At 35.0% G+C, this 71839-nt stretch overlaps 5 protein-coding genes and 1 long non-coding RNA gene across 13 annotated transcripts; 2 read left to right on the plus strand and 4 right to left on the minus strand.

Moving 5' to 3' along the window:
* Nucleotides 1-9215: 9215 nt before the first annotated feature.
* Nucleotides 9216-13384, plus strand: LOC140016144 (membrane-anchored ubiquitin-fold protein 6). The gene is made up of 3 exons (XM_072069494.1): nt 9216-10006; nt 11771-11941; nt 12875-13384. Exons 1-3 carry the CDS (start codon nt 9877-9879, stop codon nt 12928-12930), a joined length of 357 nt encoding a protein of 118 aa, XP_071925595.1. The 5' UTR covers nt 9216-9876; the 3' UTR covers nt 12931-13384.
* A 548-nt stretch (nt 13385-13932) lies between these two features.
* On the minus strand, nt 13933-28254 carry LOC113713667 (uncharacterized). Of its 7 annotated transcripts, XM_027237447.2 has the most exons (12): nt 27649-27862; nt 27440-27512; nt 26571-26737; nt 25029-25229; nt 24815-24937; nt 23541-23578; nt 23348-23468; nt 17629-22821; nt 16016-16159; nt 15812-15910; nt 15548-15690; nt 13933-14514 (listed from the first exon to the last, which is right to left on the minus strand). In XM_027237447.2, exons 3-12 carry the CDS (start codon nt 26646-26648, stop codon nt 14232-14234), a joined length of 6423 nt encoding a protein of 2140 aa, XP_027093248.2. In that variant the 5' UTR covers nt 26649-26737; nt 27440-27512; nt 27649-27862; the 3' UTR covers nt 13933-14231. The 7 variants fall into 7 exon arrangements, with proteins under 7 accessions (XP_027093248.2, XP_027093249.2, XP_071925590.1 ...); XM_027237448.2 differs by lacking the exons at nt 27440-27512; nt 27649-27862 and adding an exon at nt 28125-28254; XM_072069489.1 differs by having other exon boundaries at nt 27440-27862.
* A 25268-nt stretch (nt 28255-53522) lies between these two features.
* Nucleotides 53523-54472, plus strand: LOC140016247 (uncharacterized). The gene is made up of 2 exons (XR_011822591.1): nt 53523-53778; nt 53892-54472. It is a non-coding gene; the product is annotated as an uncharacterized lncRNA (long non-coding RNA).
* Nucleotides 54473-54823: 351 nt separating this feature from the next.
* Nucleotides 54824-57339, minus strand: LOC113713771 (pentatricopeptide repeat-containing protein At4g18520, chloroplastic-like). Its single transcript, XM_027237558.2, has one exon. The coding sequence runs from the start codon at nt 57145-57147 to the stop codon at nt 55276-55278; it is 1872 nt and encodes a 623-aa protein (XP_027093359.1). The 5' UTR covers nt 57148-57339; the 3' UTR covers nt 54824-55275.
* Nucleotides 57340-58290: 951 nt separating this feature from the next.
* On the minus strand, nt 58291-61164 carry LOC113715160 (tRNA (carboxymethyluridine(34)-5-O)-methyltransferase). 2 transcript variants are annotated; one of them, XM_072069488.1, is made up of 3 exons: nt 60973-61164; nt 59567-60705; nt 58291-58684 (listed from the first exon to the last, which is right to left on the minus strand). In XM_072069488.1, the coding sequence occupies exons 2-3, from the start codon at nt 60655-60657 to the stop codon at nt 58597-58599; spliced, it is 1179 nt and encodes a 392-aa protein (XP_071925589.1). In that variant the 5' UTR covers nt 60658-60705; nt 60973-61164; the 3' UTR covers nt 58291-58596. The 2 variants fall into 2 exon arrangements, with proteins under 2 accessions (XP_071925589.1, XP_027095184.1); XM_027239383.2 differs by having other exon boundaries at nt 59567-60686; nt 60973-61159.
* Nucleotides 61165-63715: 2551 nt separating this feature from the next.
* Nucleotides 63716-69300, minus strand: LOC113715084 (uncharacterized). Its single transcript, XM_027239250.2, has 7 exons — nt 69149-69300; nt 66753-68269; nt 65595-65650; nt 65276-65506; nt 64883-65174; nt 64229-64425; nt 63716-64034 (listed from the first exon to the last, which is right to left on the minus strand). Exons 2-7 carry the CDS (start codon nt 68160-68162, stop codon nt 63881-63883), a joined length of 2340 nt encoding a protein of 779 aa, XP_027095051.1. The 5' UTR covers nt 68163-68269; nt 69149-69300; the 3' UTR covers nt 63716-63880.
* Nucleotides 69301-71839: the final 2539 nt, after the last annotated feature.

Raw genomic sequence — 71839 nt, forward strand, 5'->3', positions numbered from 1 at the left:
AAATTGCAAGAATCAGATTTTTATGCATCTAAAAACTATAACGTCGTATAAGTGTGGTGCCCATTTGCATTCAATTGAAAAAGATAAGAGCAATCAAGCGACGATATTTGGGCAGAGCAAAATTTTTAAGAAACTGGGGACTTCTATAGTTTGTAAATATTAATAGAGAAAATAGGGAAAGAGGGAGGGAGAAATATTTTTGAGGGGTTAACGAAATTGTTGGTTAAAATTGCCAAGTTAAAGGAAGAAATTTTCAGGAACTTGAAGTACTCTTGTGAATAACTGGAGTAATCTGCTGAGGTTTCTTTGTTCCCATTCTCGCAACAGATTGATGAGTTATTATCTGCATATAGAGATATATTAGATATCCTGAGGTGCATTGCAAAGTTAACAACGAAAAATTGAAATCTATTGGTAGAACTGTAGTTTTAGATACCCGGGGCCAATCAATGCAGATTAGATGATTTGCTGACTGAGATTGGCCCCTAAATGACCTGCAGAATTCATTTAACTCACCTGGTTAGATATTTTTGAGAGAATAGAAATACCATATTAGGTTATTCCACATAAAGTCCCCATAATCTAACAGGGATAAAATTTAAGATCTCTGAATCTATCAAATCGAACCCTTTTCTCTGAAGGTCTTCAAGGAACAAGTTGTCTGTGGTATATCTTAATTGTAAATGTATCTTGATCGGCTTGATCTTGTTTGATATAATTTCTTGAACTTCTGAATTTTTGTTTTTGGGGATATAAAACTATTCGAATGGTTTTTCTTCTTCAAAAAAAAAAAAAAAAAAAAGACCATACGAATGGTATACAAGGGCTTCCTACTCAAGGAAGATTTCTTCCTCTATTTTGATGTTTTGATTGCTTCCTCTTCGAGTGAGTTTTCTCTTCTTATAATCCATAACATGCACGTAAATGTTCCTTATATTCTATGTTTTTTAACATGTGCACACTACATTGTTTGCAATTTTGTGACACGTATCTATCACATGTTATATACAATCTCCACCGTTGCAATATTGTTCACAAATTTGTGGCACTTATCTATTACATGTTACAATCTCCTCCACAATTTTTGTTTTACTAACGCATTTAAAGTACATCTAATCGCTTTTAGAATGCGTAAATTAAATTTGGTGGTTCAGAGATGTGCAACAAGTACATGTATTGATTGCATGTAAAATTTGCTACTGTATATTTTTTGTACTTCATTAATAAGTGTTTATGATATGCACGTGCTTATATAGTGCATAGATTTGGGACACGTTTTTCATGCGGTCTAACAACCTTTCTTGATGTGCATTTTTTTGTTAATGTGGATAGAGCAAATTTATCTTCTTCTGAAATTAATAAAATAAGGTCCTATTTTTTGGGTCAATGAGTTGTGAAACGTTGAAAAACATGCTCCTCAATAAGTTATTTGAGAACTACGAAACTGTTCTGAATTTCACATCTTAGGAGGCTTTTGGGAACCTGATAAATTTTCGGGTGTGTACGTAAGCATATTTGTTCAAGAAGAAATGGATTAGAAGCTTCGTACTTGAGCCGACATAATAAGACCTTGGCACGACCAAAGATAGTAAATAGCTTTCAAACAAAAACAGCCCAACTTGATTAATTAAGTCCAAAAATTCACCATTAACAAAGTTTTAGCTGATCAAGTAACATCGACGGGTAACTAGTTTGCCAATTAACTTTGTCTACTATTTTTTGGATTAAAACTAATTTATACTTTGAACTTACATTATATTTTCAGTTTAATTTATATCACAAATTTTAATTTTGAACATTTTACACCTTAATCTTTTGGATTTGTTCCATTTTCCCTCCGATCGATAATGGCATTAGTAAAATTCATGAACTAGAGGGCCATATCCATAGCACGCTTTGTTTTGTATGATGGATAGGGCCATATATATAGTCCTCTATTCTGCTAGTTTAATTAGTAACAAAATTGAATTTAAGTTGAATAAGCGAGAGGTTAAGATGAAATGTCCAAAATCAAAATTTGTGGTGAAAAGAAGTACGAGGGTGTACAGTGGAATTAGTACTTATGTCAGTATTACAAGGAAAAGATTTCTTACTAAACTAGAAAAAAAAACTCTCATGTATGTTCAAGGCATCAACAGATTGAGGAGAAGATATTTTATCATGGCTTGATGATGAAGGTGGCAGAATGCAGGACAGAACAATATAGCTCTTCTATCCGTCCGTAACAATTTCCGAGGTTTCTACATAGATTTGTGGATGACGAAGTTTACGTTGCCCGATTGATTTGATCAAGGGTTGAGCATCATCCTCCCTATAATGCTAAGATGCTGTACAGCTGCTCCTGGCTGCCACTGTAAATAGTCAGAGCCCATGATTGGCCTGCTGCACTTTTCTCCGTATCGTGCTGTACGAAGTTCGAAAACTCTCTGCATAATTTTTGGCAGTTGAGGGGTACGAACGTCGATGATTCTGATTACCTCATCGGCTGTTCCATCATCCTCTTCACAAAAAAACTCCAGGGACCCATATCCACATCAGGGAAAAAAGAATAACTCATGACACCTATGAAGTTACTTTTTACTCTCTTTTTTTTTTGGTCGTTAACCAGTCGATTAAAACGGGTGTAAAACTCAATTCTTGAGATGTTGATTATTCTTTCATTTCTTTGACAATTTGGGAGGAGGTATAGTATGAGGATAAATTTGAAGTCCTTGAGTCCTAACATCTTGCGCTTTAAAAGCAATGATTCATGTCAAATATTGTGGCTAACTATGAACACAATCCATTTAGGAAATTTTGCTTGAATTTGTTGAAACAAAACAAACAAGATGTAAGCATGTCTGGTCGCAAATTAACAGAATCTTGTATAGTCGCAAAATAAGCATGTATGGTCACAATCCATTTTAAAATTTTTATTTTATTTTTAATTTTTGGGTCAGAGAAGATATATAATGCAATGTTGTACTATTAGGATTGATTAGCCGATGAGCAAGTAATTTAGACTTAAATACATGATGGGATAAGCTTTTATTAGGCAAGAACCAAGTAAATAACATATAATTCCATGTCTTTTTGTAGCAATGTGCAAAAAGATGATGACCCCTAAACAATAATTACAAAAGCTCCAACTTCATGACATAAAACTAGTTCCCAATTTAAATAAATGTGATTTTCATGTCATTGATTGATGATGTGAAGTAGTGTCAAACTTCTTCTTCTTCTTATTCTTTTTTAAAAATTTGTTTGTGGGTTTGTTTAATGAGAGTCTAGTTTTTTAGAAAATTAAAACAATGATTGTATCTTTCTTAATTTATCAATTTTTAGGCATTTTAAAATATTACTAGCAAAGCTAGCAATAATCTAAATTGATGGCTAAAGCCTACTCGGACGACATAATTTTGTGGTAGTTTTGATTACTGAGCGTTCTAAATTTGTCTCTTCCGTACTTGGGCAGAGAGATAGGTTTATCCAAATCAAATTTATGGGAAGTTGGGCTTATTGAAAATTCACATGCTTATACATTACTTGATTGTGTTATCGTTCCTAAATTCATAGAGAAATTGCATTTCGGTCTCTAGGCTGTTTTGCAGTTAATCTATTTTGGTTATAGTCGTGGAGAGGATTTAATTTGGCAGGAATCTTAGTCATTGATGGGTTATATAGTTCAATGCTTTCCTGATTAATCAGATACAGATGAATTTGAAAATCAGGAACTGATTAATCCTATAGGTTCACTTTGCAATTCTTACTTTGATTTACCATTTATCCTGCAAACTTGTTGATAATGACTGCTATATATGCAATTGTAGTTTGGCCAAGTTGGTTGAAGTGGTAGGATCTTCTTAAAGCAGGTAAATTAGGTTTAATCCGGCTCCCTTGGTATCAAGGAGAAAATTGGTTGTATTGGTAGGTTGTGCAGTACAAACTTGGGACACCTTCAGCTAGCATTTGTAGGAGAAACTTGAAACATCTCCTTCAGGGACAATTTCTGAAAACTTCAGCATTTGTAGTTATCATATTCCAATTGAGTTGGCAAACCTCCATTTGTCCTTGAACACATGGAGAACATATAGGTCCCTAAATTCCATCAGTTAAAGTCTACTACTGGAAAGTTGAGCCACCTGATAGTTAGTCTTCTTAATATGCTTCCACAAAACCCATAATCTTGTCAGTCTTGGCCCCTAATGATTGGTTGAAGGCTTAATTTATAATTAGTTTGATGAACCTTTCTTAGTGCATGGTAGGCTGCATAGGACAGCTCGCAGTGTTTAGACAATCTGATGTGACCCAAATTGTTGATTGATTCTGCACTTTCTTAATACAAAATCAGTCTTCGCTTCCAAGATAAGATGCTGCGAATCTCGTTTGATTAATTCAGGAGGAGTCTGTTAAGTTTTGTATCAACTGCAATTAATCTTTTCTTAAACTAATGCAAGTCCAAAAGGACTTTGGAATCGAATAACATGACATGAAGATGCAAATCGTAGGGCGCAAGGGGTAGGATAAATTCCAGGCTTCCAGCGTCAATAAAGTGCAATGATGCAAAGACTTGGCATAGTTTACAAGCATGTTGTATACTGAAAAATTAGGTGATGCAAATCAAAGACACCAGAGCCAATTTAATACTCAGAACCTACAAGCTGATACAAGTCAATCTTTATGCTAATGCCTGCAGCTTAAACCTGCATGATTAAGCTTGTGATTCTTTATATTAACTTCTCTGAATTATTGAGAGGGATGGGATTCTATAAACCATTAGTCCTGCACGAATGACAAGCTCTAGAAGCTGGTTGATTTGAAATGACATTATTGTGGGTAAAGTAGTCCTAATATGAAGGCGTCATAGGTGGTTGATGTGATAACTTTACTACTTCAAACAAGACACATATTATAGGGTGGGGGAGACAAATCTATTTTGGGTCCCCCCAGTTTCCTGTTAAAAGAGTACTGGACTTCAGGATGGCTTCATGTTAGTCAATCTAATTAACAGAAAGCCATCAACTCATGAGAAGATTGGCACTTTTCAAAATGCTCATCTTTCCTTTTATGCTTTACATCGAACTTTGCAGTATATGCTTACACTTGTAATTCAGTAATTAGATTCGCTTCTTTGTTTGTAGAAATGACAATCCCTTCTTTCGCTTTTCTTCTCTTTGTCGTTTGCGTCAAGTCATTGCAGTGGGCATTCGGTCCATTTCAAGAAGTCTGGTCGATCAGCTGCGTTTAATCACTTACTGTTGAGCTACATATGAATTATATACACATATGAATGTATCTATATTCCCGTTGAAGACATTTAAATCACACTTCTTAAGTTCCAATCTTTACAAAAATCTGATCAACTTTAAAATTCTATCAATTCAAGGGTTTAGTTCCAAGGAAGAAACTGTTTGCATATGTTACCCTTGCTTTAAATGAAATGGCGACCGTACGTATGTGTTTGGATCGAAGATTATTTCACTTTATTTACATCTTATTTACACATACTAATTTGATTGCATCATTAACATATTTTCCAATCACCTTTTTATCTCACATACATCATATCAAAAAAAGTATTACAGTAAAAATATCTCAAATAATTTATAATCCAAACACACCATCGACATGAGACTTGTCAAAATGACGAACTTTCTCCTTTGAACATCAATTAAATGTAATTTACGTAAAAGGGCTAATTACCGGCACGCTCGATTTGTGATTCTTCTTATTCTTTTCTCTCTTTTTCAAAATCTCACCAAATTATTTCAGAAGATATCTTTTTTCTTAACTTTTCTCATTAAAATTACTTTTCTCTTCTTCTCTTTTCTTTCCTTTTCTGAAGTCCAAGATTAGGCTTCTAGGCCATAGAAGTTTGCTAATGCATGACCTGTGACTATTCAGTATTTTCAAATTAATTGTCTGCCAGCAAGTGAGAGACTTGGTTAATTTGTAGGTCCACCGAAGGGTTGGCTGATTTAGATTTAGAAGTTTGAATTGGTGGTTGGCTTAACACAGCGTTAATGGCTAAATAAATATTGGGGGACGTAAGCAACAATTAAAATTACCGTGGAATTTGATCAAGCAACCCCTCCCTTACACACTAACTTTTATTAATAATCAAAGCGTGCAGTTTTCACTAGTAGTTCAAGATACATCCTGAATGGAAAACCCAAAAGGTTTAGGTGATTAATTAGTCTATTAGTTCACTTATAATCGAAATAATGAGAGATAAATGCTACTCCCTCTGTCTCATTTTGACAGTTCTAGTTCTTTTTTCACACAGTTTAAGAAAAAATAATTAATTTTGTTGAAAAAATAAATTTAGATTGCTATTTTTCTAAAATACCTTTACATTAAATAGAGTACAACTTTATATTAATTATTCATGAAAACTTGAATTGATGGGTCAAGAAAGAATCAATCCTCATTTTATATTAAATGGGGTAAGTTATATTCAATAACAATCTATATTAAATAAGATAGTTTATACTAATAACAACCTATATTGAATAAGAGTATTTTAGATAAATTAAAAGATAACTACATTCTTCAATTGGAAAGTGGACTATAATTTGGGACAGATAAAAAAAGAAAACAAAACTATCAAAATAGGACGGAGGGGGTATTACATACACTTATACTTGAAACTGTTTTTGGTTATTTGTGAAGAAAAAATGAAGTTTATAGAGAATCACCACAGAGCAATATGTAAGCTATCCTCTGTGATTGCACCTCAACTTCGCAAATCTAATTTGAGTTTTTGGAAAAAAATTTTATTATCAATGATTGAAGTGGTCTAGTGTCACAATCAGACAGCTGCTAATTAGCCCTCAAACAAGTTGAGTTTTATTAAAGTACCAAATGAGTACAAAATACTAGTGGAATTTGTATAATCAATGGCAAGAGCTGACTTATCCCAAAAGAATCAAAATATGAATCTTAGGGAGAATCATGAATCAAGGATGCAACTGCAGGAGCATTCTAGTCCATGGCTGGTGAACAATCCATTGAAAAGGAAAGTTCAATTTGCACTTTATGAGCTAGCACTAGTGGTCAAAGCAGCCAATATGGCTGGCTGGCATTGACAGCTGAATTAAAGACCAAAATTAGGAAATTTGCCAGATTCATCTTACATACCATGATCCGATTAGTAAGAGAAAATCAACTTGTCTAAGAATACCAAGTCTAAATTATTGAGTTCAAGAAACCAAGGTTTTGGCTGGTTCCTATGTTATTGCGTGTGACATTATCGAATACTTTTAGCTAAACATTACGTTCTAATCATGCAAATATCAAATCATCTGCATGTACGCATATGTAAAGATGTACAAGTTTTAGCACTACAGGTGTGAGATCAAATTCTATTTTGCTCAAATACAATTATGGCTCAATGAACAGATTGTAAAATGTCTCCTTTGTATGCCCTTTTTTCTTTATCAAATATAGATTTTTTTTTTACTGTGTTACCCATTTCCATTAAATAGAAGCATCACGAATCAAAGCTAATAATAGTTGAAAACTTGAAATAACATGTAAGAGTTGGTATCATTCACCAACCAGATGCGCAGTATATCTTCGCAAAATATTCTATTCATATATCATATTATTCGATTTGGGCACCATAAATGAACAGTAAGATAAATGTTTGTGGAAACGTGATTTCCATGGCTGACAAGGTCTTCCATTCAACTGGTGCATTTAGGTCAGCTCCAAATTATTCTTGTTACTTCTGGTTTCTTTTTCTTTTGGATTGGAAGGAGGTGGTCAAGCACAATCTATTTGTGTCACTATGATCATTACCTCGCTTTTGGGAGTTTTTTTTTTTCCTTTAAAATAAGATTACAAACAATTAACACGCCAGAGCAATCATAACTTGACAACATACGAGCTAACTAGCAAATTTTTATTGTTAGAAGAAACCATTGTGAAACTTAAACTCATAATTTATAATTTCTGATTTTTGGGATTTCGACTATGATTATTATTAGATTAAGGTCTCATCCACCCATTGAATCAACAGTTAAATACGGTAGGTAAATAATGAGGCAACTTTGATTTCCTTTCTTATCTTTATTGTAACTGGGAAGGAATGGTACAAATATTATTAATTAGTATAATGGTTCATCGTAACAGGCACAACGAGTGAGACCATGGTGATTGCAAAAGTATAATAGTTTTCTAAAGAAGCCAAAATAGTATAAAATTAACGGAAGAAATGTTCAAAGAATTATTATGTGATTCAAAACATATAAAAGGTTCCGCAGTAACTGTACAACAATCTATGAGGAGGAGGTTTTTTTTTTTTTTTTTTTTTGTCGATACAGGGGTATCCTGTAATCATCCAAACTAATCCCTTGCGGCTGAGCAGAGTCCGTCCCTTAAGATGCTCGCGTTAATTCGGGGAGAGTCGAACCGTGATCGATGCTGTAAAGACAGACGACACGACCAGGTGAGTTGCACCGGAGGGCCTATGAGGAGGAGGTTGAATATTAGTTTTTTTTTAAGCAATTCCGAATTGCACCTTTTGATAGCATAGCATCCCATTTTAATTGAATAGTAAGAAAAATTGAATAGCATAGAATTGTAACGTCTACCCCACATCAAAAATTTCGAGTCTAGATAATACTACTAGAAACTTGCACCAATAAAAGGGACAAAAGAAAAAAAATAAAATAAAAGAAGTAGTAGTTGGTATATGGCAAATCGTAAGACGAAATCCAGACCATATAAAAACTTCTGGGCTACTCTTGATAATCCAAGGACGGACAGAATAAATTATTAGCACTAAAAAAATGGCCACCGAATGCTTCATGCTTCCAAGTTTCCAACATTTTATAAACATCTAGCGAGTGACCCGTGCCTGCTTATGTGAATAGCAGAATCCCTGAGGGGAACTTATATATAATTGCATCTTGAGATTGATATCTTGGATCCGTTGTCAACACTATTGACCATTGAAGAAAGAATTTAAACTAAAAAAAAAAAAAGTGATCAATTTGCTTGAAAAAGAGGAAGAGGATAAGAAATTCCAACCTTTACACTTTCCTGTTGGTAAGAAAACAAATTCAAAAAGAAAGATGAAGAGTGAAGAAGGGTAACAGTTAACAAAGGAAAAGACAACAAATTGGTACCAAGCAAAGTAAAAAATAAAATTAAATGAAATTAAAAAAAAAACATCACTTTTTCCAAGACATTATGGTTGCTTACTTGTTCAAAGCATTTTTTTTTCAGTTAGATTCATTCTTTACTTTAAACATAAATAAAAACCTTTCTTTACCTTACTGCTCCTTCCCCTTGGAAACTTTCCATTTGGATTTCTTTAGCTCTGATTTCTTTCTATATATTTTTCTTTCCATATCAAAGCCAGTTCAACACAGGAAGAACTGAGAAGTTTCTCATTCTTTCTCTTAACGCGTACATAATTTTTTTCTACCCCTCTTCCAGACTCCGGACACCTTCTCTGTTTTCTTGTCAGATTTAGTTTTTAGGTTCAATCTTATTGGTCTCTGATTTAAGCATCAGCAAGTTTTGAATCCCTTTTGTTCTGTTCTTATAGATTTGTTGGATTTTCATGAATTGATTCTTTGTTAGTGATTTTTGGCTAGAGTGCTGTGAATCTTGACTTGGGTTCTGGCAAAATTTGGTCAAATTCCTCAGGCCTCTTTGGGAGTGCTATTTCTGATTGAAAACAATAATAAACGAGCTGGTCCATTTTGGCCTTTTATGAAATCTGAAATCTGAGTTTTGTTAAGGGGTGAACGCTTCAGTCTTGATTTGGTTTTTTGGTAAAAGCAAGAAAGATTGTTGCTTTTTCATCCTTTTGTGGAGTTGGAGGTGATTTGAGTTTGTGGACTCGAGGAACTTGAGGTTGGTTTAATGTGTTGAGGTTGTTCCATGGCTGTGGAAGATTTGGTTGAGATCAAATTCAGGCTTGCTGATGGTAGTGACATTGGACCAAGCAAGTTCAGTCCTTCTACAACTGTGTCATCTCTAAAGGAAAAGATAATTGCTTTATGGCCCAAAGGTTATAATTTACTGAAATCTACACAAAATTAAGTGCTAATTTTGCTGTATTTCATGTTCCAATTCTTTTGTTTATTTATACTTTGATGTTTTGTATTGGGTTCTATCTAAGCTATGAAATTTTGTTTATCCTTTTGTATATATATCCTTTTGTAGATATATATCGTAGTTGATTTTGCTATCTTCAAAATCTGGTGTTGTTTTGTGTACGTCGCTTTCATGGTTTTCCATTTTGACATGTTTGTAAGACGTTTCTCTGATGAAGGATTTCATTATGCGATTCTCCCTATTTTTTGTTCTTTGGCTTGTTTAATCTTGTTCCTATTGAGAGTTCTGCCTGTAACTATCCATGGTATGACATCCAAGTTCGTTTCATAACCTAGTGAAGCTAATTTCTCCAAATCTTTTCATACATTATCTGCATTTCGGCTTTCTTGTCTGACTTAAAACTTTACTGATTTATCCTCCTAGCTGCAAATCACTTGGCCCTCAGGCACAGGCAGAAATATAGACATACAACAAAAATGAGTGACAGTGGAGGGGTGGCAGGTTTAGCCAAGCGTCTTAAGTTGAACAGAGCAACAAATAAAAGGAAACTCAGGCTATCTCACCTTCCTTCAGCCACTGAAATTACTCTATCATCTTCAGTACTGTACTTCCCAAATCCATGTTAGACAAGAAGTGATATTTAAGCACCTGAAATTCCTTCACTTAAAAAAACCTGAAAGCAGATATTTGAAGTTGTAGACTTCATCTTCAGTGGTCCTGCTAACCTGCCGCTTAAAATTCTCTCTCTTATTTCAACTAAAATCTCAAGAACAAGGTCTTCCATAGTAAGATATTGGTGTGCTAGATTCATAAGGAAACTTTACAAACTTTTTTTTGTGGGATAGCTTATCATGTTATCGTGATATGTGCTAAAAGTGATCACATGGTTTCACAGAAATTTGTCTATTTCACACTGTTATGGATGATGGAACATGTCAGCTAGATGTGAAATCTGGCATTTTAGTCAACATTCATAACCTTGTCTTCACTTCAGCCATATAATTATTGCTTTTGAAGATGTTATCCCTGCTGTATATGTAATCTGCTTTATATTATATGAGGTGTTATTGTACATTCTTTTGTTTCCTGCTTCTCTCTTATTCAAGATTCATCAAGAATCAAAGCTCATATGGCAGCTTCCAGTTAAAGTTTAAGAAAAAGTCTTGGTTGAAAGGTATATGTAGGATTATGTCCATCAATTAATACCTTTTGGTTTTCATTTTACCCTTGTTCTCTTTCATGTGTAAAAAGCTGAAGATAAAGTTCATTCTCCACCAAGGGTGTGTGGAAGGACACTCCTGTTGTCCATACGGTATTTACGTTAGAAGTAAGAGAAGGGCATTTAAATTTGGCTCTACGCTTCTTGCAAAAATTGTTTCAGGGTGTTGACATTTTTGTTCTTTGCTTTGTACTGTTATGTGAATGATTATCCATCCAATGACTGTTAAATTGATTGTTTTGTTAGATTATATTGAAGGTTGGACTGAATTTAACAATTTTTAGTTGAATTTAGTGAGATTTCGTGCAGAAGGAGAGAAATATCATAATTCATGTAATGATTTTGTGCCTTTAGTGTAAGGCTCCTGTTTCTGCAGCAGGAAGTCTAAGTAATATTCATTTGAGTTATATGATGATATTTTAGGCTTAAGTCTTAAGATTTGATAACTACTAAATTTTCAGCTGCAATTTTCATCCTCATAGATGTTTCGTATTGCAGACAAAGAAAATGGACCAAAGACCACTAATGATTTGAAGCTTATTAATGCTGGAAGGATACTGGAAAACAACAAAACACTTGCAGAATCTAGACTTCCAGTTGCTGAAGTCCCTGGCAGTGTCATCACCATGCATGTTGTTGTCCGTCCTCCTTTAGCTGAGAAAAACACTGGTAATTCAATCGATTATGTTGATATCTGCTGGCCTCTATCAAGTTTATAGGCATATAGATTTTTCTTCCTTTCTCTATTTTCTTGTTGGAGACTATTGAAAGCCATATAATTTAGCAGAGCGTAAACCATACAATATGCTAAACTGAAACCGTAGACTATTACCTTGATGGAAATGGATGCAAAAGTTGAGAACCGATACGTCTTCGGCTTTTGTTTCAATGACGGGTAAGGCAGTCAAGTTACCTGCGCCTGTCTGGTCCGATCATTTAGCCCAGAATGCACTAGACCATCATGTTTTGCCCTTCCCCTTCTTCTCAACTAACATGCTGGCCTTTATTTTTTTTTTTGAGATCCATTTTCTCCTTTTGTCTCTTTTCTCATCTCGTCTAAGCTTTATGTTCTCTCAGTTTGAAGTTTATAGCTGCATTCTTAAACTTTCTTTGTTTTATTGGGATATATCACATTGTAATACTTAAAAGTAGTTGCAGTTTGTTGGCCATTCTTATACCTGTTGCAAGATTACTTTTCCATGTGGACCTTCATTTGCTCCAACATTTGCTCCAAAGTAGAACCATTAAATGCAAAAAAATTGCTGCATTTCTGAACGACTTTGAACAATGTAATCACAAAACTTAACTCTTAGGGTGCCTTTCTGGAAAATAAAATTTAGCTCAGAGCTACTGGCACGATGGACAAACAATTTCTCTTTCCTTGAGGAAGTGGGGAATCTGCTGATCTTGCTTGATTCCATTTCTTAAGCAAGAATTTTCGTATATTTATTGTTTTCAGTTAACATGGAAGTAGCAATAATGCATTCGCATTCATTTGCATTGCAAGGAATTTCTTTGAGCATCCTTTACCTAGAGAGCAAAAAAAAAAACGATGCTTAATGGATCTTAGCCAAATGACTGACATGAGATATACCTCCGCAGATAAACTGCAGGATGATAACCCAAAGAAAGGCGGGTGTGGATGCACAATTCTGTAATCCATCGGACCGGATAAGGATCTTTTCAGTTACATTTTAGTAGCTCCACAAGTTTCCACTTCTACCGGGTGCTAAGTCATATTTGAGATTTTTGGGGTGTTCCTGCAAGATTCCAAGACCAGCTTAAGAGTTGTATGGAGGACTGCAATTATGGTTATGGATTCTCATGTCGACCTTGTTACTGCCAATGTTGGCGTTCCTTGCATTTACACAAGCAGCACATTAGACAAGAAAGTTATCACTCTATTGGAGTGGATACTCGTGAATCAGGATATATAATAGTGTTTTGGAGCCCAAAAAAAAAAGTAAGAAAAAATTGAGAAGGAAACAGATTATAGGAGGGAAAAAAATTATTGAATGACTTACTTAGTTTGCTTGCTTTGATTTGGTTTGGAATTTTTTTGTTTCAAAAGATTTTTTAAAATTGTTAAACAGATCTTGAAGCATTTCAGCACTTTAACCTCGCTCGTTCTACAATTTGTTTTCCTTGAACTCTTTTGTTTGGGAAAATGGAGCATAAATCAACAGAAAAATACAAAATACTGGTTTATCAGCCTTAGCTGTGATTGACGGAGATGGAGATGGTTGGATTGGACGGCAGGATGGTAAAATAGAAGGGATGATAAATAGGAGATGATGCTGGGTGCAAGACGTTCCATTTATTCACCCAAAAAACCCTCAGCTGTGATTTGTTTTTCCCCTCCTTCAAAATGTAGCGTTCAGTAGATTTACTCATGCTGATCAAGCTTCTACTTTAGTGGGTTGGGAATTGGGATTTGCTGCTCTCATTATTAGTCTGTGAAAATTGTTCAAGATTCATAAAGACGAGAGAGAACAAATAGTTTTTAGCTTTTCCTCTTTGTACCTTTTTGACGAGAAAGAGCAAAGGAGAATAAAATTGGAGGGGGAAGAAAAAGAAAGGAAAGAGGAGGAGGTACAGAGGCATACAATTGGAGAAGAGAATTTTAGTATGCGAAGACTTTAATTTCATTAAGGGTACTGTGAAAGAGAAATGTAGTAATTTACTATACATAAGAAATTACGATTTGTTTGTAAGTTACAAAGTACAGAAAAAGGTGGAGCGAAGAGAAATACCTAGCATTACAGAAATCTACACCTGTAATTTAAGCCGGACAAAATTTGATTACAAGTGTTTATGTACACAAAACAACATTGCTATTTAGCTTCTGGTTGCCACCTACTGTCTGAACTTATTCTCCAGGGAAACTCTCAAGGAAAGCTTCCTGGTTTTCACAAACATACATCTTCAAGGCACTTGAAGCAATGATATACACCTGTTCTTAGGAAGAAAGATCAGCGTTAAGGGCTGATGAAGATCGATTTGGGTGCATCAGTCTTCTGGATGCGCGCATGTTCTTGAGTGTCATCTTGAGTTTCTGCCTATCACCCTCAACCTCAGCAAACTGAAGGCTCAGTTGGGAGTAACGTTCATGCATTTCTTTCAATTCAGACTCCACAGCTGCATATCTTCCTTTTACTTCCAACATTTCTTGAATCAACTCATTGATGTCTCTGAAGCTCTTTAGAACAGCTTCTTCATCACTGTGTTGCTTTAGGAAGGAACTATAATATATAGGCAAAGCAAAGCAATTAGAACAATATAATGGACCTTTCTACATCACAACAACAATAAAGGTAGGTTACTACGAAAAGGCATGAGGACCTTTAAATGTAACTCATGGTATGTGAGCCCCTAGGCTTTGTTAGGTAGTTAAGTTTACATGAAAATATGCTACCAAGACGCAGACACTCACACAGAGGGAGAGTGCTTAGCCAATGCCTTGACTGATGTATACATATGTAAATCTTCTCGGTAGCAATATATTTATATGCACATTGATTTGCAATGTCATGACGTGCATGCTCCTTTATGATTCTGATAATTCATCGACTACAGAAGCAAAATGTCTATGCATTTGTGTGTATTCTCCCTGAAAAACGTATTGAGGATTGGTTTAGTCTAAGGCACATGTTAGAGAAGTGCCCAGAGGAAATATTCACCTATCCTCTAATGTTGATTAATTTTCAGTGACCACCACACGCCTGAGTACAAGTGGTTGAAACATTACCCCTATGCTAGCTAGACAAAGAAGTTAAAACTGACCTATGTTTTTAGTAGGTAGTGACTACATTCGAATTATAAAATAGAACTTTGCCTCACAAAACGGTGTTGCTTTACATCTGAATGAGAATGACAAGCTTGGATTTGAGAAAAGATGCATACTAGTAACTACTGCAAAAAAAAAAAAAAAAGTAACTACTGCATTATGACAAATATGGGCCCCAAGAGACAGAAAAGGCTTGCAGTTCAAGTTATAGACAGTTTAGATAATAACTAGAATGTGCATTTATATACCAACCTTAGCTGATATGCACGATAATAACTAGAATGTGCATTTATATACCAACCTTAGCTGATATGCACTCTGCAGCTTAGCTTAATCACATAGCTAAAAAGAGAGCCTAAAAGCAGCCACCACAACGCACATTGCCATATGAATGCATTTTCAGAGGAAAACTATTTTCTTGTTCCGTTTTCCATAATTAAGAAGAACAAACGTGCTAGTTAGAGCAAGCAAGTCTTTCAGAAACCTACCTTTGGAAATGACTCTTGGATTGATGCTTTGCCCTCAATGCTTCGGCAAGCTCCATCTCCAATGCAAGCACCCTTTCCAATGCATTACCAGTATTTGAAATTTCATTGTACAAGGGGAATATGCTTCTGAGTTCTTCATTGGCCTTTGCAAAAGAAAGATAACAGAGCAACAAATTACTAATCAAAAGAATATTTAACTGTTTTGTGAAAGCAGTCAATTCACCTTCAGAACAATATTCAAGAATAAGTAGAGAAGATAATAACCTTGTCCAAACACATAAGCTCACTCCGTAAATTTTGGCAATCTGAGTCAATATGGAGATCATTGGTAAAGAGGGAATTCTCATTTTTCATCCTTTCGAGCTGCAAGCAACAAAAAGAAGTCATGCCAGTTACTATGATAAAAATCCTGACTTGTACTCTTCCAGAATGAGTACGAGATTCATGAATTGAAATTAAAAGTCTTGCCTGTTCATGTAGGTGGTTAATGCTGGACTGCAAGCTATCAGTACAAAGATAATAGCTGTTTTGCTTTACATGGCTTTGCTGCAACTCTCTTTCAAGAAGTGCATGTCTAGGAGTTTCATGCATGACTTTATATACAGCATCATCCTGGATGACCCATACAAACTTGCTCAAAGACCAGAAAATATAATGCATGAACTTGAGGATGAAAATAGCTACTTTGGATCAGTATATGTTCTGGTTCTAGAACTACAATGATTAAGTGGGGCAAAATAATTGTACTACAATAAGTTAAAAATGGATTCACTCTACAACAACAATAACGGAGGCATACTTAAAATTTTGTGACCTAAAGATCCATCACCGGAATAAAAGACCATGCACAATTCTAAATGACAGAGAAAAGTTTCAATGTACAAATATCACTATCTAAATTCTTTGCTGTACGCTGCACATAAATGGCATCTACAAGAAAAGGTATCAAGTTAGTAACTATCAGTGTGAGCCTGAGATTGACTAATTTCACTTATAACCAACTGAATAACCATGACCATACATAATCAGCGATCATACCAAACGTGCAATTCATTGGAGTACTCATAAGAGATATGCTAGCAGCAGAATCGGTTTTTGATCAGGATTACAAGTAGTTGTCATCAGTCTAAAAACGCCCAGTTCAAAATTATGTAATTCTGAAAGGCATTTAATAAGTCCATAAATAATGCCAAGAAGAGTTCAAATTTGCAGCAAAAGATCATGAACTTGGAAAATATTCTCATAATAGTACCAAGGTTTAATCAATGAACAATAATTAGGTCATGACATATCAGAATATAGCAGTGGGAAGCAAAACAGAGGCACAAAGGAGGGGGCGGTGGAGCTGTGAGCATGAAGAATATGATGATCACACCAACAACCCACAAATGGTTCAGGATGAATCTGAAATCTCAGAACTGAATCTCAACAATATACAAAAACACCATTCAATATGTCCAAAGGAAGAAATGGAAAGTAATTTAGCAAAACCACAGAAAGGGGAAAAGGAGCTGCGTAATCCTTGTCTGGACTTCTAAAGATTTTTGTGACATCATTAGTCTTCATTCACATAGCATGTATCATGAAAAACATGTGCTCAGCTGCTGAAAATCAGTTGCTGCCATGTTTTATACATAAAAGTTATTTTGGAACTCATCTGCATTAGATTTCTGCTTTCAGCTTATCTTAAGCACAAAAAGGCTGACATAAGCAGTCCTTCAAACTTTAGAAAACACATTCTGGTTTTTCTAGCATTCCAAAACAAAGACATAACTTCATAGTCATAAACAGCTTTTTCAAGCTTACTTTTCTTTAGGCAGCATGTAACAAAGCTGGATGAAACGACAACGAGACCATTGGCAGACAAATGTCTATCTTTTTCTACAAAGGAAGTCGGTGCAAAAATAGTTTGAGGATATTTCAGCCAGCGATTTTGTATGACATTTGCCAACAAAAAATTATGCAGGACAATGATATCAAGGTGTTCATGCAGTATTAATTGGGCAAGTATTATGCCCTTCTACATGAAAGCAATTCTAATATTACAAGCACTGTAACTAAATCGATCAGTCAGAAATTACCTTGAGGATTTGTGCATTTAGAGCCAAATTCGAATCTTCAGTTTCACAAACTACAATTGTGTTTGCATCTTCTACCTGTTCCCCATCAATCAAATTATCAGGGTCAACAGCATTAGGAAAACAATTTCCAGTTGACTCATCAAGCAAAATCTGCACTTTATCTACTCCTTCAGTTTCTTCCTTACAAGTAACTACAGAAAATGCGACATTCTCCGGTTTTCCTTTTGTCAACGAAAGTTCAGCAGCAACACTTGACTTCTCCTTCTCACATTCATGCATAGACATCAGAAGTTTTTCCTTTTCTTCTTTGCAACATTCAAGACTTAGTAGTGCACATTCCAACTCTGCCTTCATTCGGTCACAGGCCTTGAGTTTTTCACGGTTGTCAGAAAATACAGACTGCAATTCAGCGTCAAGTGCCAAAAGTTTGAGTGCCAGTTCTTCATTTCTTTTGGAGTGCAAAGCTTCTGACCTTTTCCTGCTTTCAATCTCATCCACAGCATCTTGTAATTTCAGAAGCATCTCTTCTCCATGCCTTTTGGAGATAGCAAGCTGCTGCTTTAGCTCTTGGTTCTTGGTCTCATACTGCTCCTTGATGAAGGCAATGCGCAGCGATTCTTGTATAGCAACAGGTGGTCCTTGAGGTTCTCGTTTTTCATGAGAAAGAAGCAATTCAGCTTCAGCCTTATTTTTGAGCTCCTTCAAACGGATGGATAAGTTTTTGAATTCTTCAGTTTTCAAAATTTGGTGAGAAAGCTTGTTAGAAAGGTCGGTATTTGTGGAACGTAAGGTCATCAGCTTATCTTCATACTCTTCCAGCAAACTTATGCAAGCAAGCTGTTCATCTAGTTTGTGCTTGAGGACTATCATCATGATTTCCAACTGTTCCTTGGCCAACGCCAAAGAAACTGTTTCTTCTTCTGCATCTGGCAGCTTGCTCTTTAATTGGTCTACCTCAAACACATGCAGATCTTCATGCTCAGACATTCTAACCTCCAAACCATCAGCATCAGCATTATCATTAATCTCCTTCAGATGGATGGATAAGTTCCTGAATTCCTCGGTCTTCAGAATCTGTTGAGACAGCTCATTTGCAAGCTCACGATTCTCATCTTTACATTGTTCCAGCAAGGTAGCACAAGAGAGCTGCTCATCTAGTTTGTGTTTCAAGAATATAATTCTGATTTCCAGTTCTTCCTTGGCTAATGTCATACTAACCATTTCTTCTTCAGCAATTTCCAGTTTCACTTTCAATTGTTCCACCTCATTCAGATGCTGATCTTTATCCTCAGACATTTTAACCTCTAGACTTGCCAGCTTTGTCTTGTATTCTTCAAGTTGAACCATGATATCTCTGTTTGCATCTGACAGAACTCTATTCTGCACTGCAGAGGCTTCAAAATCAGATCTTACTGATTCAATAGCTTTCACTAGATTTGAATTTTCTTTGGAGCAACGAGATTCATTTGCAAGAGAGCAATTCAACATTGCATCCAGATCAAAATGCTTTTTCTGAAGCTCCCTAAAACACAGATCTGAAGATCTGAGTTGCCGCTCAAGCTCCTGAATTCTGATCTTGTACATGCTGATTAGAAACACAGCCTTAACATCTGCACCAGTTAAATACTCATGCATATCTGACAACTGACTTTCAAGACCAATCAAACAAGAAGTCTGAGCTTTAAGTTTTTCATCTCCCTTGGACAAAAGATGGTAAAGTCTGGATTTGTCCAACTCTAAGTCTGCAACAAGCCGCCGCAAGTTCACCAGTTCAGCTTTTTGCCGGGAAAACTCTTGCAACTTGTCTTGTTCCTTGTTCAGTTGTGCAGCAAGATCACCAACTGCAATCCCTAACTTGTCTTTCAACCCTCTTTCCATATCCAACTCGTTCTGCAGACTTTGCAAGTTTTCTTGAAGACAGTTAAACTCAGATGCCAGCTTGGAAGATTCCACAGTTTTATCCTGTAATGAAAAAATCAAGTTCTGCTTCTCTTGTATTAGCTCAGCAATTCTGGTCTTGTACAGGCTGATAAGAAACACAGCGTTAACATCTGCAGCAATTACATACTCATGCATATCCAACAACTGCCTTTCAAGACCAATCAGATGAGAAGACTGAGCTTTAAGCTTTTCATCTCCCTCGGACAAAAGATGGCAAAGTCTGGATTTGTGCAACTCTACATTGGCAACAAGCTGCCGTAAGTTTGCCAGTTCAGCTTCTTGCTGGGAAAACTCTTGCAACTTGTCTTGTTCCTTATCCAGTTGAGCAGCAAGATCTCCAACTGTAATCTTTAACTTGTCTTTCAACCCTCTCTCTGTATCCAACTCGTTTTGCAGACTTTGCAAGTTTTCTTTAAGATAGTTAACTTCAGATGCAAGCTTGGCAGATTCCACAGTTTTATCCTGTAATGAGACAAACAAGTTCTGATTCTCTTGTACTAGCTCAGCAACAGTCGACTCGCTCCTTTCAAATTCTCCAGCTAAAGTATCCAAGTTTAGTATCTCTTTAACCAGACACCCATCTTTGGATATTAGATTTTGAATATCAACTTCCAAAGTGGCAAGATCAGCCAAAAGCTCTTTGTGTTGCTCTACATATTTTTCTTCGATTTGAGAGCTGCGAAGGAGCTTATTAGAAACAGTTTCAAGTTTAGATTGAAGGTTTTCAACAGCAGCACTAGATGCATCCAACTTAAACGCCGCATGTTGTATATTATCCTTGAACTTCTGCTTCATGGCCAGAAACTCTGATCTGATAGCTCTCAAAGACACAATAGCACTTGCTCTCTCATTTTCTAGATTGCTATTCTCTTCCATTAGTTGATGAATCTTGCTACAAGCATTGTGCTGTATCTCTTCCAATTGCAAGATGATATCTCTGCAACTCTTTGTGTTTGAATCAAGAGAATGAGTATCACTTAATAGAGAAAGCCCAGTAAAATGTTTGTTATAAAAAGCCAACAAAGTAGCCACTTTCCCTTGAAAAAAACTGACAGTTTCCTGGAGATTTTCCTTGAGAGATTTCAATTCAGAAAATTCAATTTTGAGAGTTCCCAACTCTTCATTGAGAAGAGACTTTTCATTCTGAAGCTTATTAGATACTGAAGCTTCCTGCTTCAATAGAATAGACAGCTCTGTTTTCTCAGCCAAACAAGCCTCATATTGGTGCTGAATACTTTTGCATTCCATCTCAATTGCTTCCCGATCTGCAACCTTCTTTAAAAGCAGTGAGTTCTCCTCAATCATGCTTCCTAACTTGGCTTCTATAATCTGATTCTGCACAGCCAAATCATTAAATCTGGCAGCGCAACTAGTCTTGTACTCATTCAGGCTGTGAACATCATCCATTGCAGCCTGCAACCTTACAATCAACAGATTCTTGGACTCATTTGAGACCCTTAACTTCTCCATTAATTCATTTATACCTGTTTTCAGTATTTTCATGCCAGAATTTGCCTCGGACAGTGTTTCCCGTAGAGTTCTTGAGAATATATCCAAGTGCAAATTTTCAGAATGCATTTCCATGAGTTCTTCTTCGACCTTTTGATAGAGCTCTTCCTGAAAGCAGAGTGATCTTTTTAAATCCTCTAGAAGGACATCTCCACCCAGTTGTTTCCTCACACCCATATTTTGATTCTGACTGCGCCAGACTTTTAAAGCATCAGATTCTTCAAAATTTTGCACTACATCCAGGTATCCTGGGAAAGAAGGTTGAGAAGTTTCTGAAAAAGCTTGCTTCATGATATTCTCGTTAGTCTCAAACATGGAGAGTACCTGAGAAGAAAGCAGCTCAAGATCCTTCTGTAGTTTATCTACTGCAATAGAGTAGTTCAAGCGGGCTCTTCTAAGTGCTGCATCTGAGGTAGTAGCTCTTCTCTCAAGCTCCTTATTAAGAGCATCCCACTCACGTCTCTCCTCTGCAAACCGTAATATCTGCTCATTCATATCTTGGCGCATCAATTCCAAGTCAGCTTTAGTTGTTGAAATATCATATAAGCAAGTAGAATGCTCACTCCTGAGAGTTTGCAACTCTCCTATCATTTGCTTCTGATTTTCCTCAAGCTCTTGGATAAGAGCTTCATAGTAGCACTCCATTTCTCCCATCTTTCTTGCAAGACCTTCCTTTTCAACTTTTGCCCCATCTAACTCTCTAACAAGGTCCACAATATGTTTTCTCATAGCATCAATAGCACCAATGGATTCAGTTTCTTGAGACACAAGTGGGGGAATGTTGAAATTGCGGAGCATTATTTCAGGTTCAGAAGCTTCTACTTCAAACCCAACTCCAGATGCAAATTGTTCACTCCTGCATAAAGATGTTTCTATGATCTCCTTCGTATCATTCCTCTTTCCTAATACTGCATTAAGCAATGATATTGCTTCCCCTGTTCCATGTTTGAGATCTTGCAAGGTATCAAGCAGCGCCTCCAACTCTGAATGAAGGAATCTTGAGTCTCTTTCATGGAAACCAAGATATATCTTGCTTTGAAGTTCTCTTATCATGTCCTCCACAACTAAGATCCCCTTGGTCCAGCGCAATTGTATGTCCTGAAGCAGGTGATAGTGCTCAATATGGCCATGTCCACCAGTTACAATTTGTGGGCTCAATTTAAAACTTCTAAGCCTTTCAACGTCATTTTTATAGTTGCAACACTCCAACTTCAGAAGAGAGACCTCTCTTGCCAATTCTTCACAGGACGATATCTCAGTGGCAAGTATGTGGGAGAACTTTTGTGTTTCAATACCAATTTCATCAGCTTGGCTTTGCAAAGCTCTTACTTCCAGCTTAAACTCAAAAAAAGATGATTCAGCAAATTCCAAACTGCCTCTGAGTCTGTTATTCTCCTCATAAGCAGTTGCCAAGTCATTATCTACCGAGAAGTCTGAACCCCATCCCTGAACCGAATCACTGCTTCCAGGAGCTATCGTGATGCGACTATCAGAAGTATCCAGTTTATGTGTATGTGGGCTTTGACAATGTGTAACACCATTCATATCACCTGAAATTGTACTCTTAAGACTATCAATTTCATGTGCACTGCCAGGGTCATGCCTCTCAGCATATACGCTTTCTGACGTATTAGATGAGCCATCAAAACCAACAGTTGAGTCTCCATACTCTTCATTTCCCATTTCTTCTTCCACTGAAGAAAGCTCTCTAGCATCTGATCTGGGTCTAAACCTTGCACCATCCTACATCAATGCAATGAAATGAACAAGGAGGGTAAACTAGCAGATAATTTGAAGAGTTTTTCCATGCAAGTAGCATAAAAACTTCAATTTTTAAGAATTTAAGAGGCTGATTTGGAATTTAACAATTTATACCATAATCTTAGATATCAATTAATACAAAAGCAGTGAATGAACTTCAAATCAAACCACGAGTTCTATGATGATGAGCATGAAGAAGTAAGCATCTAGGTGTCCATAGTATAAGAATAAAATAGCTCAGATGTGCACCAGCTAAATGGCTGGTAAAAAAAGGTAAACTATGCCATGTCAATTATGATACTTGAAGCCCATAATGTGAAGGATAGCCCATAATGTGAAGGATATGACAAAGTGGTCAGCGCAACTCTCAGGCACTCTCATCATGGTTTGCATTTAGTTATAGTGTAAACCAAACAACTACATAACAATTTGTCAACAATGAAATTGAGAAAAGAAACATCAGTAATTTTTGGGACACCAGTCATGGGGAATTATAAAACTCAATTACCTTATCCATCTGTTCATTAGCAGTCACTTGCAAATGTGCTCCTTTTCCAGGACTACTCTCATCGTGCTTATCACCCGTTTGCAAGCCCCTCTCACTTAGTTCCCTCTGCTGCTCAAACTCTCTGTTGACAAGTAATTTTTCTGTTTACTTTCCAAAAGTTACACAAATATATTACAAGACAAATTAGCTTTACCTGAATCCAGTTTTAGAAGTAAGCAGCTGTACAGTAACCTGGCATTCAACATGTAGTAAAAGTAAGTATCTGGAAATTAAATTAAAAATTTGCTGATCATTCTGTAGAAAACAAAAGTACAGATTGGTAAAACATTACCAACTGCCGGAATACAATTTAAATGGCCACAACCAGATGCATTCTGGTTTGACGTTTATCTTTTTCAACATTTTTGCAAATGAAATTAATATCTAATCTTTAGTGATGAAGTAATTAAGCATTACTTGCTATCACCAGCAAGTGAGACTTCGGCATCTTTCTAATTTCCAAAGAAGGATCCTGAATCCTATCACGCATTTTAATCTTCAACCAAAAATTTTCTGCTGAGCATCATGATTTTCCAAAAATCACTTGGTGACATATGTTGATCTGCGTTAAATGGATTCATAAACAAAATTTTGCATGGAGAAGCACGGAACTTTGTCCCTAAAATAATTAGGAGCCTAACATGCAGATCAGCACAGAGTGCATTCAATTGCTGCCTTTCTTTGAACTAGAATACTGAGTTCCTCAAATATGAGAAATAGTAATTTCATAACTACCATAGATACAGGTTAGAAGAGAAGGGGAAGAGCATCAGTTAGCTAAAATAGCAAATGTAGCAATCCATCCAACATCAGACTTGCCTGTTTGACCATCTGACATTAACATTCAATGAAAAGCTAAGCGTAGACACGGATATAAAACAAAGAAATGAACACGATATTTCTCCAAATTGGGATGTGGACACGGTGAATAATTGCAAATTTGTATAATAAATGTACAATAAACAATGTTGTACTGATAGCTCTAGACAGACATAAGGTTTTTAAAGAATTGTTACATTTCTTTTGTTAATAAAATAAGGATACAATCTGGGATAATACCAATTTAATCCTAACAATCAAATGTTTGACAATCAAGGAACATATATATCCGAACAGATTTTTCGAGTTCTCTATCGCCTGTTCTTATTACTTTATTCCATCTTTTGTTTAATTGCTCGTTACTTCATTCATGATCATCGCAACTTCCTCCATATATGATGGGCATCCTAAGTTTCTTGTCACTGAAAAAATAGCTGTATTTCTTGAAAATTCGAATAACCTATATCTTAATGTATTTAAAGCATCACACTTATTTTTATATACAAAAAATCAAAATGGTTTTATATCACATCTTCAAGATTTGGTTTTCATTGGTCTTTTGAATATTTCCCATGCCTGTGTTTGAATGGGACATGTCACATTCCTTACATGTAATGTTGTTCCATGATTGCATCCGTGAAGAGGCAATGCAACAACTGAAGGCTTCAATGCATCAGCATAATCAGCAAGATTGATAATAGCCTCACCAAGGATGCTAGCACGTGAAGAACCCTGCACCCGGAAAGATTGACATAGATAGTACATTAAAACATCAACAACATTACAACAACATTATATCAAGCATAGAATTTAAAGAGACTACCATGGCCACAACAAGCTTGTAAAGCTTCTCATCATATTGTTTGCTTTTTGCATCTTGTAGAAGCCTTGTAGTTTCGTATATAGGATCAGCCCACTTGCATGTTCCATTTCTGACATTTGCTTTTGTAGTCTTTGCTGTTGCCTTTCCTGAGTCTGCTGGGATGAACGATATAAATAACTTATCCCATCCGCTCTGTGGAATCTGAATATGATAAATAAAAAAATTCAGGTATCATATTTTTTAAGTTGTTATATTTATGTAGATTGGTTCGGTAACTCAAGACCTCTGTCAAAGGGCTTTAGAGGAGTTCATGTTCAAAAAAGGAACTGCAAAAGCATTTACTTTTTGTAGTCATCATAATCAGCATTATTTTATGGGTAAAGATGACGCATCAGGCAAGCAAGCAAATTGAAATGTCCCTCAAACTAGTCCAGTACAACTCGAACCAAGGTAAAAGAAATTTTGAGAAGTTTCAAGGATTTTCAGGCTATCCCAAGAACTGAAGATAATAGTTTCATTGAGGCAATGATACTAGGAAAATCTTGGCAAGAAAATTAATGTAGCATATTGCAACAAATGTTTCTTAGTCTGCTGCTACTTTCATAATGCAAACCACACTTGTATTGAATTATGACTTGAAATATAAACTCAGTGGCTAATTAATATTAAGCAACACACTTTAAAGTAGAATAGTAGTCAAAATAAAATCTTTTTTTTTTTAAAAGCCAAGTTTTAGCATATTGTATCTAAGATTCTAAGCAGTAAAATACACCAGATGGGGCAAGTTGCATCACTTGCAAAGCTGTGCAATAAGAGAAGAGTTGAAGTCATACTTCCATTGCACTATTGAAATGTCAATACAACAAAATTATGCTTTTTGTATGTGCATGTTTAAGTTTACATACATCCCAAATAACAGTTTCACAAACCACATCATATGCACAGGACAAAAAATGGTAATTCAGGCATTTGTTACTCTAATCAAGCTGCGCTATTACACCTTTTTAAAGTAAAACTGCAATCCTAAAAGTACCCCATGCTGTGAAGCACAAGTTATTTAATGCAAATTGCCAGTTTTGCCCATATCCTAGATTTATTTAATGTAGAACTTCTTGTTGCATTCTTTGTCTTTTTGCCTAAACCCTATAGAAGAAATTACCAATTAAGACATGCTTAAAATCCAATGTTCTTATTATAGTTGTTTGTGGGATACTTCTTTTGAATGTCCTAGTCCTTCAACTACACATGAAAAAGAGAAATTTGATATGCTAGTGGGAATGAGCACACACCAACTTTGTCAATAATGTGATGTGGATTACAGAAATTAATTGTGTCTACAAAATCAGTCTAATACACAAAGATGAGTTCACTGCACAATCTGTCATCTAAAGTCCTAAACATGCAATGTGTTGAATAAAAAGAAAAAATATTTGGAAAAATCACAGCCAATTTAAAAGCACTGAATTGAATTTCTAAAACAGCAGCAGATAATAAGCAGCAAAGAGGTACTTCAACTTTAATTTTTGAAAGAGAGCACCATACATGAGTTGCATGAAATTGAAGCCGAAAAACCACTTTCACTTTGTTCTTCTCAAGCTTCCACTTAGTGACCCTCGACATTATTTTGCCCCACTAATCTGCCATCACTTGCACATTGCCATGATCCAGACTTTGCGTTTTGTAGTGTTTTGATTCCAGAATGCAAACGCCTACACAAGATGTGATACTAATTATATACAACTGGTGAGCAGAGGAGGTTGATATTTTTGTAATGGAACCCCTGCATCACACAAAAGATAAACAACAGGTACACATAGTTCAACCTCAAATCAAACAAACTGAAACAGTAGGAGTTCAGTGATACCACATTGAGACATGATATGATCCTTATGGTCAACACAAGATGACACCATAACCATCGCAATTCACTAAAATCACAAGAAAATGAAGTCAATAAATTCAAAAGTTTAAGAAATGAACTACAGAATCAAAAGTTTTACTTCACCACTATCTTTTTTAAAATTTTTTAGCAGGGGAGGGGTGGGATTTAAGAAGTGGGCAAGGTGAAGGGGGATTGGAACCCAGGACCTCCTCAACCTACAAGAAAACTACAAGAAATGAAAACTACAAGAAATGAAAGTTAATGGCAATCACATTCTCTCCTAATGGACTGATTACCAAGAAATTAAAAAGTTTATTATGGATGGTTCATCTGACTGATGATCTTAAAGTATCAACAAACAAGTCAAACTGGAGTAGTTAATAACAGCAGCAAATTCTCATTCAGCTAAACAGTAAATCAAATATCCACATAAAGCTACTTCAAGTAAGATAACATGCAAAGATCTCATAAACTTCCAATAGCATTTCACCTATAAACAAATTCAAGAAAAAACAACTTAGCTCCGAACCAGAAAGTTCCTCCGATCAGAATCGCGGCAGACAGTCAAAAAACTACCCAAGCCGCTCTGATCCAATCACGACCTTCAATTTTACCAAAAGAACACTGAGTTCAAAACAATGCAACTGAAAAACCAAATTTTATCTGCCCAAAAATTTTCAAAAATTCCTCCAGTGAAAGAAGTTTAAGGGGGAGACAGAAAATTAAAAGCATGAAGACCTTTTCCAATGCCCCAAAAGCAAGAATCAGAATTAAAATTCATAAGAAGCTGTCAAATAATAGAGCAGATTCAGCAACAAAAAAAAAAATGCTGCCTTTCAGCTTCCAAACAAGAGTCCACATTAAAAAAAAAAGATTTTTTTGAAAATAAAAAGGTGAAAATAGTAATCCCCTTCTTAGTAGTAGTGCTGTTTTTTCTTTCTTTTCTCCGTTTCTTTCCCCCTTTTCTCGGGTCACTCTTTTGTCAATTTGCTTTCACAAAACGCCAAAACTTCAAATTAGTAAATTTTGTCTATTAATGCAATTAAAAAAAAACACACGTCACCTACTTCCAGACAGCAACTCAGATTCTTCTACCTGGCTGTCCGAAGGTATACAGAACCCATCAAAATTTTCAAGCAAAAAAACAAAAACCCATCATTTATTCAGCAACATTTTTTTTTTTGCAAAAGATGAGCAGTAGCTTGATGGGGTACCTAAATTTGGATCTGGGTCTGGCTGCAAGTGGAGAAGGGGAGCTTTAAAAGTGAAGACAAGTAAAATAAAAATGGAGTCTTTGCAGAGAAGACTGGAGAAAGAAGAGCTGAGGATTGCTTAGAAAAACAGGAAGGATTACGCTTAGGATTTACCAGCATTCAAATGCAAATAATGGGCTTTGTTCAGTAGCTTATGGAATGCCAGTTTTGTGCGTATGTGACAGTAGTGTGTGTTTGTGGGTGTGTCAGAGTCTTTGGTGTGTGAGTGTGTGTATGTGTGAGTGAGAGAGAGAGAGAATTGGGGGGAAGGGGTTGAGACATCAATTAAAGAAAGAGATATCCCGCCAAAGCTTGTAATTTTCACTAATTAATTAATATTATTATAGTTCCCAAAATTGGGGTGGCGGAGTACCTCTCATTTTATAGTTTTCTTTCAACTTTGAAAGCAATTAAATGATTATCTTTTGTTTTGGTTTTTTGGGATAATTTGGACACTGGTAAGCATTCCTCACCTCCCAGCACATAAATCATCCTTAAATTTTGAGTGATTTTTTGGGGCATTTTTAGGTATCATGTACTCAAATTAAATTTATTGAAGGGTGAAATAAGCACTTTTAAATTGTAGCAATTTTAAATCATTTAAAATATTTTAAAAACTATTGAGATATAAATTCAGGGAATGATTGCAAACAATAATATTCATTCAAGAAATTCAAACATCATTTTGTGTGAGATTCAAGATTTATTATTTCAAAATCGATATCACCATAATAAAAATATTGGTATCTCTACGTATCTTGTTTAAATGACAAAATCAACACCACACGTCAAATTCTTCTGATCGCCTACAAAACTTAAATTTGTCATTTTTAGTCAAAATGTGGCATGGGAATGAATTAATACCCTGCATTTGCTAATTTTGTTTGTGGTTTATGTGGCCTGAAAAAATTATTGAAAATTGCCACTACGGATACCAAGTTGAAAACCATATGTACTTTGATTCTAATGTTTGGATAGTCATTATTTTGTCAATAATTAATTTATTTGTAACATATCTTTTCAATCACTTTTTTATCTCGCATACGTACGTCGCATCACCAAAAATGGTACAGTAATTATTTCAAATAATATTTCGTGTAATCTCCTGTTCAAATTCCTGGCTATTTGTTTCCATTCTACCTTTTAATTATTTGTTCTTTCCAAGTTGGAGATTTGCTGTGTATTTACTGAAGAGCCTTTTGGTGTTGACTGTTTGGAACGGTAGGGAACAGGAATGTGCTGCGTTGTCGATGGGGTTTGATGGGGACATGTTTGGAAGATTCTCAAAAAGAATTCCGCCTTGTTTTTGACTTATTGATCCAGGACACTTGTTGTCTAGTATTATTGTCACCTTATAAATTACTCTTAAAAATTTAACCCTTTTCTTCAACACTCTTAATTATGTTTTGATACTTGTGAAAAACGGGCTTAATTAAATATTTAAATATGTCTAAAAAAATTTTCTAACGAAAGTTGAATGAAAAAGCACATCTAACAATCCAAAGATATTTTTAAAAAAGAACTTATCATTCAACTCATTTTAATTGTTCTTGAAGATTATACATTTAACAGATCTTCTTATCATTGATATTGATTTGAATCTTTTTGCAGATGAAGACAGGAAAAAGATCAAATGGTAACAATCCAAAGTCTTTTTTTTTTTTTTAAGATTATTTTTCAGTTCAAATTTAGAACTAGTGCATTTCGTATTGTGTAAAAATGAAATGTTGCATTTTGCATTTATAGATAGTCTTCCTTTTGTATTTCCTAATATTTTCCGTCTTCACAAGTTTTGTTCGTCATCTAACATCTGTAAGATTGAATTTTCAGTTTTTCTCCAAAAGTACAAAAAGGTTAGGTGGTAATTAGGTACTACAATTTTTGCTTTTAACACGGACAATTAGAGAAGTGAATTTTAGTTACTTGGTGTTTACAACATCAACACAAACCATATGTATACATCAAGTTGACTTTGAAAAAAAAAAAAAATTTTTTTGTCTCTTTGAGTCCAAATTACTGAAAACCTACATTCCATCACACAATTAACATAACCAAATATACCTAATTTTAATCAAAGATTATAATTACAAATAAAAAAGACTTACCAAACCCAAACAAAAAAAGATCTCAGTCGATCTGCTGCAGAGAACCATACATTTGTGAGACAAGTTGCCATCATTAATATATATAGATGCTCAGCTGGCCAGTTTAGCAAAATAAACTAAAGAATAGCATGCTAATTAATTAATGTAGTACCTAGTTCTTTAAATTTTGCAGCTGTATCAGAAATCCACCAAAATTATAATTCTGCAATGATGGGGCTCCATTATTATTAGGGGTCCCCTCGTTCCTTCCTCTCTAACCACCAAAAGAAGTGAAGTTTACAGACGAAAGAAAGGAAAAATTAACTGGAAAAAAAAAAAACAGTGTTATTCTAATCTAAATGCATCAGTGAAGTTGGTAATGAATTTCCAGGAGCATTTGCATTCTCTTTTTTTTTTTTTGGTGGGATTGATGATGCATACATAAGATAATCAACCACACAAGAATTAATTACAGACATGTGGGATGAAAACTAACACCTTAGATTATAGACTGAACTCAGCATTCAAAACTTTAGTCAAGAACACATAATAACTAGTGACTAGTCAAAATGCTTACCCGGATTGTACTGCATTACTCTGATGGATGAATTTATGCAAGAAGTAGAGAACCAAATATTATACACTTCATCAGTTTAAGTTTCCCTCTCCTTTCTCTCCGGTGTTTTACCGTTGCCGGAGTTTTAAGTTCCATTTTCTCCCCCTTCTGTCTCTCTCTCTCTCTATATATATATGGCTTTAAGACTATTCCTGCAGCTTTGTAGTAGTTGAAGTAGATTGATTAATGTGCGGTCAATCTTATATTTCTTGCAAGATTTATTGTCCCTTTGTTATGCCTTCCAAGTAAATCATGCTGTTACCGTAATCTGGATTACTTTTCCAGGCGGTGGACTCTTCTTAAGCTAAATTAAAGAATTCGAGATACCTACTCCTAATCCATTCGAAAACAGATTGACATTATAGTTTAAAGGGTTCATATGATTCTATTGACGAGCTCAGTTCAGTTTTCTCAAAATCCAAACTCCAAAAAGTATAGTAGACGTACATAATTATTGCTCTACAGAAAATGGTTTCTTTAAACATTTCTTAACGCATTCTCAAATTGAGTTGAGAGCACAAGGATTCAACATTAATTTATTCGAGTTCTAAAACACTGAAATCTATTCAAGAATATACATGACTGGCAATGAATCATTCATTTTCTCACTTCACATATCAGTGGATAAATTGTAATTACTTTTCTTTTTTTTTTTTGTCGACACAGGACACAGGGGTGTCCAAGTCAATCCTTACGGAGCTCGACTAATCCCCTGCGGCCCGGGTCCGGCGCCCCAACCCGACCCTAGCACGTTAAGTGCGCAGAGGAATCCAGCAGAGTTGAGAGTTGAGACTCGAACTCGGGACCTCTCGATCCCTGTGGGAGAAGGCTATCGCTGGACCATTCACGCGGGCAGATAAATTGTGATTACTTGGATAGTATATATATAGGTACAGGGAATACATCAATGCAAGAAATTTTTCAAATCTAGAACTTGCTCAAGATCTACTTGTAAGACAAGCAATTACCCTTCCCTGGTTATACTTATATCGTGTGGACTCCATGCATGCACATGGCTGTCTTTCTGTAAGCTGGAGCGGTTACTTGGTCAAAGCTCCATTATAATTTCCACAGCCAGGCAGTGCTTTTGTCACATGATAAGGTTTCCCACCACGTGCAATACTACCGTCTTCAATCAAAACAAATTATTATCATCAGTTAAAGTGTCTCCAAGATTAGGTAATTTAATTGCATGGGGGGATCAGAAGGAAAAGGAGCTCAAAAAATGGAAGAAATTAAGGGAGATTGTGCGATGAACTTTTCATCCAGTTGTACATGGCTCATTTTATTCTATTCCAAAAGTGAGATGACTAATTATGTTCATCAATATCTATGAGACAGAGTTTTTGAATTTTTAAGTTTTTTTTTTTTCAAGTTTTCTAGGGTATGGTTGTGGTAGTTGTTCGAGTGATTTTCACTCTCGAAATTGATTCTGGCATTACTTAGAATAGTTCATTTGGATTTGTATCTGCCCTATTTCTCCAGTAGCATTATTCTTTTGGCAAGTTAACATACAAAAAGAAAAGAGTGGATTAATTCTAGGGAGATTACAGTTGTGAGTGGGGCTATGTGGTGGAATTCCATATGATGAGATTGTCTGCTACTACATGATTTCGTGAAAGCATCTCAGTCATTTCTCAATCTTCTTGTTTCAGGTTAAATAGGAGCACCATTTATTGGTCAATTCACTAATAATTACAGAACTTTTATGTAGATAAAACATGATCTGCTTTACATAACCATGAAAGTAGTTCTCTGTCAATGCAAAAAATCCATCTCGATCTCCTTGATTATTTCCAGTAATTTTTTTGAAGACTTGGAAACACAGAAATCTGAGTGCAGAGTCAGCAACAGCAGGTCCAGCCCAGTGATTCAGACAGTCGGCAGCCTGGATGAAAGTTTTTAAAAAATTTCAAGAGCCAGGTACACAAAATCCACAGGCCCGATACTGAAAATCATCTCTATACTGTTTGCACATACAATTACAGGCCCGCTTCAACTTATTCTGTGAACCCATGCATATACCATGCCAATTCTCTATGAGCTTATTAAGTTTATTTCTCTTTTATTGGAGAAGCATGTTCGGACGAAGGGATTCAAGGCCTTTGCAATCGTCCGTTTCAATTGCAATTTACACCATACACTAATTAGTTAGGTTTTGATTTAGCGATCAAAGTTAAATCCCCACGAGTTGGAGATTTTAAACTCAAATTTCACTATGTGTGGATATATGTGAATTTCATCTTTTCACTACTATATACAGTGCTGTGGAGGTTGGGTGCGATCGGTGTCATCAAGAGCCCAAGACATCAGCACGACAAGAGTCGGTGCCTACTCCCAGTCATTGCATCGTTGTCGGTGTTACGGTTAAAGCTTTGTCAGGCCAAGATATGGACGTCATCATTACATCACAAAGTCGACTAGGCTTTGTTTTGGGATAATTTCAGAAACTTCCCTGAGGTTCGTGACAATTTCACTAAACTGTCTTGAAATTTTAAAAATTATACTTACCTCCCTTAAGTTGATATTTTTGTAACAAAGCCTTAAACTTGGTCAAAATTTTAAATGAAAAACCTAAAATGTCCTTAGTTTATAAAGTTTAAATTACTGATCATTCCAAACCATTGAAAAATAATTCAACACAAGTGTAAAGGAAAAATGTCAAGTGTTCAATACAAATGTAAGAGAAGAGTGTCAAGTTTCTAATGCTCATTTATTGTTTGATAAGCAACAACAATAATTCTTTCACTATGATACGATATTATGGTACTTTTCTATAGATATATATATTCTTTTTATGTTGCTGAAGAGAGCGTCATCATAATTCTTGTAGAATTTGTGGATTTTTAAATTTGGTAGTTCTCTCTTTTTGAGTTATTGTTACTTTTGATTAAAAAAATTGGTCACATTCAAAGTTTGTTAAGGAAAAAAAAAAAAATATATATATATATATATATATCACTAGTCCAACATTTGATAATCATAGAGGTTAAGGTCAATGTTAATAGTTCTATCGTTTTACTGCCAAAATATAAAAAGGGGAAATAAGAAGAGAAAATGAAAAGATTAAATAATTATAAAATCTATCTTTTGTATAAGCATGCCCAACAAGAAATTTTATTAAAATGTTAAAACTAGTTTTTTTATTGTCATTTTAAATGGATGAGGGAAGTAAATATAATTTTTAAAACTTCAAGGAAATTTAGTGAAATTGTTATAAATTTTAGGAGAGGTTTCTAAAATTATACTCCCTCCGTCCCACTTTGATAGTCCTGTTTTCCTTTTTCGTCTGTCCCAAATTATAGTCCACTTTCCAATTGAATAATGTAGTTGTATTTTAATTTTCCTAAAATGCCCTTATTCAATGTAAGTTGTTGTTACTATAAACCTACCCCATTTAATGAGAGTTGATTCATTTTTTACCATCAATTCAAATTCTCATAAAGTTGTACTCTATTTAATGTGAGGGTATTTTAGGAAAATAACAATCTAAATTTGTTTTTCCAACAAAGTTAACTATTTTTTTTTAAATTGTGTGAAAAAAGAAATAGGACTATCAAAGTGGGACGGAGGGAGTATCTTTTGTTTTTGGAGAGAGAGAGAGAGAGAGTGTGTGTGTGTGTGTGTGTGTTTGTGAAGTTTATGCAGTCGTTGCATTGCATCACTTCATTTTCTGCATCAGAGTCTTCTTTAGAACAATTCTTTGTTTCTAGAAAATGGAGCACACTGAATGGAAATAAAAACGAAAATTTCCTAGTCACTCGCAATAACTTCTTGGAATACAGCATTTGGAATATCAAAAAGGCCCTTTTTCACCCTTTTGGCTTTTGGGTTTCAAACACATTAGGCTTTGCTACCTTGGAATTTGAATACGAGAAAAAGAAAACAATAAAGGGCTTAGCCAGCAGTAAACAACGAACGGTAATTACATCTTTTTTGTTTTGTTCTTTTTCTAAATTTTAAGATGCAGATCGAGAAGACTTAATAAGGGCCAATATTCACAAATGCGAAAAGAAATTTGCAAAAAGAAAAAGGACACTACGGATAGAGAAGGCATGCTAGCATTAACTGCATGCTATTGATCATTAATAATCGTCATACAAAGTATACAACTAGTAGCATTTCCTCTGGGAATCAAAAAAAAAAAAAAGTGGCTAGTACGTTATTTCAAGTCCTAGGAATCTCCGAAACAGAGACTGCATGATCACCAGAGGGGTGGATTTTCTTGAACATGGCAAAAAAGCAACTGCCAGAAGTGGGCTTCCCAGTTTGATGATTGCCATGATGATGATCAGCATGGACCACTTTTCCTGATCCAGAAGCAGCTGCCAGCTCTTCCATTTTTTTTGTCATCTTCATTTTCTGAAGCTTCTTCATTACCACGATCTCTGCAAAACCAATGCTAGGGGTTGACATGATAGCTGGATTAGAGGGCAAAGAAGAAGGCTAAGAATTGTGCTAGAATAGAAGAATGGGGAGGCTGGAGGTTTGATTGTGAAATATATACTGATCAGAGTGTTATAGGTTTCTTGGCTGTGATGCAATAAAATGAATGAGGCATTGGTTTTTCCGAAATCTGGGAACTATTTGGACCAAGTGGGAGACACATTAAATGCCCACAAGAGAATTGAAAAAACAATGGCAGAAGCCGTGGGAAACATAAATCTCTTAAGTAGGGTCCCCAAATTGGAGAGGACTTGGAATTTTTTTCCCCCCTCAACACACTTCTGGGGTGTAGATGTCTAACAGGCTATAAAGATTTTTATCTGATTTTCACGTTTTCGTTTCTTTTGTTAACTATCATCGTGGTCATGGAATGTCAATGTGCTTTCAGACAAATAGTAGGAAATAGAGAATTGATGCTAGTGTGCATCGTTGCAAATATTTTTTTAAATTTTTCAAATTTATATTTTTATGGACTATAATTTTATGATGTTGTGGTAGTACTAACAATTGTTTCTTAGATGGTTTTTTTTTTTGGAGTAAATAATTTGGCTTAGGAGTATATTTATTAAGCAAAATGAGCAAACGGTATTTTTAGGATTTTTAAAAATTTTGTTACACAAATAACAATTTGGCTGATATCTTTAAAATTTTAAGAATGTTAAGTAATATTAAGAGATACCTCATGAGAGGTTCTGATATTATCCCTAGTACTTAATATCTATTTTCGATATGGTGATTTCTGCCATATTAAAAATGGTACTTTTCGTAATGCGGGCAATGAGCATATGCCTAAATAAGAATTTTTGTGAGTGGAGTTGATAAAGAAAGGTTTAAAAACTGACCACTTGATTAGTGAAGTACTTAATTATGACTGGAAATGATAAAGAACTGGATATTTCGCTTTTCTCTTTTTTTTTTTTTTTATGGGTGGGCTTATCCTTATCCTTCAATGCATAGCATAACGTACTTAAGAATGAAAATAAAAAATGAAAAAGGAAGAAAACCATCTCTCTTCCATCCGTTTAGAAAAAAAAGGTTGTAGGGCTTGGGTTGTTTTTGTTGGGAGAGAGGGAGCAAAACAATGGGGAGACTGCAAAAGAAACTATTGGGCCTCATTTGTTGTTCGACACTGTTTGATTTGCGTGGTCCCAAAATTTTTTTAAAACTATATAAAGGTTTTTTTTCAGTGTAAAGGAAGCATAAAAAAGTGAAACTCAATTGGTAGGGGAATTTTTAAATCAATCATTGTTGCTTTTTCTTCCTCAGTTTCCTTAAACCAAATAAAAAATGAAAGGAGGAAAAGAAAAAAAAAAGAGTGACTCGATGTATGTTCGAGACCATAACGTAAGTTGTGGCACATTCTTTTTTCTTTTTGAAAGAAGGGAAACTTATACACTTTAGGCCTGTTTGAAATTGCAGTAACTTATAAAGAAACAATTCTGATACATGTATTTTTTTTTTTTTTAAAAAGTGATTTTAAATTACCAAAAAGTGGACTCTTTAAATTACGAGAAATTAGTCATCAAACACATTAGGAGTACTTTTAGCAGTTAAAAAAACTTTTTTTTTTTTGAAAAAAAAACGCACCTCAACCCTAAATGGCCTTAGAGGTCTTGAAGATTGGCAAAAAGATGAAGTTAAAAAAATGTTAAAAAGATGCAAAATGACATGGGATAGACCTTTAGGGGAAAACGTCACTCGAGATGGAGCAGAAGGCCATATGTAACACTCAAAGTTACAAGCTAGACATTTCTGCTGAAATTGATAAAGTTTAAAAAAAAAAAAAAAAAAAAACCGGCATGAACAAGCAGCTGAAGACGACCAACAAGATCAAATGGAGTTACAATAGCTAAGGTTCTAGCCTAAAGAATTGGAATAGTGTCATCGCTGTTCTATTTCTGCAATATATTACTGTTTTATTGGTTTTTGGTTCTTCTGTTGTTGCTTGTGAGGTTTTTAAAAGAGTTTCCCTTTCTCTTGACTGATTTTTTGTTTCGTTAGTTTTTTTCCCGACTTGTTTTTCTTTCACTTTCCTTCCATTTTTGCTGAATTGATTACTTTTCTTTTTCATAAACGCTGTCCTATGCAAGAAACAGCGTTCAAGTCTTTCTTGGGTTTTTTAGTTTTACGAAAATTAAGATAGACAACAAAAAAAGTTTACAAGCAAATTAAAGGATGACTTATTTTGCTATCCTGTCATTTTTCTTCTCATTCAAATGAGTCTATTCTTTTACTTTCCTTAATCAACAGAACGTAGATGTGCAAAAATAAAACATTTCAAGGGCTGTACTCAAAGAAACCAAAAAATAATAACAAAATCGAAAAAAAGTACAAATTTAGTTGGGGTAAATTTGATAATGGTTGATATGATACTAAAATGTGCTTTTCCTGCTCTTTTGCTAGATGCATTTTTTTGAGTTGCGGAAATATAAAGACATGCAATAGAAGTAAAGCTGGGATGGAAGGTGTACTTCTTAGTTTGCTTTCTACATGGAGGCAGATTTATCAAGCCAATTTAATTGATCGATCACCCCAAGTGAACTTAATTTAATTGCAACTTAACCAGATATATTAATTGATTATTAAACAAATCAGGTCGGTAAACTTCAACATCGTAACTATACATCTTTTGGGACAAGCATATAATGAAACACTATCAAACATCACACAGATCATACAGATACTAACCTAAGACACTCTCAAAACTCTTACCAAAAACCTATTTGAATTGCAAGCAGGAAAATAATGGCTACAAGTTGATGGACTCGGAACCAGAACTTTCTTTCACATGGCAATGTATACGGCCACGAGAACTTATTTGCTAAGCTAGTTAGGAGATCGTGATAAGGGCAGACTCGTTGGATGGATCTTCTTGAACATCCTCAAGGAGAAGCAACCACCAGAAATGGTCTTTTCTGCAGTATGATTATGCTCAGCTACTTCCTGAATACGTACGCCCTGCATTCTTTTGATCTTCTCTTTATGCAGCCGTTTCATAGCATATACCTCTGCCATGCCACCAGTAGCTATGGACATGGTGATGATTTCTGAACAACTTTTGTTGACGAAGCAAGAATCAATAAGAGAGAAAGAATTTGATATCTGTTGTGGGGAGTTGTGAGGGTTGCAACTGCTTTATGGCTCTATTTATAGTCAAGAAACCGCGGTACTTTTTTGTTACGAACGGGGCCTTAGGCGACACTGACGGGCACTTTGGCTTTCAACTTTCAAGTGGAAACCATATCCCATGAATAATCAAATATGGTACGAGCATGTGACAAAACCCAATGAAAAAGTATCATATGACAAAATCTGAGGTGCGTTGCAGCTAAATATTGGTCATTTGGCACTCAGATGTCTTCGTACCATAAATAACTCTAGTAATCTTTAATTAGGTAAGAGAATATTCTTTCATTTTTTAAATTCAAGGTGAAACTCTAAAATTTATAAAAAAGGAAAAGCACGGAGTTTTGATTTTGAGAGTTGAACTAGGGAGCATGTGAGGGCTTGAGAGTTGAACAATGGATCTCATAGACCTCATAGTTGTCAAATTAATGCCTATTCCTTTATTAATACCCTCATCTACTCATCATTCTTCTAATGGAATTTATGATCATATCAAATTGATCAACTTAAAATTTTGTCTTCTAAATGCTTGTAATCTTTAGTGGAGGGTTCTTAATGTTCTAATATCACATCAATTCAATCAAATTTCTTAAATTTCAATTGTCACTAATAACTATAGTTATGAAAAAAGATAATGAATTAAACCCGTTTAAAGTTGCAATGACTTATTGAAAAGTACTTCACCTAATAAATTTTTTTCATAAAAATGCTTATTAAATGTTTAAGTACCTTCAAATCTGTTATTTAGATACATATTTCAATAAGTATTCATTGCACGGGTTAATATGTAATTTAAATTTTATTAAATGTATTTATTTATCTCTTTATTGAGTTCATAATGTAGGATTAAATGACAATATTTAATATTTAATTTTTTTTTCAAATGTGAAAACTATTTTAAAAACACCAAATTTTTTAATTTTTGCTAAAAACGCTTTTAACACCAAAAGTTTACTCCTAAAATCATCGAATGATATTCACTAAATGCTTCAAAAACATTTTCATCACTCAAAAGTGTTTTTTTTTACCAAAAGCACCTCACTCCCAAATCACCGCAAAAAGCACCATACTTCCATAATTCCATTCCAATGGTGAGATAATGAACGCAACTGTAAAAGTAACTCCAGACAACTGATTTAATCATTAAGAGTCTAGTGTTGCACTAAGAGGGTGATCAACCAATGTAATTAAAAACAAAACAGAAAAGCCGATTCAAGGTTCGATTCGTTAAATTTGTAATTCGAGCACGCCATTGTTGGCTCCGGCCAGAAGTGCGGTCTGCGTATTAAAGCATTTGTCCTCACTTTCGAGGAGGTTGAATGTTGATTCCACGTGGTGCCCATTAGCACAGATGATGATGAAATGAAGGGATGCTCTAATACTAGTGCTTTATTGATGTTTCCCTGCTTTTTGCCACACTTTCTTCAAAGCGGAAAAGTTAAATTTAAAAGAAAAAGGAAAAAGGGGTTCGAGCAAGGCCCCAGCTGAATTTGGAGTTTGAGTTGTTAGAGTATAGGGCAAATTACACTTTACCCTCCATGGTTTAGTATTTTTGTATATAACTCCTTATGATTTCAAAAGTTACACATAATCCTCTTATAGTTTGGATTAAAGTGTTAAAGTAACGAAATTTGCAATTCATAACGGAGTCACCTAAAATATAAAAAATGCCCCTATATAAAGTTAAAAATTATTTATTAACCACAGGGGAGGTTATATGTATATTTTGAAAATCATAAGAGATTATATGACAAAGCATTAAACTATAAGGGGTTATATAGTAAAACATAAAATCATACGGGGTTAGTGCGTCATATATATTATGTTCATATATTTTGGTCACTTCAACCATTTTAATTTTTAAATAACGGTAATTTCGATATTTTTAAAAGTTCCGTTACGAATAGTCATTTCCGTTAGTTTGACACTTTAATCCAAATTATGAGGGGGTTATATATAATTTTTGAAACTATAGGAGGATTATGTATAAAAATACTAAACCACAAGAGGTTAAAATGTAATTTACCCTAGATTATATTATTACAATTTAACTAAGGTTATTATCACTTTACCCTCTTAAATTATATCACTACTATCAATTTATCCTCTAACATTATCTTTTAGTCATTTCACCCCCATAAGTAATTTAATTCAACATGTTAAGAAATTTTGGATAAAAATACCCCTTTATTCTATAGCATCATCACATTGTTATTATCATTTTATCCCTTAAAATTATAGTGATACAATCACTTTAATTCCTAACATTATTTTCTAGACATTTTATCTCATCGTTAATCTAGCTAGTATGGTCAAAAAATTTTGAAATATATTTTCCCTTTTATATATAATTAAAAATAATTATTCTTCCTTTTTTTCACTTTAAGAGATCCAAAAACATAAAAATAAAAGGGTTTTCTCAAATTTCTTTTTCACACTTATTAATACTATGAAAAGAAAAGGAAATAGGAAAGAAAGAGATAGAAAATTAAATTCTGCAGATAAAGAAAATAAAGAAGAGTCCAACATTATCGTATTACTTTAAAGTTGTCGAGATTAGGATTGAAATTTGGTGGTAAATAAAAAAGTGAAATAATTTTAAAATAATAAAAGTATTTAATTCTTTCTTATTTGTGTTTTTTTTTAAAGAGAATTGAAATCTTTCTCTCTCTCTCTCTATGTCTCTCTCTCCTCCCCTCCCCATTTTTCTATTTTTTTAATATTAATAAGATTGTCAAGAATAAAGAGATTAACACTTTGATTTTTTTCTTGATAATAAAAAAAGAAGAAAAGCCACTCTAAAATTTTTATTATTTTTATTATCCAATGAGGAGGGTACTTTCTTCTAAACTTTTTTAACTTACTAAGTTGGTTTAATGGTGGAATAAATTGTCTAAAAGATAACTTTGTGGGGTAAATTGATAATAAAGCTATAGTTTATGGGGATAAAATGATAATAATTTTAAGCATTAAACATGTTTTTTCACTTTAATTAATAAACTCCGTTAAGTTTGACCGTTAATTTTGGAGGTAAAGTCACTAAAAGATAACGTTAAAAGAGAAATTGATGGTGATACCGAACGTTAGGGGAGTAAAGTGATAATAAGCCATTTAACTACTTTGTTGTTCATTTGGTATGAGTGGAACTTAGAAAACATTCGAGTGTGCTCTTAGTTGGAATTCTCAAAAGTACTGCTAAGATTGAGTAGACATCATGAAACAAAGGTTTTGATAATACCATGAACAAAGATTATAGTCTTCAGATAATACTAAGCGATTAATTAGTGTCGAGGATTAGTTGGGTCATTAGGTATTACTAGTCCGAAGACCCAGATACCTCTGTTGAAAAAAAAAAAATTAGTGTCAAGAGGAGGTGAGATTTTTTTTTTTTTTTAACAAAGTTGAGCATGCTTAAGTCAGAAGCACTTAGACTTAACTCCTTCAGATCAATTACGTCAAAGGATTGTACCTTATTAGTATGACATGGATTTAGGTATGTTGCCGATTTAATTACAAAAAGTGAATGAAAAGATTATCCCTGGGAAGGATTTGGTTGTAATCAATTTATATAAATCCCACTATTGTAAATGTCCCATTTGAATTGCTATTTTTTGAAAATTTTATTAAAAAAATATATATTGTAATGATTTGATATATGTGAAATAAAAAGGTGATTAAAAAATATATTTATAAATAATGTTAAAACTTTTTTTTAGAAAAAATTTCGTTACAAAACATTAAATGTGCTTGCCAATTATACTTAAATGAAGACATCTCTTGTTTGGATTGTGATTTTTCTTAGAAAGTTTTTTATGTTTTTTGTGAACATATTTTTTAATCATTTTTATCTCACATACATAAAATCTATATTTTTTTTAAATAAAAACTCTCAAAAATACCAATTCAAATTGACCGTAAGGGACTTGAGTCCTTGACCTTGATGGGACAAAGGTCTCATCGGCAAACCATTATCTGTAGTCGATGGCTTAAATAAGCTGAACATGCGCCTTTTTTTCAGTCCAAGCAACAGTAGTGTTTTCCATTTACGCTCTTCCTCGTACATATATCTGCGTATAGCGTTGGAGTACAACTTTAGTTGTACTTTAAACATTTGTTTTGAATAAATATCGTTGGCAATTCGTTATTGGTGGCTTTCTCTAACGTTGTGTGGGAACAAGTTCTCGAATGTCTCAAAGACAAATGGAAAAGTAGAGGCATTTCAATTTATCAGCATCATCACGTCTTGAAACAAACACCAATTAGTTTAAAAAAAAAACACCAATTAAATTAGGATAAATTACTAATAACTCTTTATGATTTCATCGATTATCACATAACCACCTTAACGTTTCAAAATATTTACTTTACCCCTCTATGATTTTATGTAAACTGAAAATTTAATAGAAAATAGTCTATGTAACGTCCTTCGTTGAAATATCAATAATATCCTTATTTAAATGCTAAATCAAATTATGACTTAGCCATAGTATACAAAATTATAAGGAGATTGCGTGAATAAATGCAAAAGTTACAAGAAATAAAGTAGATATTTATGCTAATCATAGGGGAGTTAAGTAAAAATTATGATTTCATCACACGTACTTTTAGAACGTATGTGGTTAATTACTGTGAGGGATTATGCATTCCGTCCATTTTTTACTTTATATAAAATTACAGAAGGATTATGTGGTTATTTTGAAATCTCAAGATGATCATCTAGCATTTATGTAAAACCGTAGGGGATTATATGTAATTTACCCAACAAATTGCTGCTAGACGGGTGTAAATGACTTTTTCTTCCTCATAATTGATATCTGAATAGTGACTATTAGTAGCAAATATTAGTACTAAATCTACGGGACCTAAATCAAAGCAGTGTACACCAACTCTTGTGAATTAATGTCTTCTCAGATATATGTGTTTTAAAAACTTTGCAACTTAATTAGTATTTACACCACTTCCCTTTTATTCAAAATTTCTTCATTTTATAGAATAGAAATAATCTTCTTGAGCAGACAACTTTTGTCAATATACATTTTCTTGGATTTTGACGCCCTCAAATTACAAAAATTTTAATGTCCCTTTGATCTCCTGCTGCGCTGCTACACCTGTTAACTATATTTCATTTGTCCTTTCTGTATGCGCCCCACTTTGACTTTCTCCCACACTATTTCTTTATCCCTCACCCTTAAAAAAAAAAAGAAAAAGCTAATCTAGTACTGATCCTGTTTTCTATTGTCAGTTCTCTAAATTTGAGTTAGATATTTAATTTTAACATGAAAAGAACTTTAATTCTAGATACCAAGAAATTCGTTAATTGAAAATGGAAGCACTCATATATGATGTATCATCAGTTTTTCTGAGTACCACAAGAAACGGAATCTAGTTCCATAGATTTCCGTAGCAAGAATCTATAGATTCTGGTGGGCTGATAAATTCTGCCATTTTCTGTGATTTAGTAATCAACAGGTGAAGTTATCGCCCTTTTTATACCTGAAGGCTTGAAGATTCGGCCACTCGGATTAATTTATACAACATGTGTTCTCATACCTAATTTGGAGATAATAATGTCCTCCACATATGCAAAAATCTTCAAAAGCCCAAAAGAAATGGATAATTCTTGAACATTAATGAATGAGGTCCATACATTAAACAAGTCATTTTCATGTAAACTCTTAACTAGAGCGATCTAAATCTAAGGAAAAGATTGCAAACAATCTTGTTCGATCTTTCTGATGAAAATAGTAATATATTGCTTACCCTTTTTTTATTTTTGGATAAAATAATATATTGCTTGCTTGAATAGTACGAGAACAGGATACCTCGGAACACTTTTGATTCTTGCTTCACAGAAACCAGACAATATACTATGCTATCATCTGCGGATAAAGATGGACTTGTTAATGTGCTGTAATGCCAGTTACTATGAGCAGTTACAATTCGTAATTACCAAACATTTTTCAAATTTGATTTAAGCCATCTCAGTCAGCAAAAAAGCCCTTTAGAACCTGATTCAAACCAAATGAAAATTCAGACCAATTATATATATTGCATACATACAAATTCCAATTATATTCCTGCTGATGACAAACTACAGTTTTGTATTTTCTTTCAATGTTCAGTCAATCAGCTAGGTAATAATCGACATAGTACATGACATGTTTTTAACTTTAGTAACTAGTAATAATAACCACAGGAGTCGGCGGAGGCTCTTCAGCAATTTCCTACTATTAGGTTCAGAGTTTGAATCCTGTGCTTAATAGTTGGCGGTGTAAAGGATAAAAGAAGAAAAAAACTAGTAATAATAATGTAATCTCTTATGGCAGAAATCATTTGATCATCAGCTCTTTTTAGTCCCTGATGATTGCTGCGAAGAATGTGAAGAGGGATTTTTTGCACTTGGACGGACCTTCTTGAACGGCAACATGGAGAAGCAACCAGTGCTGCTATGATGTGGAACTTTCTTCCGACTCCAACAACTGCAATGGGCTTCTGCTTCCTCGGCTTCATTCTCCCTTCCCTTCATTTTCTCCTTGTGCAGCTTTCTCATTACATAAACTTCAGATAGATCAAGACCACTACCCATCGACATTGGCTCGTTATTCTAAGGTATACCCTTATTCACTAATTACAAGTAGTAAACAATTGCTATCTTTAGCTCTGGTTGGACTGTGTTGTGAAGGTTCGGAGCAGTCTTGGTGTGGAATTTATACAGATTCCTGTAAGCTTGGGGGTCACGCAAATTTTTGACCCCAGTCAGAAGTTTCTGTATGGTTTGTCTGTTAGTCTTCAGCCAACTCACCAATAGCTGAGTGGTGGGCAAGAAAGAGTGAAGGACAAAAATTGTGATGCTTTCTTGTGGAAATGTTGCACTGGTAGTATTCTTTTGACTCGGGTGTGTGAAGTGATGGAACACAACGACAGGATATGCGAATAAAACTTCAAATTCAGCACAAATTTGAAGGCTTGTGATCTCAATTTGCTAGTTTTAGATTACAAAACTTATAAAGGATTCACAATAAGCAACATTAGCAACCAAAAAGAAGTAATACTGTACTTCCTTTTTTTTTTTTTTTGGCTAGGTTTCGACTTTAGTTTCAAATCTGGCTACACAAGTGTTCCAAAGCTTGTTGGTCATAGTGTCTTTAACATAAAAAATGGAATTGTACACAATTGTAACATAAAAATTTGCAAGAGCCCAGACTCTACTTTGACCACTCTTATTGCATAAAAGAATCCAAGAATAATCACTTTGATCTGTTTTTAGTCTTTACAGCTGAAAGATCAGTCCTTCCGGGAAATAACGTTTGCAAAATCTTTGACAGTTGACAGGAGTCTACAACTTCCATGAAACTATGCAATTCTCACGCGGAAATCTTTTCACTGGAGCATCCTTCGAGGGCCTACCTTTTTTTTCTTCCTCCTTTTTTTTTGTGTTTGTGTGGGTGGGGGGGGGGGGGGGGGGGGGGACTTTTTTTCTCTCTCTTTTCCTGGAAATGCAATTTCCAGCCTTGTTTGGATTGCTATTTTTAGGAGTTTTTGTAGAAAAATGTATTGTAACGATTTGATGTATGTGAAGTAAAAAGGTGTTTGAAAAATATATTTACGAAAAAATAGTGCGGGTAGAGGGACTGTTTTTCTCTCTCTTTTCTTGGAAATGCAATTTCTAGCCTTGTTTGGATTGCTATTTTTAGGAGTTTTTGTAGAAAAATATATTGTAACGATTTGATGTATATGAAGTAAAAAAATGTTTGAAAAATATATTTACGAAAAAACAGTGTGGGTGTGGGGAATGTTTTTCTCTCTCTTTTCCTGGAAATGCAATTTCCAGCCTTGTTTGGATTGCTATTTTTAAGAGTTTTTGTAGAAAAATATATTGTAGCAATTTGATATATGTGAAATAAAAAGATATATGAAAAATGTATTTACGAAAAAACATAAAAAATTTTCATGGGAAAATCACAATCCAAACAATAATGAGAAGAAAAAAAAGGAACATTTATGCCTTGGAGGATTAGGGACTTGTGAACTTAGCGGTCAAAATTGTGGGCCGGTTTGAAACAAGGACAAATCCTCCACCAAGGCTCCGCGGCAAACGGTTCCTTAATCCACATTAATCCGGGTAAGAGGCGCATTAGGAGACATGGAATCAGAACCACGCTTTCTATTGCGCCTCTTCATTACATTTCACGACAATTCCATGGAAAACACGCCCTCAGCTTAAATCCTCAGTTTAAATCTCTGCTTCATGACAAATTCGAATGTAATCCTTCTCAGATGCATCATCCAGGATTATTAACTCAAATATCATCGACTTTAAAAGCAGGAAATCAACTTGTAAAACGTGTGGAACTAGCTTGTTTTGATTGTTGTTTTTTTACAGAAAATTTTTTATATTTTTTGTGAACATATTTTCCAATCGTTTTTTTTAATCATATGTTAAAGTATATTTATTTACAAAAGCTCCTAAAAATAACCATTCAAAAAGATTCTTGGCTATTTTCACGAACTGAAAAGCAAGGGGTTTATTGATGGACGATGAGGACATCTTAACCCTCATAAAGTATTGCTCTCAATCTCAATCAAGATGTCGTCATCCGTGACCTGTTTGATGAGTTGATCAAAATATCTGCTCAATTCTGTGATATCCTTTATTTCATTAATTATGGAAAATCAATACATGAACTTCAGCCTTTGGCGACCCTTTGCAAGCACGGGAAGATTGGAACTTCAATTTCCTAAAAGAAATATATGAACAGGTACAAGAATTAAGTAGAAATTTATTTATTCCATATAATTGTTATGCACTCTATACAAATCAAGATAATCATAGACCATCAATCGGACAAAAAAAAAAAGAAAGAAAAGAAAAGGGGATCAAAGAATGGGATGCAAGTTAAAAATGTACAGGGACTTGGCAGCCAAAGAAGCAGAACCAAAATCCCGTGATATACAACAGTAGCTCCACTGATTTCAAGATTGCACAGCGGATTCTGACGAAGGGAGGACTGCAGAACTCGGGTGGACTTTCTTGAACATCCTGGAGACGAAACCACGGGAAGAATTCTTGGTTTTTTGAGCAGCACAACTACTTTTTTCATGGCCTTTCTGATCCTCACGACCGGCTTCAACCTTCTGCATCCTCTTCAGTTTTTCTTCGTACTTCTTCTTCATGACATAGGCTTCGGCAAGGGGGGCACTGAAACTCGACATAGCTAATCCTCAATCAATTGAACAAACGGTTTTATTGGGAAAAACAACAAGAGAGATAAAGGTTGTAGGCTTAACGACTTGGGTTTTGGAATTGAAGTGGTTTTTAACAATGGAGAATTGGGAGAGGCCTTAATGGGGTATATATAGATTCCTGGGGGATTGGGGAGTACGCAATGGATGACTCGAGAAGATCCTTTCTCGGGGAAGTCTGCGTACGAAGGAACAAAGTCGGATGTTTCGGGTTCCTAGTTGGTACAAGATGGAAAGTGACTTTGACCTTGATTTACTAGATGAAGAAAAGAATTTTGATGTCACCACTTTGCTGCCTTTCCCTAAGCAAGGAAGTTTCCACTGGAGTGTAGATTTCCTTGAAGTGGGAACTTACTAGGTTTATGGTTTATAACCTCATCATCTGGTCAACAATGGCGTGAGGTTCATTAACTCCAAGTTCACGCCATTCGATGCGCTGAATCAAGCTGACTTTAGGATAAGACATTTATTGTTCACTCTTTTTTCTTTTTTTTTGTTTTCCGGAAACGATAGATGATATTTATTGTTCACTCACTAGACCAGCAATTTGTTTGGATTGGGGATTATTTGTCAAAATTTATTTGCTTACATCATCATTACAATTTTCAATACACCTTTTTATCTTTCCAATTATCTTTTTATCTCACATACATCATATCATAAAAAGTGTTATAGTAAAAATATTTCAAATAATTTACAATCCAAACAGAGCCAAGGTTTAACTTACCATTAATTGCTATTAGTGCATCACGTCACGATATCAATTAGTGCATGTAGAATGTCTAATATTTTTCTTACGTTCTTGGACTGAGCAAACAGATATGATGAACGCATGATCTATCCAAATCCTACACCATAGATATTGCCCTTTAGGGTGAGGGTGAATGTTCAATCCTAAGTAAAAGAAAAGGATGTAATGATATTATAAAACCACAGGGATTAATGAAAGGATTTTGAGCCTTTCTAATTTCTATCCATACCAATTTTGATTTAGAAGCGTACATAAATGACTAAAATCGTTGGAATTATAATTAGGCAAGTAACTCTGCTTCCTACTTTTCAATCTGGATACTTGCCCTTTGCATTCTACAATAGCATTATCGACCTCACTTCAACAGATAGAGACTAGTGAGCTGTAGAACTGGTAAACCAGTCTGATCCTAGATTTCTTTGACAATATCGAAGAGTTTTTTTTTTTTTTGTTTCTTGACAATATCCAACGGGGTGCTGAACGAGCATTGCTTTTGACTGTGATATTATTCAACTTGTTTTTTTTTTATTATCCAACATTATTTTAATGAGAAGTAGCGCAACTTGGAATTTCAGAATTTGTTTAAGAAACTATTCGATCAAGCAAACAAATTATCAAACAACAGTTCTATACAGAGTAAACGATGGACGAAAAAGAATGGAGTTAGAAGAATTTCATCATCATCATACCTTCCCGTACAACGAATTTGGACCTTTCTTGACAGGCAAATTAGACGAACCATTAAAATGAATCCGTTAGCTCAGAAAGATCAATACAATTATAAGCACAAGTAACTTACATACAAAACAGAAAAAAAGGAATCAAAATGACTAATTCTTCTGATCCAAGAATTGAACAGCGGAGTACTCTTCTGATGAAGGGACAGCACACGGCAGTAGCACGAATGGGATGGAGAAGATTCAGTGTTGTTCTCCTGGTCTTTGTGAAACGGAATAAGTTGATGTCAGGGGATCCAGCGGAAAATGATGATTTGTTTAATGTTTGACTTTTGACGTTTGAAGGAGTCGTCGAAATGGAATTTAACAATTTCTACTTGCAACCAAAGCAACACATATCTATTGGATTGGACAAAAGACTTTTGGAAGGTGACTTTGTCGTAGGGTCAAGGGTGGTGTGAGGTTCATTTCATGTAATTTGTGTCAGAATTTCCTCAAAACAATCTGCGTCGTTGGTCCTAAACATTCCGGCAAAAAATTCGATCTTTAATTTTCACGGAATGACAAATTGAAACACCTAACTGTATGCTTTGAGGCAATAGACCCAAATTCGTTTACCTGCGGCCAGTCTCGGAGCGTGATAGGGTAAAGTAAACCTGCTTTTGTCCATCTCGTAGTAGTAGTATTAGAACTTTTCAGGTATTCGTTTATTTTTGTTTGACTTTTTCATTCAAAGATCAGGAATATATATCACTGCACACTACGTGACTTACAACGCAAGAGTTATTATGGGCGACGCGTTGGGGATAGGAATTTTTGTCAAGTCACTAGTGCTATCGCTCCAGACGTAAGACCTACAAAGCCTAGAAGCGCCAACCTCATCAAATTCTTCTATTACAATTACAAATTTTATGATAAATAAAAAGTTTGGATGAGTTGTATTTCGATCAGTGTCACGGGTCAGGCATATTTTCAAAATCACCAGGTCAGACATATTTTTAAAATCATACTTATAAATGTTTTTGCAAATCGTCCACTAATGCCGTCCTTATATTGATAGCTTTTTTATGAAAGAATGATTCGTTCTTACCGATTAAATCAACACAAATCTCATATCAACAACGAGACACGGAGGGACAGGATGCTTTTTTTTTTGTCAGCAACGATACATTTGTATAACCTATTTTATCCTAATCTAAGGGGGAGAGGGAGTCTAAGGAGGCTATAATAAGGGGCTAATGGATATATAGACCCAACTGAATCAAAAGAGTGTTCTGACACAATCCTTAGATTTTTTTTGCTGCAAGGTTTGAACCCTTATCTACAGTCCAAGAAGGGGCTTAGCTCCCTTCCTGATGGCCACTGAGCCATTGGCCCAGTCGTTGGAGGGACAGGACACCACTGGATTGATTCCTATCATCCTGGTCCTTGAGAACTGTTACACCCCCCCTTTAATCAAACATTGCTGTCTTTCCCTTTCCCAACTCTACTTTATGCCTTCGGATTCCATTACGAAAACCACTTCCCCAGCCCCCCACCACCCCGTGGCGGCCAAGAGATTGCAAATGCTTAAATACCAAATAAAGTTGGGACCCTTTTGGTAGTTATTAGGTCGTAAGATGAAGATGCATCATCGTAAATTTGTTCAGTAGTTGGAAATTAGGCTCGAAAATGTTAGGTACGTAGCAGTCTACTCGAGGCTGCTGCTTTTCTATAACTCCTACAATGGAGTATGGAGTGGGACCAATTTGGTGTCATATTTCTGACACAGATTTTAAGATTTGTGCCATTTCACATATAAAAGAAAGAAGGAATTAAGAAGAAGAAGAACAAGAAATCTTTTTTTTGATCCATCTAGTCTATTGAAATAAATACACCACTTCTAATCCTACATATGCCTATTTGCTATGCAGGTGAATCTCTGAGTTGGAATTAGGTTCGAAAGCTATGCCGCCACAACCACCCCACAAATTATTGTATAGCAGTACATATGTTGGAATTTCAATGAATTCAATAACCCCCAGAGCAACAAAATGCAACACCAAATCAATGCAAAAACATAATCATGTACAAAATTACATCATATTATTAACATCCCTGGCCCAATTTGTAAGCCTGAAGTCTGAACAGATTACAAATTTTGCCCTTTTTGGTACGAAGAAATTATAACGTGATGGAGGGGCATCCAAGGAGGAGGAAAGAAGTCAAAATGCTACCACCGAGCTTTGGACAAGCATCATAGTGCTAGTAGTATTGGTAGTAATTCCAAATCAGATTCACCATACATCAATCTGTCAGCAGAAAGCAGGACATTTTTAGTCCCCAAAGCACAGTTGCTGACTGACCATACCTATAAGTTCTATGATCTCGACGTCCCAAGAAAACACTTATTGGGCAGTAGTTTCTGAAGAGGGAACATCAGCACTTGAGTGAACTTTCTTAAACATCCGGCCGGAGAAGAAACCACCAGAAGAAGAATCCTTGCTTTTGCGGGCAGTGGTGGTGCTCGCTTGATCAGCTTCTTTTTTACCAGCAGCTGCTTCCATCTTCTCCATCTTCTTCATCTTCTCTTCATATGTCCTTTTCGTCATGTAAACTTCAGCAATGGCTGCACTAGCTGTTGCCATGGCTCCTCTGTAACGAGATGGTTTTTATAGTACAAAAGCTAGGCCTTCTTGTTACAGTAACAGAGAAAATTTTTCAAAAAATGCGTTTTCTTCAGCAAGTACGAGTAAATGTTGGGGTTGGCATAAATGGGGTATATATAGAATTTTACGGGCTTGGACAACACGCAAGAAAAGTTGATGTGGTGGACCAAAGGTGGTATAGAATATGATGTTTGATTTGAGTTGTGAGCGCAGAAAATTTGACTAGGCTTTCTTGATGACAAAGCAATAAATACAGCGGGGCAATTTTGTTTTATGTGTTCATGTAGTCACGAATGACGTGACATTGATTTTACTCCACATTTACCATTGGAATCTGGAAGTGTGCCAAGTGCTGGATAATAATCTATTGTTCCATTGTCTGTGCTTCAAAGGTCAAAAGAGCATTCGACTTTGATTCAACAAATAAATATTAACGCGTGTTGTGTGGAAGAAGTTACTTCTGTAAGAAAAGGAAAAAGGGTGGAAGAAGTTATTGGTCTGCTCATAAATCATCTTGGGTTTGTTTGGATTGCGGTTTATTTATCAAAATATATTTACTTACATCATCATTATAATTTCTAACACACCATTTTATCTTCCCAATTATCTTTTTATCTCACATACATCACATCACAAAAAGTGTTACAGTAAAAATATCTCTAATAATTCACAATCTAAACAAACCCATCATTTGATAGCAATATAAATACGTTTTCTAATCGTCCGTTTGTCTTCTAATTATTATTATTATATATATATATATATATATATATATATATATATATATATATATATTAAATTACTAGGGAAACCACTCTGTGCAAGGCACAGTTTGGGCCCACCTGAAATATTGTTTAAAATATATATTATTACATTTTTATTTAGGAAAATAGCAGCAATACAAGAATTAAATATATGACAAATATAGATTCAACATGATAGTGTTTCTGTTTAGCATTTGCTAATTCAAAACATTAGCCCCAAAAATAAGACAGTCCTACATTAAAATTTAACTAAAAAAAGAAAGCATGAAATTTTTTTTTGTAAAATTAATTCTAATAAATACATATACCTTCACATGTCCTTATTTGAAAATATAATAATAGCATGACAAACTGTGTCAATATCGCTAGAAAAAAATGGCTCATTCAACTTGCAACTCAGAGTCTAAAAGCATCATTTAACATATAATGTCCCAGTGAAAAGTATAAATGGGAATACATTGGCAAACGTTTAGAAAGAAAATTATGTTAGCAAATTCGCCTCATTTAGAAAAAGAAAAAAAAGGAGAAAAGTGTAAAGCTTGGGAGCGGTTAGAGAAAATAAGGATTTGTGTAGAAAAAATAATGAAAAAGAAAAAAAAAAGATTTTAAATCACCTACCTTAAAAGGTGTATGCCACTTGTCAAAAAGAAGGGAAGCCACGTGGCAGCCATTGGGGCTGCTATAGTAACTCCCCTTAATATACTTGAGGGATGTTATAGTAACTCCCCTTAATAGTATTACTCTAAAAATAAAATTTCATATAATCTTCTATCCATATAATACTAAAACGTGTAAAGATCTATGTAACTTGATCAAAACTTCTTTTTTTGATAAAGATATAAGAAAAAGAAATAAAAAAGACTCGTCTACTCACATATCCATCATGACATATGTATGCAATCTCTAAACATTTAACTTTCTATATATATTTTTTTATTTCAGAAATTTTAGTAACAATCTTATTACAGGATATTGCTCAAAACAAGAAGAAAAGGAAAAAAAATTAAAAAAAAATCTTACTACAAGAATAATTGACTCACCCCTCTTTGTTTGGCAACCTACATCAGCCTATCTTGCAAAGTCCAGATACGACTTAAGTTTAGCCACTTTCGAGTTCCCTGCACATGATTATATGAAGGCCCTCAAACGAAGATGAAGATAAATCAAGAAACCAGAGGGGGGGAAAAGTCATCGTTTTGCTCTGTTATTCTACTTTTTGTGTCATCAAGGAAGTTAGCTCCTAGTTAGAATTCAATTTGAGTAAGTACTACTGTCTTCGACAAGCGTTAGTTGGAGTTTGGCAAATATGCTTTTCCTTTTAGCTAATTCTTCTTTCGAGAAACGAAATTTTGACTAATTAAACCTAATCCCAGAAGTCAACCCAAAAGCCGGCAACTCTTGGATTGCTCCCAGGGACTTAACTACCCAAAGTTGAAGAAATCTCCAACATTTCTGAACGTGCAAAGAAAATAGCTTTGTCCTTGGTGAGAGTACCAAAATGCTTACCAATTTCCAACAGCAAGTGATTTTGGCACCAAGATCATGACAAAATGCTTACTAATTCCATTAGCAAGCCTAATACCAGAAGATTAGGTCCTTATTTTCATATTTCTGTGGAAGAGCATATGCAAGTGCATCAGCTGAAGCACCATGCAGCAATAAAAGTTGCTCTTTCAACATGAGCAAGAAGCATCTGTTGACTGTATATACTGATACCGCTGATCCACAGCTTATTTCAAGGAGAGATCTTGCACCAGAGTTGTTTGAAGCTGAGTAGGTTTTATTCTAAGTTTCTTGCATTAACAAAGATTCTGCATCCAGATCATAGAGAGGCAAAGAAATTTAAAATGCTAGGCTAAACCGCATACCCCAAATAGGAAGATGCAAAATATTTGCTTGATAAGTTCAAGTAAGATATTTCAACAAAAATGGGCAATGCTTGCCAAGAATCTATTTGAGATGGTTATTACCCAACATTATCTCAATTTTTTCCAATTTTGACTGGATCCCATAAAGGAAACCTGCTTATTCTTGCCTGAATCAGCTTGTGTATATCTAGCATTTCTGAAATACTCTGATGACAGATCCTCGTGCATTAAATTTTGGACTTTCTTATCTGAATAATTGGTTCTTATACGTTGACCACATTAAATTACAAAACGAACAGAATCAAGGAGTCTTAACAATGACAGGTATTTTAAATGGTGACAGGACCCTCCTCATACTTGAGTAACTTAAAACTGAAAGGAGACGGTTATGTCTAATGGGCAACTAGAAGAGATTTTGCCTTGAATACTTTGACAAATTCAAAGAATTATAACTTGGTATATTTCCCAGTCTATAATAGTTCTGTAATCTCTCGTGGTCGACACGTCATAAATAATACAGGAAAATTACTGTACAACAGCTCATTCTTACAAGTTAGAGTAGCATCTGAAGTTCCTTTTGTCCTTGCCACATTACCAGATTTCTCCAGAAGCAACTCCATTAAACCTTATTGCCTGCTTGACAAGAGGGGATTATGTCATCTCCTTCACATAGTTTATCCTTTCCATAGAGAGAAGGTTGTCTTGTAATACCAGGGATTCCAATAATCCACAAGCGTCAAATCCAGGCAGGGTTCCCAAGTTCTATTATCAGGCCATCAGCTTTATCAAACTTCTGTTCCATCACAGACAGGAACCACATTGTTAATCGTTCAATATACGCGGTTGACCAAAAAAGTCTCACAAATCTCTAATGAGAAGTAACTCCTGCTTAAACGAAGGATCTAGAGGAATCAAAACCATGCTTCAAAACAGATCCCACATCCCATTCAACATCTCCACAGGCCGTAAGCACTGTAGCAAAAATGTAGTCATCCAACTGAATGCCTTCAGCTTGCATCCGGTACATGAGCTTAAAAGCGTCTCTGCAGAGCCCATTTCTGGCATAAGCAATGATCATCGCCTTCCAAGAAACCAAATTTCGCTCTGGCATGCTATCAAAGACACGGATTGCCTCAGCGAGATGTCCACACTTTGCATACATATGGATCAAAGCACTGCCTACAAATACATTAGAAGAAGCAGGAGTCTTATTTATACTAGAGTGAATCAGTTTCCCTTGTCTAATATCCTCCAACTGAGCGCATGCTTTCAGAGCTGATGAATAAGTAAAACAATTGGGATCCACACCCTCTCCCAACATCTCTTTCAAGTACTCAAGAGCTTCCTGCTCATGGCCAAGACGAGCACAGCCGGAAATCATGGAAGTCCATGAAACTACATCTCTTAAGGGCATGTCCTGGAGGACCTTAGATGCAGCTGAATAATTGACACATCTACAGTACAGCCACACGAGGGCACTCCCTATAAAAATATTGCCTTGGACATGATTCCTGAAGACTTGTGCATGGACCTCCTTTCCCATTTGTAAGGCCCCAAGTAAGCCACATGCCCTAAGAATGCTTACCATGGTCAAGTTATTTGCAGCTATCCTCCGTCTCTGCATCACCCTGAACTGTCTTATGGCTTCTTCACCAAGCCCATTACGAGCATATCCTGCAATAAGAGATGTCCATGTCACCGTGTTCCTCTTCCTCATCCCATCAAACACCATCCTTGAATCCTCCATTTCTCCGCACTTTGCATACATATCCACAAGTGAAGTCCCCAAAAAAATATCCATTCTATACTGCCTCTTAACAATGGCCCCATGCAATTGCTTCCCCAATTTCAACCCCATTTCCTCCCCACAAGCATCCAAGACACTGCATACTGTATATTCATTTGGCTCGAATCCATCAGCTAACATCCTTGAAAACATCTGAAAAGCCTCCTCTCCTCTCCCATGCTGTGAACAGGCAGTAATAATAGTTGTCCAACAGACGACATCCCTCTTATTCATCCGGTTAAACACACGAAAAGCATTTTCCAGTTCACCACCCTGCACATAAAAATACACTACAGCACTATCCAATATCAACCCACTAAAACAACCCTTTAGCATACGAGCATGTACTTGCTTGCCAAGTTCAAAGTCCAACCTTTTACAACATAAGTTCAGCACACAGACAAAAGTTTTGGAATTCCACGGGATCCCATTTTCAGCAAACTCCATAAAGTGCCTCGCAGCATCACTGAATAGCCCAAAAATTATATACCCATTAAGCATAGCTGTCCAAGAAACAACGTTTCTCTGCGACATTTTATCAAACACATTCCTAGCTTGAACCAACCTACCATGTTTTATATACTGGGAAATCAAATTATTGTAACAAAAAACTTCTAAATCGTTCACACACTTCAAAATACATGCGTGGATTTTCTTAATTTCTTTGGTGTTGCGAGAAGATTGAAGCCATTTGGCAGCTAAACGGAACTCAGGAACAACTAGCGAATGGTTAAAACAAGTGGCGCCGTTGTAGTCATCTGGGCTTTCGGGGTCTGTCTGGAGTGTGCAGGAAGTGCGGTAATCGGATAAACAAGATGAGTTTTCGCCGGTAAAACGAGGGATGGTTATGTGGCTCTGTGTTCTTTGGAATTGCTTCGTGTACTTAGGTGCTTGGGCTGGATGAGCTCCAAAAAGGGTACGAGATTGAAGCTCAAAAACAGAAATTTGTGCTGAGGGAAATACTGGTGAGAACATGGCCCGCAAAGAAAATGGTTAGTTTCCCGCTGGAAATTCTGCTGCAAACTTTTCGCTATTTGCTCAGAAATGGAAGCGAGCCGGAAATGGTTAGTACTTGATTTTGGCTTACAACTCGCGCGCTTACATATACAGATTTCGCTTGTGTGACAAAAACAACTTTATCAGTCAAGAAGCCTCTACACTATTATCAGACCAACTTTATATTTGTATAATTCATGACTACATTTTGAGTTTTTGCTTTAGATTTATATAATTAATGACTATATTTTGATTTTTTTGGTCGTGAGTACATTTTTTTTCGGAAGCAATAGATGTTATTATCATTAGATAATCACCTTTACAATTTGTGAGCAGAGGCTCTTAACATTCTATGCAAAAGGTTGTGATTAGATATGAACCAACAAAACAGTCAAAACACAAACTCTTGTCTGAGTCGCTTAAATTGCATCTAACTCATTTTTAAGGACTTTCACCCGGTAGGAAATTAGCTTTTGGCATGTCTAGCTAATGTAAAGTGACATTTGGATATTGTTAAAAGAATGTGTTTGGATAGAATATCATTTGAATTTTTTTTTTAGAATTATTCCAAATGATTTTTTGTGATTTAATGTATTTGAGAAAAAAGAATAATTTATAGATGAAAAGATGATTGAAAAATGCGTTTATGATGCAAAAAGAATTAAAAAAAAAAGGGTTCTTCACTCATTTTGTAACCTAAAAATGGTGAAACAATAACAATTTGACTTCAATTTTACCTAAAAGAAAGAAAATTGACTTTTGCTTGGTCAGTTATATTATCTTTGGGAGGTGGGACAGAACAGAAGAGAGAAAATTTTGCAAGCAAAGAAGAGAAATATGCAAGTCGTTATTTTCTCACATCTGAGAATTTTAAGAATATTATCTTCCTATTGGAAAGTTAACATAGATTTTCAAATACTTTAATTGTTTACGTATCCAATTTTCTTATAAGAAGATTAGACTTAATGAAGGTAAACTCGACAACGATATTCTATTCTCCAACCTCTTCCGATTATCTAATGCACTACTAATCTCCAAAAATGGCAAAAAAAGAAAGGGTGGGGGTGGCAATAATACAGTTTCCTATCGAGCCAGACAGACACAAAACTGGTCATCAGAAAGTGAAGCAACAGTATGTTCAAAATACTTTCACAAAATTGGTAATGAAATGTAGCATAGTCATATACATTACACAATGATGGTACAGAAAGAATAAGATTGGGAGCAAGAGAGCCCCATGTAGAAAAAGGGTATGGGACGAACATGCTCAACTATACCATGTAAGTAGTCTCTTCACACTGGCAAAGCTGAGGACGACGTTTCAACTGGGCACACACATCTTTACACGAAAACTTTTACATGCCAATCTAAACTGCATATTTTTGCACAAAGTTCTTGGCAGAAATTGATCTTCCAGCAGACTTTTCATCATGATATTTTCTCAAGAATAATGCACCAATTTGATTTATCAAAAAATCTATCAACAACAACTGCATTGCCTATACCAGACACCAATCTGCAGCAAGAACAAATGGCACAAGAAGAGGCACAATCAATTAAGAATGCTGCCTAGATGTAAAAACACGACAAACTACACAGATAACATGATTCTTCTTTATTTTTCGCAAAAAAATTTGACAGTTAAGTTTCATGGTGGAATGGGTTTTAAGCAAAACTTCATTGTATGTTTAGGTTGGATGTACCATTCATCTTGTATAGCAAAAAGATAATAAAAAACAAACAGCATTTACAAAATCATGTAACCAAAAGACAGAATTGATGAAAAACTAATATAGCAAAGGCAAAGAGTTCCAGGTAGGCAGCAACGGCATGTACATATAGTCACTGTTCCTTGATAGATACACAAACAAGATGACCATGTTGAAACTCCAAAAGTTTGGACTTCATTGAATTGTGTATGAAAGGCGTCATTTACATTTCTTCCTTCTTATTGGAGCCAACAGCAAGAGAAATTATGACACAGAATAGGATGAAGCACTGAAAGTTAGTCAACTTCTCCACAAAGAGTGTTTATATTTTTATAGTACCAAATGATGATTGTGGAATGCACTCTGTGACATACACACACTATCCTTCCAAAACCTAACAAATGCACCCAAAATGTCGATCATCTAAAGGACTTAGAAAATGCAGAAAATTTATAATGAATGTACACCCATTAAACCCACTAAATTCTGCAAATAACCCATCCCATGTTAGCACCATTTGAAGCAACTGCATATTGAACATAAGAGAAATATAAGATAAAACAAATGTCAATAGTTATCAAGCTTGCAGCTGGTATTCATGGATATCAGGGAACACATTAAAGCTCTTGGATACAAGGAAACATGTATAGTACTTATACGATCCAGGGAGTAAAGGCAGAAATGCTTACTTTTCAAGTTCACCTTCACTGAAAACATGGTAATATCTGTTGTAAACCACTGCACCCTTCTTATCATCCTTCTTTGCGAGACCAATCGCAACAGCATTAGCAGAAGCTCCACTTACTTCAGCTCGATGATAAGGCAAGTGCCATGGAACAAAAAATTCCTGCTGGTCTTCACAACCTTTTTTAGTTTCTGAAGCCAATGAAAGATCTGCAGCCTGAGAATTCATGTGCAAATGCCTTAATTGAAGTGATCTCAAATCAGTAGATGTATCCATAAATTCTTTTAACTGCTCTCTTGAACCATTTTCCTCAGCTTCCGGTATACTCTCCAGAGTTAAAGGGGATGAAGGGCTTCGAACACGAGGACTACCTGGCCCTACCCACTCCTCCAAATATTTCTGAGTAAGTGGAGTCCACTTGTTTAATAGTGCTCCATCCTCTTGTTCCCTAGCCCAAACTGTTATCAAAACAAATCCACCCTTCTTCACAACACGGATTAATTCATCTACAGCTTTTCTCCTTCTCCTTTCAGTGCTAAGGTGATGTAAGACAGCAATGGAGATTGCTGCATCACCATAACCAGTCCGATATGGAAGATTGACAGCATCAGCAACCAAGACTTCGTGCCCTCTATCCGCACAAATCTTGATAAGGGGTGCACTTATATCACAGCCAATAAAATAGCAATTGGGATTAAGCCCTAAGTATTTTCCATTTCCACATCCAGCATCCAAGACAAGGGATCCAGGAACCAAAGAATTCAGAAAAGCTGAAACTTTTGGCCACTTGGCAAACCGAGTAGAACTAAAATGGGGAGCAATTGCATCATAAACACGATGAACATACTTCTTTTCGATTTCTGGTGTTGATTGTACAACTGAAGAAGGAGACCTTAGGCTGGCACCAACCTTGACAGGTGGTAAAGCAGGAGAACCTCCACCGGCTAAAGCAGACCCACTAGAGCCTTTGTCACTAGAGACTTCTTTCATATCACTAGAACTTCTCAAACTACAGAAACTACTTCGTATGACAGAAGAATGCCCAAAACCCCTCTTGAAATAAAACCTACTAGCACTTGCAATGCCCAATACCATCAATTTGTACCATGACGCTCACCAATCATCTGCAGAAATCCCAAAACTCTATACCAATCAAACTATGCAAGTTAAGGTAATTTATGGATTTCAGACAAAGTTAATTCATTCAAAAAGTTAATTACAGAACAATAGCTACAAATAAACAAATCAAAGCAAGATGTCCAACAGCTATATGCGGGCATACACAAATCAAAACGTACAAATTTATTCGAAAAAAAAAACACGTGAATATCAATGAGAATATGATCAATTGATCATAATACAAAAAAAAAGAAACAAAAAAAGCAATGGAGTGATGATAACGATACCTACCTACAGGAGAAGTGGTGGGTTGAATGAGAAGAGGGAGCTCAACCGGAAGGGTGGAGGAGTCAAAATCAGAATGATTAGGGTTTTAAGTCCTGTCTGCTTGCCGGTTGCCAGCGTAATGGCCTACAAATTTGGTTTTAGAAATTTAAATACTGTAGTAGTGTCTACTGGTATTTTGCCTCGCGTAATTAGCATATTCTTGGTTTTATTTATTTGAGTTAATCTTCTCATATTTCAGGACTTATTGGATGTTATCCAGTTTGTTTGAATTGTGATTTTCTAACAAAAAATTTTTTTTTTTTACTATTATCGTGAATATATTTTTTAATTATTTTTATTTCATATATATATATATATATATGGTATATTCTTCTACACAAATTTTAAAAAATAATAATTTAAATGGGATTTAAAAATTTTTTTTTTGATATGCACGATTCAAAGTTTATTCTGTTACAAGTTTTTGTTTTGGTGGCATTTACCTTTCTTTTATTATAGTTCCATTCACATTCTTAATCAAATAGAGAATGTCGGCTGCCGAAAGTTCTATGTCGTGATCCCAAACATGAAACATCCGCCCAATTTTTTTTTTCACTTTCTTTTCGTCCTTTGGTAAAGCACAAAGGACGGGAACATTTTTTAGACCGGAAAGAGGACAAGAAAGTTTTCAAGATGATGATCAGCAACTTCTATCATATTTGACTAGGGATGTACTCGGGGGTAGTTAAGTCCCTGGGAGGCTCCAAAAGATATCGGCTTTTGGAGTTCTCCTGAAATTAGGTTTATCTGTCAAAGTTTTCATTTCTCGAAAAAAAAGACTAGGGATGTACTCGAGCTCGACTCGAGTTCGATCGAGCCTAAAATTCGCAACTCGAGCCTTGACTCGAGAAAATTCTTTTAAATTCGAGACTCGACTTGATAAATGTACACTTGTAAATTCAGTATAAATTATATCCATAACGGTCATTTTATAATTATAATACATACATATACGAGTAGCTCGTCGAGCCACAAGCCACAAATTCTTGACTCGAACTCGACTCGAAAGTATATTCAAGTAGTTCGAGACTCGGCTCGAACTCGATTTGACCGAATTCAAGCCAAGTCATTGATCGAGCTACTCGCGAGCTACTCAATAGTGGCTCAGCTCGCTTACATCCCTATATTTGACGTTCATATTTCATCGTTCAGCGTCATGAGAATGGTTAAATGAATGCACACTAAGGTTCAAACTTGCCTATTTACCAATGCAAATTCGGCCAACAAACACTCGAGATAGATTAGTATGCATTACCTTGTTCTAGAAAAACAAATAGACGATCAAACCATTTTTAATCACTTAGGTATTTAATGTCTTTGCCAAAAAAGAAACATACCGTTTTGAGTTTTCAAGTCCACACAAATAAAAACAAGATGAAGGTACCTAGAATTGTATATATTGACAAACAATTGAATAGATTCGATGATTCAAATTTTATCACACCATCTTACCAATTCAAGAATTGATGGTGTGACAAAATTTGAGCCGTATGGTTTACAAGATTAGGTTTACCCAAGATTTTGCCCGTATCGATTATCTTCAGTCGGAGCAAAGGCCATCTGGTGAGCCTTGAGGTCATTAACACAGCCAGAGCGAACGTTGTCATGTCCAGTATAGGGCCTTGTTAGGTCTAAGTAGAGGTGTCAAAATGGGTGACTTGAACGGATTTGGATTAATTAAAATATGTAATGGGTATAAATGACTCATTTATACCCATTTAATTAGATGGGTATAAATGGGTAAGTCAAAAAATGAATTGGATAACCCAATTATCCATTTATAATCCATTTATTTTAACTTTTTGTAAACTTATTTAAATTCATTTTTGCAAACTAAGTTATCAATTTATACCACCCTTTGCACCCATCATTAGTTTTAAATATTTACTTATAATGTTCAATAAGCCTAATTACCAATTTTTTTCCCATCCATACTCTATATCGCAAAATCACATACTATTCAATAATTGAATAATAAGAATATAAAATTTTGAACTAAATACTATAAAAGTTAACATAAAAACTTAATCCAAAAATTTTGAACCCCTAACATTTTTTCGTGTGTAAATTTAAATTTTCATTTTGGAAAGATAGGAAAAGAGGCTACTTATCATAAATTGGTAATGCTGAAAAATGAGCAGGTTAACAAATTAAGAGAAAATAAAATGATAAGATAAAACCAATAAATAAAAATAATAATGAAATAAAAATAGTTAACATCATAACAAAATGAAAAATCTGAAAAAAAAAAATGAGTGAGGGAAGAGAGAAGACTTGGGAGAAGACAAATTCTAAATGAGTTAATTGGATTTGATGAGTTACCCAATAATACCCATTTAAAAGATAGGTATTATTGGATAACCCATTTATATCCATATGCAAAAATTTAAGATATCCATACTCATCTATTCATGGACGGATATAGATAAATTTAATTAAATGGATTGGTTTGCCACCTATAGGTCTAAGAAAGAAAGATGACTACAATGAGACTAACAAATCCGCAGTCACACTTCAAAGCCCGTAGCTCACTGTTCTTTCAAAGCTCAAACCCCTATGAAAGAAGTGTAAAAACACCAGAAGCAGAGAGATTGGTTATCAACTCAGAAGAAATAGGAATTAGAACTTTTTTAAGTGCAGAAGAAATAAGAAAATGGGAAGCTAATTTTGGTACCTGATCCTCTTATCAGAACTATTGTATGTGGTGTTTCCACAAATGAAAGTCATGTATATATTGCGTTCCTCATGGCCTAGTATCAGTAACCAAATCCATGAGCCAGTCAAAAACAAATGGCGACTCAAAGCAACCAAAGTTACAAGGACTAGAGTACTAGACTAGTATACATTTAATTGGCATTGATGCTAAGATAAACTAATGGTTCAGACCCCAGTCATACGGCTGGTAAACTAATTTCAGTTGAGTACTGGAAAGCAACTCCAACAATGTCTGAGACTGCTCCGGCTCCAAATAGTTTGCACCATGCTTCAGCACCTCAACTTCAGTCTTCCCAAAATCAGAACTATACCTGCATGTTGCCATATGAGATAGCTTTATTCTAGACTCTTGAGTAGAAAGCATGGCAGTACCAGATAAACTTTTAAACTAGTCAACTGAACAAGCCAATTAATCACTACATCATGCATGTACTCGGATAGTTGTGGTCAAAGCAAGAAAAAAAGAAACAAATTGTAGTACTGAAACAGAAAAACAACTACATACCATCTAAATATCTTGCTTATATACAGAGTCTTGGCATCTAAGTCAACAATGAGTCCTCCACTCCTTATAAAATTATGGGCAGCTTCCATCAACTGTTTATCAATGTCCCCAGGTGAATAGCAGCGAAGAGCTGGCCCAGATCGAGTACCATAAACCAAAGCAAAATGGACAAGAGGCTCTGGGTAAGGCAGAATCATCTGATAAAAGAAAAAAAAATGATTACTCAAATTGACAAGTCTATAAAATCCATGACTGGAATGAAGTTATGTGCATAGAGTTCATAAGAAATAAAATAAGTTGAGGATGCAAAGGACAATTAACAAGCATGACTAGCACGTTAAATCTCCTAAATTCAGTCTTAAAGCTACAGAAATTTTGTTAGGCAAAGTCGATTTGCCATATATAACCAGTTCTAATTTGCCTAGACTTGAACTTCCAAAAAATGGACAGAGGTTGTTGCTCAGAAGAACTAGTTTAGAATGAAATTTTCAGGAACAGACATGGTTGTTGCTTGGCTTAAAGCTCCATCAAACAACAAAAGTCTCTTCCTGTTAAGGGACCAAACAGCTAATTCCTTAATGCCTTAATGATCACGATCTTCAACAGTAAGTTCTTGACAATGGAAAAGAATGTCAAAAATAGAGAGTAACTTACCTTAATACGCTTATCTTTGATTCCAAATGGCTTAGTCAGATTATAAGGTGGCCTCTGATTGGATCTTAAAATGCCATTATAGAGAGCTGAGAGTGAATATGTACAGCCCCCAATGACATATTTGAAATCTCCAAACAATTTTCTTCTCTCAAGTGGCCCAGAAGGATGACCCCACACCAGTATCGCATGAATGGCCATCATATTATAGAGGTTAATAAAAAATGAAAGCTTCTCCTCCCTTGGCATATCATGTAATTCCACTCTTTGAAGCTCCTCAATTATCCTCAAGTACCTAGCAGGTGTGTGCTTTTAGCAGTCAAGGCCAAGGTTTACTTCAGGCCAATAGAAGATAAATATTCAAATTATGCAGCAAATCCAAGGGTGCCAACAAACCTTGCAAATTCCTCACTCCCATGGATGCTCCTATAATCAACATGCTTCCGATCTTCTGAAGTGTAAGCTTCTAAGATAGCATAAAACAAAAATCGCAACCTTGATGAAATTTCAATTATGGGCTTTGGCTTGGCTTCAATTACACCCCTTGGTATATTCTGGCATTGGGATACAAGGGGGTCATCATCAAGGAAACGGTACAAGTGACTGCCATCTTCAAACACGTTCTCACTGGGCAAGCACATTATAACAAATCTATAATATGCCATGGGGAGGAAGCTCAAATACAGAAAACATCAAAACAGTTTAGATAACTCACTCGAGAACATGCTGAAAGAAGAGTTTGCTTGCAAGCTTCCGACCAAATTCAACAGCCTACTTATAGCACCAGAAAATGGAAAATTAGTGGGTAACAAGATTTAAATCGGAAAGTGCAAGAAAATACACAATTATACTTCCTTTTTTTATCCTTATCTAAGTTCCTCAGCTCTTTTTCTTTCTTTTTTTTTCCCACAATCTAGAAAACAGAGATGAAAACTAGAAGTGCAAATTCAATAAAATTACAGCCAAGTCTTTTATGACCTAACACTTATTAGCTAAAACTTAAAGCCAAAACAATGAGTAAATTACATGGTGAAAAGTAAAGCTTGATGTTAAATATAATGAGAAGCAAAAAGAAAATCCAAAAGAAAGTCAAAGCTTGTATTCAAATTATTGCAAGAGCTAAGTAGTGATAGATATGAAATAGCCTTATTCCGAACATGTGTCTCCTACCCTCTATAGTGTATTTGCACTGTGGAGGCTATTTGACCAACCATTTATAAAATCTCCAGAATGTTAGTCCCACTGATCACAATATCTTTGAAGAAGGAAAAACAGTGCCTTGGTGTTGCAGATATGTGGACAAGAATTTTAACATAGAGAACTTAATCTGCAAAACACTTGAACTTGGCTCGTTGAGAAAGCCATTGATAGTTATAGGCATGAAATTCAAAATGTTGCAACAATACAATTTTCTATATAAGAAAAACTTAAGCCTAAGGATTTATGTCAAAGCCATATGACAGACATTAAAAGCATGATACAGTTTCCAGGATTGAGAACTTAATAAAGCCATGCACTCTTCAGAACAAGGCCAAAATTTAGAAACAATGAGTGTGTTTGGATGGTAAATTACTTGTGATAAGTTTTTTTTTTAAATACTGTAGCACTTTTTGATGTGATGTATGTGAGATAAAATGTGGGTGAAGAATGTATTTATGATGCAAGCAAATAAATTTGTGCAAATAATCCACTATCCAAATGAACACAATATTTTCTCTAAAATGATGATGGAACCATTAAATCGATTAATGTTTGCAGCAGAAGATAGTATCATAAAGCATTAAGTGCAAAAAACCACGAAGTCAATACAAAGTTTATAGCATGATCAACCAGTGGATATGCTTGGCAAAGGTAAAATGAAAAAGTAACTTACCTCTTCCCTTTCCAAGTATTGATCTTCTGACAAAAAATCCACAGCTTCTAAACCAAGAAAACAGTTAGTGAAACGGCGCATCTTATAAAATCGATCCTTAACAATAATATTTTCTTTCATTTTTCGAGCAATGAGAGCAAGCTCATCGATAGAACCACTGCTAGACAGATCATCTTCAGCAGACAGTGGTGGCAGAGGAGCTTCAAATGATGGTACTTCAGACATGACATATTCAATCTTCTCCTCGAGCTTTCCAGACTCATCCAAACTCCTTAGCTCACTCAAACCACCAATAAGTACTTCGTTAAAGAAAATTTTAGGAACAGAAGATGATCCTGCAATCTTTTCAAGCTCTAACTTTCTTCCAGGGTATACATCGATGTTTATCTCAACGTATCTGAGTCTTTTCCTATGAAGAAATTGTCTTGCCTCTTTGCAATCCTGGCATCCTAACCTTGTGTACAATATGATACGTCCTTTCATGGGCAGTGGTTCTGTTATGACTGTTGCATTCCCCACTTGTTCATCCTTATTATCTGCATCAGCCTCACGTGAAATCCCAATTAAGCTCAGGGGATTCCATCCATATCGTTCTACAGTTTTTGGAGAAGACTCATGGGCTGCACTTTCTCTTGAAGAACCTGCAACCTCCTTTTTTTCTCTGTTGCTAATATTATTCTCATGTTCCTCATCAGGATCATCCTGTCCATCATTACTTTTCCCAGAAAGGCGACGCAGAAGCCTGGAGACAGCAACTACACTTTTCTCCTTCACAAAGTTCTTGACAGCCACTGCTTTCTCAGGCCAGGCATATCCTTGTGTCTCTGACTCATTCTCCATGGAACTACCAGATGAACTCCTATTTGGGTCCATACCAGGATGCTCAGTTCCATCGAAGATGGGCTCTTCTTCCTCTTCATAAAGAATATCCTCAAGATTCTTGGTTGTTCCTTCTGAATATCCAGCCTCCTTTTCACCCAAATTACTGTGTGTCTTTTGACTACCTGCTTCAGTGGCTTCTTCACTACCATTCCGTGATCCTAGTGGTTCTTTCTGCAGTTCAACTATTTCCTCCTCTGACTTTTTACAACGTACAGAATCTACATTCCCGTCCTCTGAAGAGATTTCTTTTCCATCTTCACCTTTCACTAAGTCAGATGGGCCTTTCTCACTCTTGTTAGTTGGAGATTCTATGACATCTTTCTTGGTAGGACTTTCTTTTTCATGTTCATCTATTCGTGTGTCAGGTGCATTTTCCTCCAGCACTTGAGATGCCAAGTTACTATCTAAATGTTGCTCCATATGAAGTCCATTTTCATTGTGTTCTTTAGGAGAATCAGATTTATCACCCTCCTTTCCTGGATTTGAAGAATTAGCTGCCTTTTTCTCAACTGATTCTTCCTTTTCCATGACCAAGCTATATATAAACTCCACCAACTCCTGCTAAGCTAATACTTTCGATTCACTTATCATGAGGTTCACTGGCCAGCAAGACAAAGGTAGCAACAAAAAGCAGCCTGTCAAAATATCACAAAAGCAAACCAAAATAAGTACTAGCAAGATTTTACTTCAATGCATTGGCTAAACCAACCAGAATACAGTTTTCACGCACCACAAACAGTTCATTTCAATGTAATAACAACAAAGGAACTCTTACAAACAGTATCAAATAAATCACATTCCTACTTGAAAGTTATTAGCACTGAGCTAGTGATTCGTCTATAGAAAAAGTATGAGATTTCGGTCATCTATTTCAAAACTTCTGAAAAAAGTGGACATAAATGAAAATCTGACAAAACGAATGTGAAAGGTTCAAATTAAACAAATACTCAGCAAACAAGCTTTCAAAAGCTAAGATTAACACTCTAAATCACTGAAGGCTTGAATCTTTTGAAAGTCTGACAAAATTTTAACAGCAAATTGTTGATAATGGCTGTGGTCTCAAGCCAGAACAACGGATTAAACCTTCAAATTGGGGCCACAAAATCCGCAAAGAAGACTAATCCAACACGGAAACTCATAGCTATACCCCAGGAACATGTACAATATCATGAGAAAAAACAAAATAAAAATATAGAAGCTGAAAGGAACTAAGAATATCAAATTTAAGCAATTTTGAACCCCCAAAAAACATAACAATAAGACCAAAAACTATCACCAACTAATGCTTGAGACTTTGCCAACCCAAAAAAGGAAGATAAATATCAAGCATACTTGCAGAACAATTCATATTAGCTAAAAAAAAATGAAATGACAGAAATTTCGTCATATATTCTTATCAAACGCAATGCTAAACCCAAAAAAATTGCGAAATAAAAATTTAACTGGAATAAATTCAGGAAAACGCAACATGCCATGAATTATGGAATGACAAGAAATGAAAGTGGGGGACTCACAGATCTGAGAAAGGATAGCTTGAAAAGTGAGCAGAGGAGATTGAGAATAGAGAGAAATTGAGAGAAAATATTAGGGTGGTAATAAATGTCAATTTGTCGCTGTCTGGTTGGAGTGTGTTTTAGGGGGTCTTCTTTGACAGAAGACGAGGAGAAAAGAGAACACACCCACGCCAGAAGCGGGAACTGGCTTTTATGGTTTCTAGGCATCTTTTGCAATCCACCCCTTCCTTTTAGTCCAGAATTTCAGAAAAAGCCCTGCATCTTTTTTTTTTGTTCTATTAGTAAGATTTTCTTTTAAGTTTCTTCGAAGTTTTTCCTCGTTTTGATCCTTACGTGATATTATGGAAAATGGTAAACAAGGATTAGAGTGACACAATGATGACTATACTATGTTATGGTAACAGATATAAAAGACTAGTAGTCGAACTCAAATTGAGGATGAATTTATTCTTGACATTTCTAAGTCATTTGTGAATGAAATTATATGTTTTTTAAATTTGATGAACACTTTCTTATTGTTCTTAGGGCATTTTCACCCCTTTATAATTCTTTCTTTGTTAATCAAATTCAAATGCATGTCGTATCTTCTATTAAGTAATTTCAAAATGTTTTTATAACATTTTCTACGACATTTTCATGAAATTTTTTGAGATGTGTTATTAAGTACTAAATCAAGAAAGACATGAAGCTCATAATCAAACTCAATAAGTCTTTCTTTTTTTCCCCTTCAATCAGTAGTGCAAACTTTAGAAGATATTGAGCTTGGTCGTATCCAAATGCAATTAACTTATGAAGTCCCAAACTTATTACACTTTTCGTTTGAGCCCATATCCTTTTTCGATTTGGATTGGCAAGTTGCCAGTTGCCAGTACTATATATTGTGAGTTTTGCTATATTACCTTCCCTATGGACCAGTCAATTTGACTTTCAAACTCAGCAGGACAAGAAATAATAATGCAATAACTTCCAAAAGGGCAAACAAAAATAAAGGTACGAAAGATTTGAGTGGGGTTCGATTAGCTTCCCCTTAATTTTCAACTTACTCTTGATTTCTTTTATGGTTTTAATTTGCCATCTTCAAATTCATCTCTTCTAACAAATTTGTGGAATTTTCAATTCCAAATACCAAATTTTGCTTCAATCATAGTCAATACAAGAGAGTAATTAACCATTATTATCACTAACTCCTCAGAACGGCTTTGCAATCTTCATGAATATTCAGAATTCATTTTAGATTTGGAAGAGGGATGGATTAACTGGTACGAGTGAGAGAGTAAAACAAGTAGTTCTGAATTCGAAACCTATCACTTGTACTATAAAAAATTTAAAAATAATTCATTTTAGACTGATGTAAATATGACAGGTAAGCACAAAATACAGGTCCAATTCCATGTGCTTGACTTAAAACAAGTTTCCAAATTCCAATGGCGATTCATTATGAGACTGTGGATAATTAACAAATGCAATCCATTATTATTTACACGAAAAGTCTTTTCCGTGTGCCTGTATGTCTGTAATATCTTCATTGGTCTTTAGCTATAGGAGTCGTTTTCAATGTTTTACAGCCATCACGAGCCCTTCATTCGTGACCGTGAGCACTAGATATACAATCTGATAAACAAATTGTCAAGATCGGACAAAATTTCTACAGCGACCATTTTTACACTTTTTTTTTGGGATAATTGCAGAAACCTCCCCCGACTTTTATAGTAATAGCATGGACCTCCTCTATCAATTTTGAAATAGCACTGACCTCCCCTATCAAAAGTTGGAGGCAATTTAATAGGCAAAAGTGGGTCAATTTACTAAAGTACCCCTGACATGATTTAATTTTACCAAATGAATGTGATTAGTACTTTCATCAAACCCAACAAAACATTTGTTAATAAAAATTACACTAAATTAACTATTTCTGCATAGTTTAACTAATTAACTAATTATCTAATTGTTAATAGTTATTAACTAATCAAAATATTTCTGCATAGTTAAACTAATTATCTAATTAATTAAAACTGTTGTCTGTCCGAAACTAACAAACTATTTGCATGTTAAACTAATTAACTAATTAACTGCTTAACTAATTAACTACCTAATTATCTAATTAATTAATTAACTAATTTTTTAATCTAATTAACTAATTAACTAAAGTTGTTGTCTATCCGAAACTAACAAACTATTTGCATGTTAAACTAATTAACTAATTAACTGCTTAACTAATTAACTAATTAACTAAAGCTGTTGTCTATCCGAAACTAATAAACTATTTGCATGTTAAACTAATTAACTAACTAATTATCTAATTAATTAATTAACTAATTAACTAATTTCTGTTTATCTAATTAACTATTAACTAATTATCTAATTAACTATCAACTAATTAATTAATTAACTAATTAACTAAAGCTATTGTCTGTCCGAAACTAACAAACTATTTGCATGTTAAACTAATTAACTAATTAACTAACTAACTAATTAACAAGCTATTTGCATGTTAAACTATATGCAGTACGCATTATCTATTTAAAGTATCGGCTCTTTATGGGTATTTTACTTTCAAACATTTAATTTATGATAAAAACATCAATGTTTGTAAGTAAAATTCAAAAAGTGTTACAGTAATATCAATATTCTTACTTTCAAATATTTAATTTATGGTCCTATGCCCCTCCCTTTTTGTAAGAATATTACTGT

This window comes from Coffea arabica, chromosome 10c (assembly GCF_036785885.1).
Source record: "Coffea arabica cultivar ET-39 chromosome 10c, Coffea Arabica ET-39 HiFi, whole genome shotgun sequence".
NCBI classification, from domain to species: Eukaryota; Viridiplantae; Streptophyta; class Magnoliopsida; order Gentianales; family Rubiaceae; genus Coffea; species Coffea arabica.

Bases quoted from the DNA above. Each gene is read 5' to 3' on its own strand.
- LOC113713667 (XM_027237448.2), bottom strand. From the start codon at position 26,648: ATGTCGAGGGTCACTAAGTGGAAGCTTGAGAAGAACAAAGTGAAAGTG. The intron at 25,230-26,570 runs GTATGGTGCTCT...TATCATATTCAG, and splicing joins TTCAATTTCATGCAACTCAT to ATTCCACAGAGCGGATGGGA. The intron at 15,691-15,811 runs GTTATTATCTTC...TCTTTTGCAAAG, and splicing joins AGCTTATGTGTTTGGACAAG to GCCAATGAAGAACTCAGAAG.
- LOC113713771 (XM_027237558.2), bottom strand. From the start codon at position 57,147: ATGTTCTCACCAGTATTTCCCTCAGCACAAATTTCTGTTTTTGAGCTT.
- LOC140016144 (XM_072069494.1), top strand. From the start codon at position 9,877: ATGGCTGTGGAAGATTTGGTTGAGATCAAATTCAGGCTTGCTGATGGT. The intron at 10,007-11,770 runs GTTATAATTTAC...TTCGTATTGCAG, and splicing joins AATTGCTTTATGGCCCAAAG to ACAAAGAAAATGGACCAAAG. The intron at 11,942-12,874 runs GTAATTCAATCG...ATACCTCCGCAG, and splicing joins TTTAGCTGAGAAAAACACTG to ATAAACTGCAGGATGATAAC.
- LOC113715160 (XM_072069488.1), bottom strand. From the start codon at position 60,657: ATGGTATTGGGCATTGCAAGTGCTAGTAGGTTTTATTTCAAGAGGGGT. The intron at 58,685-59,566 runs GTAAGCATTTCT...TTCTTGCTGCAG, and splicing joins AGTGAAGGTGAACTTGAAAA to ATTGGTGTCTGGTATAGGCA.
- LOC113715084 (XM_027239250.2), bottom strand. From the start codon at position 68,162: ATGGAAAAGGAAGAATCAGTTGAGAAAAAGGCAGCTAATTCTTCAAAT. The intron at 65,651-66,752 runs GTAAGTTACTTT...TGCTATAAGTAG, and splicing joins AATACTTGGAAAGGGAAGAG to GCTGTTGAATTTGGTCGGAA. The intron at 65,507-65,594 runs GTGAGTTATCTA...GTGCTTGCCCAG, and splicing joins TTCTTTCAGCATGTTCTCGA to TGAGAACGTGTTTGAAGATG.